Here is a 61,853-nt window from a genome sequence, read left to right on the forward strand (position 1 = left end):
AATGATCAAAATAATTCTTAAATTCTTACATAGTAAACAATTTGACCATAAAATTATTATACATATTAATAACTAATTACAAACTCAATATAGTTAGGCATTTCTAACTTTCTATAATTTATAATTTTAACTAAAGATAATTCTAATAAACACAACCTCAAATCCAAATAAAAAAAAAGAGAAATGTGACCCACTCAAATTATAGAAAAAATCATGACAGGTTCAAAAACAAATGCTACTAATATTTTTCCAATTTATAATTCAAAAGTGGTTAGTTATATAACTATTTAAAATTGCGTTTATTTGAATAGGAGGTTATTTATTTTAATAAATGTTTACAATATGAATGAAAATACATAATGTTAAAAAAAAAAGTACATTGCCATGAGAACAAAAATGAATTGTGTATAGTTTTTGTAGCGAATTTATGAATGCATGGTAAATGACATCATTAGTTAAATATAATTTTTAGTTCATTCTAATGTAAAATTCAATTATTAAATAGCTTCAAATGTATTTTTTTTTCTATTTGAGTTAGTTGGCTTTGTATTTTCAGATCTCCCTAATTTTGAATATCTTAGATTTGAAATATTTAATTTTATATAATTTGGAATAATCATATAATTATATATTTAAATTATTTTCTTTTGTCTACGTTTATTAGATATACCTAACAAACTTAAAATTAAAAATAATATAAAATTTATTTATAAAAATTTCAAGTCAAATTAAACATTTTATTAAATATTTTTAATATTATTTAAATATAATTTATTTGAACTAATATTATATTAAAATATTAAAAAAAACAATATTAAAAGTATTACAAAAATATAAATATTATAAAATTTAATAGTTAATATAATATATATATATATATATATTAGTATTTAAAAAATATCTTTATTTTAAAAATAATATATTATTTTTAGAATTTTTATACCATTCTCAACAATTATATTTTATATCAATCACAATTAAATTAATTATTAAAAATAAATTTAATTTAAATAGATATAATATTATATTTTTAAAATATAATTTTGCCGGTCATTTGACTAAATAGAATTATTCAAATTCTTATACAAATCTATCACTAAAATACTTATAAGCGCATTAAAAAGGTTCATGGGTAATTTGTTAATAAGTGATTATTTAATAGTGAGAAAATGAATATTTTTCTTTCTCTTCAACTGATTAGATTGATTGAACTCATAATTTATAAAAAAAAAATATGTAAACTGTATAGTAAGTAAATTGATCCCTCCCATTTCAATTTTCATCATCGTCATAGGTTGTAAGTTTGAGGAGAATAAGATCGATTTATGAAGGTTCAACCATCTCTAATGTCGTTTCCAAGCTACTATCACTAACTAAGGATCTTTAAATTGCTCAACCACATAGAGATGAAAGATCTTTGTATTTCTTTAGAGGTCAACCAAGATGTCATTTAGAGATTGAGTTGGAGCAATAGGAACAATCAAAACAATTCAATAAAAATTTTAGATATTAAATAATATGACAAACTATTCTAGTTTAATTGGAGCAATATAGGATCCATTTTCAATTTTGCTTCAAGAGGTAATCATATTCCACTCCTCTAATATTTGTAGTTTAAGTTCATAAAGATTGTTGATGGATTAACTGATTTGTGAATAGTCATTATATCTTTGTCAGGTTTTTTCTTTCCGACCATTTAGATCGTTTATTGAATCTCTTTTTCACTCGAAATACTTGTTAAAGAAGACAAAGAATTCAAAGAAAGCGAAGAAGAATCGGTACAAAGAGAAAGATTTTGACTCAATGTCTTCTGATTCTTCTCGTTCTCCCTTAATATCTCGCTCTAATACCATAATAGAGAGAGAAAGATTTTGACTCAATGTCTTCTGATTCTTCTCGTTCTCCCTTAATATCTCACTCTAATAAAAAAGTGATGGCTCCTAGGATGACACCTATCATTTGGTATATTATTAACAAATTATCAAAATAATCTTTAAATTGTTACATAGTAAACAATTTGACCATAAAATTATTAGACATACTAACAACTAATTACAAACTCAAAGTTGGGTATTCCCAACTTTATATAATTTATAATTTTAACTAAAAAATTCAGACAAACATAAATTCAAATCCAAGTTTAAAAAGAGAAATGTGACCCACTCCAATTATAGAATAAAATCATGACATGTTCAAAAACAAATGCTATTATATATTTTTTCAATTTATAATTTAAGAAAGTGGTTAGTTATATAACTATTAAAATTGTGTTTATTTGAATCGGAGCTTACTAATTTTATTAAGTGTTTACAATATCAATACAATGTTGAAAGTTAAAAAAGTACATTGTGATAAGAAAAAAAAGTAATTGTGTTTATAGATTTTTGTAGCGAATTTATGAATACATGGTAAATGATATTATTAGCTATTTAGAACTTAACATGAATCAAGATCAAGAAATGGTGAATATAAGATAATCAAAAACAATTATGGAGAAAATTAAAGAGAAAACAATAAACACAAAAGAAATGGCACTGATAAGATAATTAGAAACAATTATGGAGAAAATTAAAGAGAAAATTAAAGAGAAAATAATAAACACAAGAATAGAGAAAAAAAAGTCCACGGAGGATTTGTGATATTTATTATGTATACATAGCGTCACAATCTATTACAAGTAAAAAAAAAAACTCTCATCTAATAATCTAAATAAGTCTCTCAACAAAATATAGGTACAAATTATACCTCAAGTTTATATTAGTATTAATTAACATAAGAATGGATAACTAATGACTAATGATTATAACAAATTAACAAAACAGTTTAATTATCTAACAATTTTATAGCTAAGCATTAATGAATCATTTTGACCTAACTTCTACAAGTTAAATATAAAAATCTAATTCAAAATTCAATTATTAACTAGCTTCAAATATATTTTTTCTATTTGAAATAGTTAGCTTTGTATTTTCAGATCTCCCTAATTTTGAAATATCTTAAGTTTGAAATATTTAATTTTATATAATCTGGAATAATCATATAATTATATATTAATTTATTTTGTCTACGTTTATTAGATATATCGAACAAACTTAAATTTAAAAATAAAATTAAACTTATTTATAAAAATTTTAAGTATCAAACTAAACATTCGATTAAATATTTTTAATATTATTTAAATATAATTTATTTGAACTAATATTATATTAAAAAATTAAAAAATCAATATTAAAAGTATTACAAAAAATATAAATATTGTAAAATTTAATAGTTAATATAATATATGTATATATATTAATATTGAAAAATATTTTATTTTTAAAATGATAGATTATTTTTAGAATTTTTATACCATCTTCTACAATTATACCAGATGAAAATTTTGTACTTGTAGCTTGTGTTGAAGATTTAAAAATTGATTTGTTTCAAATGATTTAGTAAAGATATCTGCATTATGCATACTAGATGATACATGTATTAGTGAAATAAAACCAGACTTGTATTTGTTTCTTACCACGTGACAATCAATATTAATATGTTTTGTTCATTAATGTAATACCAAATTTTCTTTAATGTGTATAGTCTCCTTGTTGTCACAATAAAGTGTAATTGGCAAATCAACTTTAATTTGAAGATTATTAAGCAAATATGTTAGCCATTGTAGTTCACAAATTGTCGCTGCCAAGCAACAAGAGAATTTTCAAAAAATATACAATACCTTGTTAATGATTTTCTGGAATCTAAACAAGATCCCTAATCACTATCTGAATATGTAGATAATTTAAAACTTGTATTTGATGAGTAAAATAATCCCAAATATGGAGTCCCTTTAAGATATTTAACACCTTGTATGGCAGCCTCAAAATGGGATTTAAATCGTTTATTAATGAATTAACTTAATTGTTGAACACAATAAGCAATGTCAGGGTCTTGTAAAGTTTAAATATAACAGCCGACCAACAAGTCTTTTATATTGATTAACATCACCGTAATGAGATCATTAACAAGTTTCACACCTTTTGTCATAAGAGTTGCAGCTAATTTAGCTAGTTTGGAAGTAATCAAACCTAGATCAGAAATAAGATCCAGAATGTATTTTCTTTGATTCACATATATACAATCCACATTATGTACGATTACTAATCCTAAAAAATACTTAGCATTGCCAAGATCCTTAATAGAATATTTAAAATCAACAATACTTTTAACGTATTCAATATATTGTAAGGAGTTACCTACCAACAAAATATCATCAACATATAGTAATAAACAAGTGACTTGTTCTCCTATTCTTTTAATTAATAGGCAATGATAATTTTGTGATTGTACAAAACCAATATCTAAAAGACTTTTTGAAATTTTAAAGTGCCATTGTCTTGAAGACTGTTTCAATCCATATAAACTCTTATTGAGTTTACATACTTGGTTTGAATATTTACAATTCAAACCTTCATGTATTGACATGTACACATCTTCATCAAGACAACCATGCAAAAAAACATTATTTACATCAATCTGATGTAAATTCCATTTACTTGCAGTTGTCAAGGTTAATAATAATCTAATAGTGGAGCAAAATTTTGGTGAAAATCTACACCATCAATCTGATTGTATCATTTTGCCACTAAACGTGCTTTACACTTATTTATATTACCATCAGAATTAAATTTTGTTTTATAAATCCATCTACATCTTATAGCTTTTTTTACCTTTTAGTAGTTGTGTAAAAGTCCATGTCTTGTTTTTGTTTAAAACATTAAGTTTTGAATTCATTGCTTCAACCCAATCTGAATTCATTGCAGCTTGTTTGTATGAAATTGGATCATATGATTGATCAATATTTCCTAAAAAGAATTATGTATAGTTTAAATTATTACAAACAGTTGTAAAAGGAAAAGTTGAAGGCATAAAATCTTTTTTCCTTCTATGAACTGTGTTTTGCATGGTTTGTAAAATCTTTCATCCATGTTGGTGTATGTGAAATTCTAGAACTTCTCCTTCAAATATTTTCAGTGTCATTTTGTTGTGACATAGGGTTTTAAATATGAGATGCAGGTTCAGGAAAAAAAATCAGGATGGTTGAGATAAATCATTTTGTTTAAACTCTTCCACACTTATATATTCCATTTCATCATTAAATAAAGTTGGAACATCTTTTAATTTCATTTTAAAATAATCTCATAAAACTTCATCTTTCATAAATGGAAATATTTCCTCATGAAATATAACATTGCTAGAAATTGATATATTTCCAGTCTCTAGTTCATACACATTATACCCCTTTTGATTCATGAAATATCCTATAAAACACATTTTTTTCTTCTATGTGTAAACTTTGATTTATGGCAATACATTAGTTGTATAACATAAACATCCAAATACATTAAATAACTATAATAAAAAATTATTTTATTAAGAATATAAATTTGAGTTTTCCAATCAATTTTCTTCATTGGTGTTCGATTAATCAAAAAAGTTGAAGTGAGTAATGAATGTGTCCAAAATTTTAAAAAGAATTGAGAATCATTCATGATAGACCTCGCTACTTGAACAAGATGCTTATGTTTTCTTTCTACAACACCATTTTATTGTGGGGTGTATGAACATGTTGTTTGATGAATTATACCTAGATGTTTAAAATGATTGGAATACCTATCATTAATAAATTATGTTCCATTATCAGTCCTAATTATTTTTACATTTGTTTCATATTGATTTTTACTAAGTATGAAAAATTATTGCAGTTTTTCAAATACAAGTGTCTTACGAGGAATAAGATAAATCCAAGTAAAACCATCAATAATGGTAATCATGTAAGAACAGTTTAAAATTGACTCCTCTCGATAGGGCACCTAAAAATCAACATGAATCAATTCAAAGATTTTATCAGTCTTAGTAACACTATCATTAAAAGGTAATCTAATTGACTTAGATAATGAGCATGAAGAACAATGTTTATTTTTTTCAAGGTATTCAGGTAAATGGATTTAATAACTCGATCGAAAGGATGGACAAATCTTTTATGAAGAACTTCAGAATCTGTTACTGAATTATTAAATGTTTGATTGAAATAAGTACTATCAAATATATTGTCTTTAGAACTAAGAAAACAAATATCAGAAACATTATTTGTAATCGTGTCACTAGAATTGAAATGCAGGTTCCCTATCCTTTCCAATCTCAACATTTGATGCAAGTTTATGATCCTTCAAGATGCACATTGTTTTTGAGAAAATACAAATTTTCTTGTTATCATCAATACACTTAGTTGTTGATATCAGATTATATTTAAAATATGAAACAAATAGAACTTCACTAAGTATTAACTCATTTGAAATAATAATTGTTCATACTTTTGAAATTGATTTAAATGACCCATCAGCTAAATACATAAGTCTAGAACTCTCTAATTTCCTAATGTCTTTCATTAGATTCTTGTTATTGCATACATGACATGATGCACCCGAGTCTATTAATCATTCAATTTTATCTTTAACTAAGTTTTTCTTGCTCATGTTAAACTCAAAAAAATGTATATGAATGAGATATAAGTTTAGAACACTTACCCATAGTTGTGTCACTTGAGAATGCTCTGGATGCTCCTTTAACTTTGACATCTCTCATGTTTTTCAGAAATTTTTTGTACATTATGTATTCTTCAAAACTTGCATCTCCATACTAATCCTTCTCTGAAGCATGATAACCAACCATCTTAAAACAATTTTCCTTCAAATGGCCCCACCTCTGCAATGAAAACATAGAAGATTCTTGAACTTAGACTTGTCCGAATTGCTTCTTCGTTCTCTTGCATATACTAAGTTGTCTTGATTGACATTTCTTATATAACTTTTCTTTTCCACATTCTGCAACATTGTAAAAGCCTTGTAAATAGTAGGCCATGGTTCTTGCATCAGTATTTGATCCTTCACATATTCATACTAATCATTAAGTCCCATCAGAAAATGGAGTAACTTATTCTCTTCGTCATCTTGAATCATTTCAAGTTCCAGAAAACATCCATCCCAATTTATCTTAGTTCTTTTACACCTACATCTTCTAAGTGGTTTCAAACTAAGCATTTCATCCCACACGCGTCTAACCTTATAGTAGTATTCTTCTAGGTCATTTGATCCTTGATGTAGTATGACAATATCCTTTTGGAGATAATACTTTCTTGGACCGTTGTTTCCTTCGTATATTGATTTAATTTCCAGCCAGAGATTGCGACTTGTTTAAGTTGACAAAAACCTTCTTTGAAGCCTCACATCGATCGTATTCATCATCTAGGAACGAACCATAGAGTCGATAATTCCCCACTTCCTTCTATCTTCTAGATCTGTAGGCCTTGGGAACGATCCATATATAAATCCGATTTTTATCTTAGCTGATAAGGCAAGTTGGACGCTAAGACATCGTCCGTAATAGGTCTCTCAAGTGATAACAACAGTAGTTAGAGTTAGCCCTGCATGATCTGTTGGATGAATGACCAAAGGATCATTTTAGTATTTCCTCTTGCTAGATGAATCGGTTGAGGCTGAGAAGTGTTGATCGTTGGATTAGCATTTTGAGTAGGGTTCGGGTTAGACTTGCTTGACAATTCGCCGATATTCAACATCTTGATTTTTTTTTAGCAGTCGTAGTAGATTAATCTGGCTCTAATATCATGTGGAACTTAACAAGAATCAAGGTCAAAAAATGGTGTTAATGAGATAATCAAAAGAGATTATAGAGAAAATTAAAGAGAAAGTTATGAACACAAGAATGAGAAAAAAAAACCATTGGAGATTTATGATATCTTATTATGTATAAATAGTGTCACAAATCCATAACAATTCATTACAAGTAAAAAAATTCACCTAGTCTAAATAAGTCTCTCAATAAAATATATGTACAAATTATACCTTAGCTTTTATATTAGTATTAATTAACATAATTCCTAACTAATTACTAATGGTTATAACAAATTAACAAAACAGTTTTTTCTTGACAAACTCCTTTTAGTAAGTCCTTTTAGTAAGTGCGGGTTTTTATGAATAGCCCGAACTAACTATCTAACAAATTATAAGTAAGAATTAATATTGAATCATTTTACCATAACTTCTACCAGCTAAATATAATTTTTAGTTCATTCTAATGCAAAATTCAATTATTAAATGGCTTTTAATGTACTTTTTTTATTTGAAATAGTTGGCATTTTTTTTATTTGAAATAGTTGGCCTTGTATATTCAGATCTCCCTATTTTTGAATATCTTATATTTGAAATATTTAATTTTATATTATTTGGAATAATCATATAATTATATATTTAATTTGTTTTTGTCTACTATTTATTAGATATACCTAACAAACTTAAATTTAAAAATAATATAAAACTTATTTATAAAAATTTCAAGTATCAAATTAAACATTCGATTGAATATTTTTAATATTATTTAAATATAATTTATTTGAACTAATATTTTATTAAAATATTAAAAAAACAATATTAAAAGTATTACAAAAAATATAAATATTATTAAATTTAATAGTTAATATAATATATGTATATATATTAATATTTAAAAAATATTTTTATTTTGAAAATGATAGATTATTTTAAGAATTTATATACCATCTTCTACAATTATATTTTATATTAATCACAATTAAATTAATTATTAAAAATAAATGGAGTTTAAATAAATATAATATTATATTCTCAAAATATAATTTGGCCTGCCATTTCACCAAATAGAATCGTTAAATTCTTATAGAACTTATCACTAAAATCCTCACAGGAATAATAAAGTTAAGTATATTAAAAAAAGTTCGTGGAATTTGTTAATAAGTGATTATTTGATAGTGAAAAAATTAGTATTTGTCTTTCTCCTCAACAAGATTAGATTGATTGCTATAAAAGAAATATAGTAAGATTTATGAAGGTTCAACAATCCCCCAATATAGTTTACAAGGTACTATCACTAACTAAGAATCTTTAAAATGCTAGATCACATAAAAATGAAAAACCTTTGATTGAAATACAAACTTGAGTTCAACCAAGATAACATTTAGAGAGAGTTGGAGCAATAGGAACAATCAACACAACATCAAAATAACTAAATAAAAATTTAGATATTAAATAATATGACAGTTATAATAATTAAAATTTTAATAAAATTACTATAACAATTTTATAATTTTATCATGTTAGACTTCAAATATCTGCAATAATAAAATGAACAACTATTATATATAAAGAGAACTTTATACTGCAAAATTTGAAAAGGAAAAAAGATAAACATTATCAATAATTTATGTTATAATTTATCCTAGATGAACTTATCAATTAAAACCAAATCTTAACAAATCTGATGACAAGGAGTGATATCATATTCACTTTATTCTTATATTAACAAAATCAATTTATTCTAATATTAATAATTAACAATTTAAATCAAACTGAAATCAGATATTGAATATCTTAAAAGAAAAATGATGATAACACTTGGATGTATTAAATCTGACTAATTAATTTAGGATATGAATGGTGGTTAAAAAGATTGGTATTAGTAATATTTTTCTTTTTAAATTAGAGTGCTTTTACTGTATTTTATTTATTTAGGATATTAAAGTGCTTTTTTAATTTTTAATTTTATTTTTTAATAGAAAAGTGCTTTTACTATAGATCCATAAATATTAAAGATTTAAATACAAAATATTTTATAATTATTTTATTTTGTAACTGAAAATGCAGTAAAAATGTGACTGTTAATAAAACAAAATTAAATATTAATTTTAATATATTTGACTTTATTTCAAATTAAAGTTAAAAAAATAATAAAATACAAAATCACCCTTGAAGTAATAGACCGGTTCTTCTATATTACACAAAGTGACATATTTGTATATTTTTATGATAGGACCATGACTAAAGAAAATAAATAAATTTACAAAAAATAAAATTTATTTTGAAAACTCATAGCATAGTAATGGAAACTAAAGCGTGGATTATTTAAAAATATATATATCAAAATGTTCTTAAATTATATATGAATCATCATAAAAAAAACAATTTAATAAAATAAAATAAAAAATCACACTTTAATATGTCTAAAAACTAATTTTAATAATGTAACCTAACAAATAATTTTATAAAAAAATAAAATAAATCCATTTTTAATTTTAAGTATTTTTCAGTGAAATCTTGATGATATAGATAAAAAAATTAATTTAAAAAAAGTGAGATATACAAAATTAAGAGCAAATTAATAGAGAAAAGGGAAAATATTGATAAGAATTATAAATATTTATAAAATCATCCGCGGACTGAAATGTATTTTGTATATATGGACTAATAAATTGTATAAAACGTGAACTGGGGTTTGTAAGAAATCATAATTTTTCTTGAATCTAGGTTTTCGATTTGGTCGCCGCTTATCAATTCTTTTCAAATCTAGTATTCTTCTTGAATCTCTTGTTGCGAGAAGTATCAGAAGTTCTGGTGATGTGATTATCAAAGTGATCGGAGATGGAGATTCAAAGAAATTTTCAATACGCTGGGAAAATCGAAGTCGTACGATTCAAATGGAATGTAAGTAGAATTGTTACAGTTTATGTCTATGATGGAGTATATAGGATAAAGAGCTTGATGCGTCTTCAAATGAGATTTGGATTTGGTGTGTTGTTGCAGGTAATTATGTTCTCCGTTCTTCTTCTTCCTCTTTTGATAAGTTTTTGATTGAGATTTCTTACAACAAAATCAATTAATTTTTTAGGAAAATTTGGTGACATCTCACTCCATTTCCATCTGATCGTATCTGTGATATACTTGCTCTACTGCAATGTGTAGCTTCGCACATAACAGGAGATGAAAAGGTGATAAACTGGAACTTCTTCTCTTCTTAACATTCTGTTGCCTAATAAACGGCTGCTGACTAATTTTTTTTACTTTTACCGTGACCGTGACCTACAAATAGTGATGGGTCCCTAACCGAACCGCCATCAATAACTTCAGTCCTCCAGCTCCAATAAACAAATCAGTACTTGAAGACTCACTTGCTTGGCCTGAACAACTGTGTCATTGTAAAGGTACAATAACTACAATTTCTTTGCTGTAAATTAATTTTTCCTATAAAAGTCTATTCTAACAATTTTATTCTTTTATTAATCTTTTGTTACGTTAGTCAATCTCATGCCAATGTGTGCCTTGGGAACATCCACCTTAGTAAGATAAGATGAGGTTCCAAAAGGCGAAATTTCGGTAAGCATGATGACGACTTCCGTTTTGTGAGAGTAGACGTGCGGATTTGTGAGAGTAGACGTGCGGATGAAGAATGAATTGAAAGGCGGGCTGGCGCACGAGAGGATTCTCACTTTCGCATATAGAAGAATGGATTGTCAAACCACTCGATCAAAGCCCACTTCATTCATTCGACCTGGATGAAATCGTGTACTAAAATACACTGAATATTAACTCCATCTCGATGCAAGAAAACTACCAACAACCTTTGTAAACAGAAATGTCAATGAACGGAGAAGTGTTAGATAGATAATAATTTGTTGGGACTTATGTGAGAGCTGAGATTGTTGTATGAAATTGTCAATGTGTTTAATTTTTATATTAATTTTTTAATTTAAGTTTGAAATAATAATATTGAGTTAAGATTATTGATATAATATTTGTTGTTAATGATTTGAATTGAATGTTTAATGTAAAGGTTTATCTTTGTTTAGATTTAAACCTAGTTTCAAACTTTTTAAAAATAATTTTAGTTTAATGAAGTTGATTTGATATTTTTTAATTTTAATGAATAATTATCATTCAATTTAGTTATAAACTGTTCAATTTGATTTTAAAAACTATTTTCACAAATTCTTATAAAATTCAAATTTGATGTGGATTTTTTCAAATTTATATTAATTGATTATTACAGTAAATCTGATTGCACCAAAACTAAACAAATGTTGGGATCTAGGATGTGGTTTTGAAACCTATAGAAAAAATGGGTTCAAAAGATTTTTTATACAAAATTCTACCTTCCGATAGGTATTCCAATAAATGTTCCGATCCCAAGTCACGATACCTGAAAGTCTATATGTTGATAGCATTGCGATCGTTTATACATGATCATTCTCAACCTCACTTGTGAGTGATCTTTGCGGAAAGTTTGTTAACTCCAGTGATAAACATTGACAACACATGATAGTAATCCCCCATAGAAAAGTTCTGTAAAAATATGATTCATAAAAATTATCCTGGTTAGGATAACCACCAAAGAAAGATACATACAACAACGCTAGGAAAGACCTCGATGATGTTGATTTTGGCTTCAGTCTTCTTCTTCATCGCGACCACCGTCTAGATAAGCATGAAGAACCGTGTTGATCTTCCCTTTTTTGAACTCAGTCATTAGTCCACCAAATTGACTGATTTAAAACCCAAAATGATCACCCTACATGGTGATCATTCTTCCTACAAGAATAGGCCTCGTCACAACCTGTTCGGCCAGTTGACTGAAGAACAACCAAAACGCCATTAATGGTTTTGGCTGATTCAGCCCACTAGACGCCTCCAACTGACCTTTGGATGTTATAAATAGCTCCCATGGATCATTCCGAAGACAACCAACCAACATACACCCTTCAAATCGAAGAAAATTAAAAAAATTCATTAAAGCTTCAAGCTTTTCGGATTTTTTAAATTTTCTATTTGAAGTCCGAAAGCTCGGATCTATGCATCCAGAAAGATTCTCTAAGGATCAAGGAGTGTTCTCCAATCCTTGGTAAGGTTTCAATCACCATCTAATTCATATTTACATTTTGAATTTAAAATTTGTATATTTTAAATTGCATAAGGTTGTTGGTTATGGTGTCTTATGGTTAAAAATTCATCCTTGGATAATTTAGAAACTATCTCGATAAGATAGAATCGATCAATCATTCTAAATAACAAAAACCCAAATTTGAATTTTTAAAATCAAAAAAATAAGTTTGATGTTCTTGGGTTAATTATGTTGAATCACCGTCCAAAAAGCTTCGCAACATTATTGTAATGATGTTGGACAACAACTTTGATCATGTTTGATCCATCCCGATCATGTTTGATCAATATCAAAATTTTCAAAAATAAATAAAAATTTTGAGTTCTTGATTTAGTCAAAACGAACAGGGAGTGTTCTTGTTTTAGTACCAATCAAGTATATGTAGTATATAGAAGCTATTAGATAACTCATTATACTTCAAAATAGCCTTAAAATTAAAAACTCATTTTTTTATCATAAACTGTTTTAAACAAATTGACCATCATCCAAGTCGATTGATACCTTGAGGTATGATCAACATGTTCATGAGAGCTTTGTGAAGCTATCAAATCTCTTAGATCAAAGAATCAAAGCTAAAATAAATTTAAAAATTGGATCTTTATGTTCTTGAGGACCGAGGCTTGTTAGCCTAGGACCGAGAGATCCGAACCGAGACTAATGACCGATCTTTTTGAGTTAGGACCAAGACTTAAGACCGATGTTCTTGAGTTAGGATCGAGACATATGACCGAGTGTTCTAACAATGGGACCGAGACTTCTAAAACCCAGAACCGAGAGTTTTAACCCTAGGACTGGGCCTCCTAAATCTAGGACCGAGAGTTCTATCATTAGGACTAAGACTCCAAAACCCTAGGACCGGTAGTTCTAACCTTAGGATCAAGCCTCCTAGACCTAAGACCGATAACTCTAACATTGGGACTAAGACTCCCAAACCCTAGGACCAAGAGTTTTAACATTGGGACTGAGACTCCCAAACCCTAGGACCAAAAGTTCTAACCCTAGGACCGAGCCTCCTAGACCTACGACCGAGAGTTCTAACATTGGAACTAAGACTCCCAAAATTCAGGACTGAGCCTCCTAGACTTAGGACCAAGAGCATTAACCATGGGACCGAAACTTCTAAACCCTAGGACCGAGAGTTCTAACCCTAGGACTGAGACTCTTAGACTTAGGATCGAGAGGTTTATACACCTCGACCGAGAAATCTAGCCCAGGGCTAACCCATGACTAATAGGTTTGTACACCTAGACCGTTAAACTCATCCAAGGACCGAATGTCCTTAGCACCCAAACCGAGGGTCTCTAGACCCCGGCCAATAAATATGAACCTCAAGCTTAGGACTTTGATCATAAGGCCTGTTTGGTTCTATTTTCAAAACCCAAAATTATTTTTGTAATTTTATGACCCAAATCTGTTTTCTAAAAATTCCGAGGGATCGGAAAATGATTTCAAAATATTTTTGGGATGTTTCACAAATAAATATTTTGACCAAGGCTTTGTTTAACGTTTATTTCTAAACCCTAACATCCTTAAAAATAACTTATATTTTTCAGGTATTTCCTCCCTAATCAAAGTCATCAGCAACATGTATCAGCATTTAAATATTGATGTTTAACGCTAAACCTAAAAGCCTGATTAGGACCGAAAGAATAATCGGTAAAATAAAACGTTATACAACTGATTTTCAAAAGTCAACTGTATAAGTAGAGAATGTTTTTAAAATGAGTACGGAAGATATAGCACAAAAATCCTTTCTCGAGTATCACCAAACTACGAACTAAAAGAAAACTCTAGTCATTATGTTTGTACACGTATGTCAACTTTTATTGATTTTCAAAAATCAATTGGCGACTCTGTTTCAAACTAAATAATCTTTTAAATTAATTATTTTTAATTAATTTAAACCAACGGATTTCTAAAAATAAAATTGTGATTGATTACCGTAAATCCTTGAATTATATAAAATTGAACCCCGAAATTAATTATTTTAATTGATTTCAAAATTTATCAGGAATTAGTGACATCTTTTAAAAATAATGTTTTATTTTAAAATAAAATTCCTGACACGTAAACCGATGTTGAAATTCTTGGACCTCAAGCTTTTCCACGGAACCGAAACTTAAGGGTTTTTCCAGAGGTTACAGCTTTTTGGAGACTCTGTTGGGAATTAAATGTTTAACTCGAAAACATAAACTTGCTTTTGAAATATTTGTATCACGCTTTCAACTTAATAGGCTTGTCTTGAAAGGTACGACGCATAAAAGACACATATGTTGTATCCTATTTAAAGCCTTTATGTGAAAAGGGTATATTACCCTCTTCTTATTTGTAAAGAAGTACACGACCAGGATCGGTACTTCTACACCTACGTGAAAAGATTGTCAATGAGGAATGACAACTTGTTATAAACCAAGTGATGTTGCGAAAGAAAAAACTAGAATGCCCAGAATTGACCCACCCTTTGACGATGAGTCATTCGATATAACGCATACATTGTGGAGGTTAGGGTAAATTCCCAATTGAGTAAATATTCCCTAATTTATGGCAGCAATTTTACCCCACTATCAGAGAATGAAACTCTCTTAGGATCCCCTATTATATCAAAAAACATGGATACTCAAACAAAGTCGGTTGTTTGTCGTTCTCAACCAAAAGACCTCGTCACTACAACCCTTATGTGACTACTATATATATATTATGTGTATGCATGTATAGTCTAAGTGAGCATTTCAAATATGTTCCTTCATTTCAAAACAATTCATCTTTGTGAAATTATTTTGAAAACCCTAATCTTAGACGATGTCCACACTAAGTGACATCGCCATAATCCCTTGGATCAACAACTTCCACTAAAACGAGTGGAATCATGGGATTTATGGACTAATCCCATCATGAGAAAGTTTCTAGCATGGGAACAAGCTATAGTTGAACCTAGAGCCTTAATCCCGAACTTTTTCCCTTTTAGACTCTCTTTGTAAAATATCAACAAGAGAGTCATGTCTATAACAAACTTTGCGAGTATATTGTTTATATACAACTTTGTGTTTATTAATTGAATCACAAAAATAGATGCTTACTCTCTAGGATTCGCCTTATATGCATATGCATTGCATTGTACTATGTTACAGTCTACAAACCTTCACCTCTTTTTTTCGCAACAGTCCATGACTACGACAAGCCGACACGGCCCTTAGAAAGAGAGATCCAAAAACCGAACATTTTATACACCACCAAATGTCCAAAGAACCCTCAATACCTAAAACATTCTCCGCAACCGAATTTAGAGAAATGAAGGAGGCTTTGCAACATGTAACGGAGCAACTCGCGTTGATCACAACTTCTTTAACTAATCATCAAATTATGTCTGCATCCCAAAACATGTCTTCTTCTCCTTGATTTCTTAACTAAGCTATCTCAGTTATGTTTACTCCCATTAATCCATATCCCACTGGTCATAAAGTTCAATAAGAAGTCTCTCTTTACAAAGACTCCGAACAGGATATCAATCTACCTACACGAATACAACATGAGGAAGTAATTAACCCCCTAGGATCATAGGAAAAAACAAATCCAGCGGCTAATCAACCATCGCTAACAGAATATGAATGCCAAATGGCTAAGGTTAAAGTCATGTAGACAAAAATTCAAGTTCGGCTAAACAAGTTAGCTAAGGGAAAAAGCATCGAAGAACACCATGACCTGAAATACGCTATGAAATTTGTAGAACATGCAGTTATGCTAGTATGCGTCAAGGTTCCAGCTTTATCTAAGTACATAGGAAAAAGAGAATCATCGGTCTTTTTTCAAAATGTACACTTCCGCAATTACCCCATTGTGACTTAGATAACTAATTGTTCTCCACTTATTTCCCTAGTACCTCGATGACGCTTCTTTGCATTGGTATCACCAGCAAAAGATTGTCTATCTACATATCACAAAGGAACTGTCTACAACGTTCATAGAACGCTTCTCAATTCATCTCAACCTCGAATGAATAGAAAAGAGGTTGAAGAACATCAAATAGGGAGAAAACGAGAAATTTTCTATGTTTATCGAAAGATGGAGAGTTGTTGTCGAGGAAAACGATTCCCTCCCGAGCGAACAACACCAAATTAATATGATTTTAGAAAATATTAACGGACGATATTCTGTTGGATTCACCATCAAAACCTTCCAGACTATGAAGAAATTGCTAAAAAGTGGCAATAACCTCGATGACGCCATCGAGAAAGAGGGAAAAGCAGTCAAAGTTACCTCATCCCCAAGTCGTTTTCTGAGAAAGGAAAAGACAGAAGTACAATAGGTAACTACTACCTAGAAGGAGAAATCGTCTTAAAAGGCAAGCCCAAGTAAGTCTCCTTTACCCAAAGTAGATACAACCACTCCTACTAAAACTACACATCCAAAGGCACCTAGACCCCTAAAGTATTTGATGACCTATGAATGCCTTTAAGTCAGGTGATGAAGATTCTTTAGGAAAAAAATATCATCAAACCATTTCCCCCAATAACAGACAAACCTTTCTTGGGAAAGTATGAAAATGCTTGGTGTGACTATCACCAAGAAAAGGACCACAGTGCCGACAATTAGTGCCCTCAAACACTTGTTCCAAGACTTGATCGATCTGAACGTGATCGTCAAGCCGGAAATAGAAAAGAATCTGCTTTCGGATCACAAAGTTAATATGCTCACCACGGACAAAGTATCCCTAGACTCTAATGCATTACTGGACCTATCCATGGCACCAAACCAGAGATCAACATGATTGATTCCTAACCCAAAAAGAAGTTCAAAACCTAATGATTGGATTTTGAATTAATCCATCCAATGCTCACCCCTAGAAGCAAGCATCAAATGTTGTTTCAAGTAAGGCTGACTAGTTAGTCATTCTCTCGAAGATTGTAACTAGTGATGCACGAATCGTTTGTGGAAAGATTGAGCTCGTGATAAGTTGCATGGCCCCACCATGAGCCCTAAATTTTTTAATATATAATATTATTATTAATTATATATTATATTATTAATATTTTTTTCTATTTTCATATTAAATATACACTATACAATATATATATATAAATAACTTTTTTTATCTCATTTTAACTATTTATATATAATTTTATATTATATATAAATATTAATTATATTTCACAATGTTTTCTTTTCTTGCTCATTTTCTACCTAATATTGTAGTCTTAATTTTCTAACCCTATTGCGGGTGTCATTTTCTATTTCCATTCTAAGTTTCTAACCTAATAATTTTCTAACCCTAAATTATATTTATTTATTTTGTATCTTATAGCTTCTCTCTTCTATCAATCTTAAAGTTTACAAAGATCATAAAATCATATATATATATATATATATATATATATATATATATATATATATATATATATATATATATATATATATATATATATATATATAATGATGCTTACTTTTTAAAGTGTCCGGATTACCGGGTCGAGAGTTGTGGTTAATTTGGATATATATGTGAGAGTAAATGGATACTTGGGTCGGATTGTGGGTTGACCCGTCCATAAACTTAAAACGGTTAAAAATAAAATTAAAAATGTTATTTGTATGTTTCGAATTTGCAACCTAACAAAACAAGTACAACCTTTTAACCAACTAAGCTAACAACACTTTATATTTAAGATTCAACACCAAATTTGATGAACGCGAAACATTTTAACAATAAAAGTTCAAATTTTTAACTAACTAATCTAAATATATATATAATGATGCTTAATTTTTAAAGTGTTCGAATTGTCGGGTCGAGAGCAGTGGTTAATTTGGATATATATGTGAGAGTAAATGGATACTTGAGTTGGATTGTGGATTGACCCGCCCATAAATTTAAAATGATTAAAAATAAAATTAAAAATGCTATTTGTATGTTTCAAACTTGCAACCTGACAAAACAAATACAACACTTTAACCAACTAGGCTAACAACACTTTATATTTAAGATTCAACACCAAATTTGATGAACGCAAGACATTTTAACAATAAAAGTTCAATTTTTTAACTAACTAATCTATATATATAATGATGCTTAATTTTTAAAGTGTCTGGATTGTCGGGTCCAGAGTTGTGGTTAATATGGATATTTATGTGAGAGTAAATGGATACTTGGGTCGTATTGTGGATTCACCCGTCCATAAACTTAAAACGGTTAAAAATAAAATAAAAAATGTTATTTGTATGTTTCGAACTTGCAACATAAAAAAATAAGTACAACCTTTTACTAAGTGTGATTGAGATGTGGTTTGCCGAGGGATAATAGACCGGTATCATTTGAAAATGGTTAAACAAATATGAATCAAATTTTTGATTGACCAAAGTATGAGGTCACGATGTTAATTATTAAAAATGTGAATCAAATATTTGATTGACAAAGTGAAAGTGTAAAGTCACGAGATGAGAGATTCATTCGGAAAAAAAAAATATGTGAAGAAACATGTGAGAAAATAAGTTGTTTTACCGAAATGAATAAAATGTGGAATAAAAGCGTTATATTTTTATTTTAATATATTATTCGTGATTTATTAAGAATTTTAAACATTGAATAGATATTATTATAATTTTTATTTATTTTGTTTTTATTTTTATTCGTGTGCATCGCACGAAAATTTTTCTAGTTTGAGGTAATGATGTTATTGACGCACTTATTTATTTATCTTTTTTTCTTATTCTAATGTTTATCTTCCTATTCTTTTACCACTTTAAAATATCTATAATTATATATTTTTTCTTATTGTAGAGACATCAGATCATATATCACCAATATTATCAAATTATGCTTCAAAATTACGAAAAACATATCACCCGACACTATCACCATGTATTTCTTTCTTTTTTTTAAGTTTAGATCTAGTTAAATAATCTTTTAGTGCATTAATTTATTATTAACTTTAGAATTTATAGATTAGTTTAAATATTTTAAGTTTAAATGAAGGAGAAGAGTATACATGATAAAGATCAAATAAGATTTCGAAAATATGAGTTGGGTTCTTATAAAAGAAATATCAAGAAAATGACACGAGGCAGTGACAAAATCATTAGTGGATTCAATTTATAAAATTTTCAATGCAAAAAATCAAAGTTATCTACTTTTAAGTCAAGATGAAAATGAAGAAAATGATAGTGTAAGAATATGAGATGAAGTATTAGAACAACTTATTAGTAATCTTGAGGATGAAGTGGATAATGAAGAAAATGATAGGATTGGGGATGAGATACTTGAACAGCTCATGATTATGAATATTAATATCGGGGATAAATGTGTTAATAAAAAATTTACACCTATATTTGAATTTGAAAAGGATGTTGATGTTACTATGATCTAGGATTGTGAGAAAGTATCAACAACGAGGTCCTATTAAGATTTTAAAAGATAAGTTTCTTAAGCATAATATAAGTGGGAGACGTATTTCCTCTAATTTTTACGCATCTATTTTTCTCAACGGTTAGAAACAAAAAAAAAATAAATGACTTGTTTATTCAAATGAGTTGAATAAGGTCTTTTGCTTTTAAAGGAAACTATTTAAGCATAATATTATGATAAGTAGTTTGGTCGAAGATGGAAATAATTATTGAAACAACTTTTATCCAAAGATTAAATACCATGAAAGTAATTCAGAACATATTCTCAATGTTCTAAGATGTAATGAATTGGAAGAAAAAAAGGCTACAACAAAATACAACAATTGACAAGAATGGGAATAATTAATCAACAAAGAGAGAAATCGTTGGAAATTGATACTAACTCGAATAATTAGGAGTGTGAAGTATCTTTCACGAAATAATTTGCTTTTTTGTGGTATAGTGAGAAGATTTATGAGAATAATAATTGACTTTTTTATCTAACTTATTGAATTTTTTGTGGAATTTGATTCTATTATGAAAGAACACCTTCAACTAATGGAAGATAAAAAAATCACTATCATTATCTTAGGCACAAAATTCAAAATTAATTGATAAGTTTGTTGGCGGAAAAGATAAAAGAAAAAATTCTCGAGAAGATTTCAAAAGCTAAATATTTTTCCATTATCGACTGTACCCTGAATATAAATCATCAAGAACAAATGACTATTGTTATAAGATGTGTGGATATTAATGATATTATTGTTAAGGTGCATAAGTTCTTTCTTGGGTTTATAAATATTGAAGACACGTCGGGGCTTGGATTTTTCAAACGACTAGAAGATGTTTTGATTGAACTTCACCTCAACATTGATGATATAAGAGGACATGGTTATGACAATGACTCAAATATGAAAGGTAAACATCAAGGTGTACAAAAAAAGATTACTTGATCTAAATCTTAAAGCATTTTATATTACGTGTGGATGTCATAGTTTAAACTTTATTATATGTGATATTGCAAAATTTTGTGATCAAACAAAATATTTTTTTTTATATTTACAAAAGATTTATGCATTGTTTTGGGGTTCAACACAACGGTGGGATCTTCTTAAAAAATTGTGAAGAATTTGACACCAAAGCTCTTGTCGACGACTCGTTGGGAAAATCATATTGAAAGCGTTAAAGCAATAAAAAAAAATCAAGTAGTAGAGTTTAGAGATGTTTTGGTTAAATTATCTATTACAAAAAAAACATGATATTGGGAGGGTAGAAGTTAAAGGCTTGTGAATGTCTGTTTTTAAAGAATTTGAGTTCTTGGTTAGTTTGTATAATATTTTATTTTTTAAAAAAATCATATAATATGATATAAATTATGTTTGTTTAAACATAATAATAAAAATAATTTAAAAAATAGAGTATTCACTTTGTCACTAAACACACTCAAAATACAACGAGATTGATTAATATTTAATAACAATGGAAACATAAAAAAAATGTTCATCAATAAATAAACATAACATAAAATATATTAACAAGCTCGAAGATTCTAAAGAAAATAAATTAATTCACCGACCTTTTCCACCAATTTTTAAAAAAAGTGTCATATAGTTAAAATAATTGCGTTATTGAGTAAATGCATCGGTATATCATTATCAATGATGAATGTCATTTCATAATATTATATTTTTATATATTTATTATTTTAATTTATAATATTTTATATAATAAAAATTTTAAACTAATTAATATATTTAATTTTTTTTACATGTTCTCTCTATTATAAAAAAAATGAAAGCAGTTTAATTAAAAAGAAACTAAATTACTAAATAAAAAATTAAAACTATTAATTATTTCTATAAATCTATAAAATATAATAAATATCAGTAATATATATTCAAATATCAATTAAAATAATTAATTACATTATATTTTAATATGTTTTAAATAATTAATAATATTTATTATTTTAATTTATAATGTTATTGTAGTTATACATTTAAAAATATATTATGTTATTATTGTTAAATAAAAATATATATTATTAAACAAAATAAAGTTGAATAAAAATAAATTAAAATTTTATATTTTAAAAGTTAAAAAACAATAAATATATATATATATATATATATATATATATATATATATATATATATATATATATATATATATATATATATATATATATATATATATATGAGAAATGATTAAGTGAGGGAATTTGGTGAGGGGATGACTTGGCATAATTCGCTCAAAAAATTAAATAATTTCTCTCTTTCCTCCCACTTTTATATTTTCCAAAATCTGAGGGTGCCTCACCAAATTCCCTCTCTCTATCACTCCTTATATATATATATATATATATATATATATATATATATATATATATATATATATATATATATATATATATATATATATATATATATATATATATATATATATATATATATATATATTAATAAACAATGTGAGAGAAATATTGTATATTTATTTAATGAGAAGAATACAATATAAATATAAATATATATATATATTAATAAACAATGTGAGAGAAATATTATATATTTATTTAATGAGAAGAATACAATATAATATTTATTATAATTAGGTTCAGCGAACCAATTTCCCAAACAACATACTTTCATTCTTATTCTCAAACTAACCTACTTTACTATTCAAACTTAGTTTCCTTATTTATTTTTATTTTTTTAATTTATTTATATTTAAATTTATTATTAAATATATATATATATATAAATTATTATTTTTATTAAAATATTTAAATTATCATTTTTATAAATTTGATTATTTATATTTTTGATATATATTTAAATTATTATTTTTATAAATTTGATTATTTATATTTTAATATATATTTACTTTTAATTATTATTTTATATAACATTTTATTTTTATTTTAAAAAGTTTAATATAATATTATACAAATGAGAATTGTTTAAATATAATGACAAAACAATTATAAAAAAAAATACAATCGTTCAAATTGTCACCAAATAAAGTGGAAAATAAGAGAGAAAAAATAATAAAAACATAAGTCAAATATGTTTATCAACTAACAAACCTAAGATAAAATATAGTGTTAACGATTTCAAATATGTTCAAGAAAATCAATATTGAACGTTATAATAACACATGATTGAAAAAAATATGATAATTTTATTCCCAATAAAATTTTGAGAAAGAAGAAAAACTAACGAAGTTAAAGTCGGTGTATTCAAATTGAGATGAATAACTCACAAAAGACAATAATTTGTGAAAGCCTGAGAGTGTGACTAAGAAAGTTATACAAAACTTAGTTAAAGATGTATTTGAGTAAAATTCTAAATAATTTAAAAAAGAATGATTGTAATTATTTTTATAAATTATTATATATAGTTATAGTTAAAATATTTTAAATATATTAGTATTTATTAATTATTTATGAGGATGGTAAAGTGAATATTTATTATATTATATAAATAATAATTGAAATGTAAATATATATATTAAAATTATAATTATAAAAATTATAAAAATAATAATTTAAAATATATATATCAAAATATAAATAATAATGTAAATATATACATTAAAATATAAATAATCTAATTTATAAAAATAATAATATAAATATATATTTAATAATAAGTTTAAATATTATATAAAAATAAATAAATTAAAATATAAAAACTGAGTTTGAATAGTAAACTAGGTTAGTTTGAGAATGAATGAACAAGTAGGTTAATTGAAAAAGTTTGGAAATTAAGGTTCAGCGTCCATATACTTATTTTAAGTTGCACGCTTAAGTCTTTCTTATCCATAAAACGCAAGTCTTTGTTGTTTACATTGCAATGCAAAATCAATGAAATACTACAAAATACATTAGTTTTTCAATAAACATTCTTTGTATACTTGTATAGATTTAAAATATGGGTAATTTGATGATTTATTAAAAAAATAAATTGAAAAAGCAGTAGTAAATATCATTATATATAGAAGAACAAAATATAAGTCTGACTAATAATTTGGTAACCATATGATAATAGCTCATCTCATGACTTTTGACATTGTGATTGTGTTGAAGTATTTTGAGATTTTCAATTAAAGAGGATGTTCAGTTCTCGTGTTAACAATTATGATAACCTAATTTGGTGATATGAATGTTAAAATAACGATTATGATAACCTAATATGGCGACTCAAGTAATCAAGGCTCGTATATTGATATATCAAATTTACCATTTCTTTTACCATGGTGTTGCGACTACCAGCTTACGAGCACATTGAGACCTTGTGAGATGCACCACTCCACCGCAGTCTTCTCTTCTTCGCTTCACTAACAAGAACACTTGATTAAACAGAACTTGAATATATGTAAAATTGAAAAGGAAACAAATGTTAATAGCAGCAGCAGCAGCAGCCAAAAAAAACTGCTACAATTTAAGAGCCGAAATGGCCTCAGGTTTGAAGTCGATCCTCAAACCCAATACTCTTCTAACATCAGCCGGAGTGAGGCGCCATGTCATGGGTCCAGAACTCTCACCCCAAAAATCAAGAATCTCAGCAACTTTTTCCAAGTTCAAAATAGTAGCCATCTGTGTCAAACGAGCAAACTTATCCCTAACAGTCCTCTGTGTCATAGTAGAGAAATGACTAACGAGGGCTCGAGTATCCCTATCTAGCTGAAGTCCTCCAAGCTGACTAAACCTCTTTTGCATCATAATCACTTCAAGTCTCTTAACAATGAAATCAATTACCATATGAACCAAACTGTCGTAATTGTTTACTGTCATTAACGGCTGCAGCCATCCAACATTCCCCTCCTCTACTGTATGGAGAAGTCTCTGGACCCAGGGGTCGTTTACTTCGTTATCTGCGTATTCGGATTCTGAAAGCTCGTAGCTTATCGTTGCTATCTTATCGAGCAGAGGTCGGATTCGTGGTGTTACAGTTGCTACCAGCTGCTCCATTCCCCAATCTAGGGATTTTTTGAAACTGTTGCTCATATCTCCCAATTCTGATAAACAAGATTTCACCCTTTCTCTATCTGTAGGTGCTGGAAATACCTGAAAGGTGGGAATATATGTCTGTCAGTTTTCATCTACGTAGATAAGCTGGCCATGGTTAAAGAGTTCTCTTCCATCAATCTGAACCAAAATCATTAACAGCTCTAGAACAGCAACATTGCAAATTAAATCCCCGTCCCCCAAATATAGAAGAACAATAAACACAAATCACCCACAACATACTGATACAAACCCTAATTTGGGTTTGTGGATTCTTTTAGAAAAAGTGTTAAGGAATTATTAAAGAATTTTGAGGTCAGATTTACCATCTACTATGATTACATATCAAGGGGAATGGAGGAAAGATGGATGGAAAATCTAGTGTTGTAAGAAAACAGTAAACTGCATTACCACATGATGATCATGAATACAACAAATATTAGGGCAGACTAGAGGTCTACTCAAACCCATCATTCAGTAGAACTGTAGGACAATGAAACAACACAAAATTCTATACACAAATTTTTTGGGCAAACCAAATAAGTTGATAAGTTTAAAAAATATAAGCCAAACTCAAAGTAGTCTCGAATCATCGGTCAACAAATTAAAGACGAATAGAAGAGTTGGGTGTGGTAAATATAGCTTAGGTTAATGTTAAGTGACGATGGAGATTATCTAATCATCACTTGACCGTCCATAAGCACAATTCTATACACAAATCAAAAAAACCTTGCAAATGTCAAAGAGTTGCAGCACAAATAAAGTAACCATCCACCCAATAAAGAGAAAGGTAATTGTAATACAGCTATTGGGAAGAACTCAGCATGCCAATCTACAAATGCATAAAATAGAACTGGTGAGCAAGTTAAATTGGAAGAGCAAGCGTTTCCAAATTTGGTCATTTGGAAGTTATTTAGAATATAAGTATTGTGTTTTTGAAAAAGATAGTTACAAGTAAAGGCATGCAAAATTGAGGGACTTATAGCCAATTGACAGAAACAAGAAAGGTAATAACTTTTAACATTTCACATTTCACATTTACCTCTGCACATTGCTCCTCAATCTCCTGCTTTAGTTTCAAGGCATACTCACAGCTCACATCCATATTGTTTAAAGCCGTAGCAATCTCAGTCCCTGTCTCCTGCACACCAACACCACCCAAAAACAGCTTTGCTCCAAGGTTTGGTTCCCTTACCTTTTGCTGCAACGCTTCACTGTACTCATTTCCTAACAGGCTTACTGCATTACTCAGGACTGCAATCACCGAGTTCATGTTTGACGTGGATATTGACCTTCTACAGCAACTTTGCAACAAATAAAACACATCATCTACCATAGAAGTGGTGAGGCTATCAGATACATACTCATCAATGTTGATGGCTTTCCTTACATTTTCCACCATGAAAAATCCCTCCAAAATTACATAATATCCAGTAATATCTTGGGAAACTTTACTGAAGTTTCCACTCCTAAAAGCTTTAGTGGCCCTTGTACCCAATTCTGGATCAACAGAAGTCATCCCCCTGATCTTAGAGATCATGTATTCAGTATAATCTTCCCCTAGTCGTGTAAGGGAAAGTATTTCCTTCAAATATAGCTCAATGTCCCTGGGATCTGGTCCTTCTTCTCCAATAGAGAATGAATTGTTCTTGTAAGAATTTATCTCAGAGGTTATCTTAGCCAATTTCCTACATTCCATATACTTCTTCAGGATTAAAGAGCCACGAGAATCGCACTCTTCCTGAAGATCGCATATAGCATACACAATACCAGCTTCTCCGCACAAACTTCTCAGAACTTCATCATTTTCTTCAATAGCCAACACAATATCCTTGAACAAATTGGTTAAGCAACCATCGATATCAACCTGATTCTGATTGGAAAACGAACCTTGTTCCATTAATTCGACGACTTGCTCAAACTCGAACCTCGACCTCATTGCAATAACTTTCTTCAAGTAGCTTACGTACACCTGTAAACCTTCTTCTTCCAGATTGAGAGGGGAGTAAAGTCTGATAAACCGAAGAACATTTGGATGATCCCGCTGATCAACAGCCAACGACAACCTCTTACGAACAATTCCTTCTAGTTGCTTTTTGGACGCCAACAGCTGTTCTCTCTGATCGGAAGCGGAATCATTGTACCTAGCATCAATTTGTAGAAGCGTCTGGACATATTTAGAAGCCGCCTCAAAGTCTTCAGAATCAAGAGCTCTTTTCACACCATCAATACAACTACCTCTCTCAACAGTCGCATCAATTCGAAGCAGTGTTTCATGAACTCGAGATTGAGCGAGATCAAGCTCGCGAACTTTTCCACTAACCTGATCAGCGAGATCGCAGGTGGAGGCGACATTGGAGAGCATGTGGTCGGCGTCGGCCTTGACGATGTCGAGAACCTCGGAGGATTTCTGTAAGTTGTCGAGTTGTTTGTCGAGATCTGTTTGATGGGAGAGAATGCTTTGGAGTTGAAGATCTAGAGCGCGTTGATATGCTATGCACTCGTGGAGAAGACGCGTCATGGCTCCGACGTCCGTGAGCTTCCGGACGTGTTCTAGCGCCTCCGGTGAACCGAATTTCACCGACGATGAAAGATGTGAATTTACGGTATCTTGATCATCATCTGGTGAAGGAGTAGACAACATTTCTGCGAGACTCAATGGACAATCAAATGGAGTCTCTTCTTCACATCGAGATAACATAGCAGATACAAAGAGAGATGTCGAGAAATATGAGTTCAAAAAACTAAATATATTATAAATTTGAATTGATTCTTTAAATTGGGAATCTTTATTAGGTTAAATAGAATTTTAGAGTTCTTTTTTTATCTTATTATCGAATATACAATATATTGAAAATATTGGTATTTTTGGTATATATAAAAAAAATGTAAAGTAATGTATAATACTATATCGAAATTGGAATTATATATATGGTAAAGACTAAAGATAAGTAATTTTCAAAATTTTGATATATTAAAATATACTGAAAATATATCGAAATAATATTTATAAATTAACAAATATATACTGTATAATACTTTTAAGAAATTTGATATTAATTATTTAATTATATAATAAAAAATTTAAAAATCAAATTAAAATATAATTATATTGTAATATAATTTAATATATGCCAATTTGTACCGATACGTAGACATTCTATTTTATAAAATATAAAATTAACTTTATTTCACTATAAAGTGTTTTCAAAATAGACTTAATGAATTTTAATATGTTGTCAAGTTAATCTCAAATATAAAATACGATTAAAAAAAGAGTAAGAACAAATTCAAAATTAAAACTCCTATAAATCATAAATAGAAGAATAAGAGTATATTTATAGAACACTATGAAAAGAAGACAAAAAGAGTTGATTGATGAAAGAATACAACCAACCAGGGTATGCAAGTACTATCAAGTTTAGATTCCAGTTTAGATTCCAGTCGTTTCTGGAAGTACCGGTGGGATGAAAAACTAATTATTAAAAATGTGTAAGTTGAGTTCACTCTATGAAACAAGTAAGTCTGTAGAGGTGATAAAAGTCAAACTATATTGACGAACGAGATGATGGGGCAAGAAAATCCTTTGGTTCCATATATATACTTTTAACTAGAAAATGTGTGAAATAAAAATGACTGAGTATGTGATCCTCGATGAAGTATCATTTAAAGTTATCGAAAGAGAGGAGTTTGTGAGCTTATTACATGAAGCACAATTGAGGTTTAAGGTTCTTGATCGAAAAAAAGTTGTAGGTATGGTTTTTGATTTATTTTTAGTTGAATTAGTTTTTTTGTTTAAGTTAATATATTTTTTAGGTATCAAAGGTTTAATACGATACCGTACCGAAAGTAAGGTATACCGAAATCAATGTAAGAGAAATCTATGCATTTTTTCAATACCGAAACTTTAGGTAAAGTATAAGGTATGAATAAAAAATTAAGGTATATCGTACCGACTCACCCTTAGACTATCCACAGCAAGGTATCAATTTTTTTCATTTAATATCATGCCACATCAGCTTAACACTTATTTTAACACTCACTTTTTAGCATGTCCTACAGTAGAGTGTTATTCAAGGTAACAAAATTACTTTTTCGCTTTCTCTTACTTCCACATCATTTAAGTATATACACACATAATTTCATTTTTTTAAACCACAAACAATATTATTATCACTTGGTAAATCAAACATACAAATATTATTTAAAACGAAGAAGAAAACAAACACTCTAAACATTAATAATTTGTTAAGTAGTGTTTTTAAAACACTCTAAACATTGGTAATTTGAGCTTGATTTGGGAAGTAATTTGAAAAAAAATTATAGTTTTATGAAGAATCCATGAAAGAGTTTGAAGATTTCAAAAGAAAAGTGATACAAACAATGATGATAATATGGAGGAAAATTTTAGAAATTTTTTGGTTTCCAAATGATACAAACCAAGTCTCTATTTATAGATCTCGAAAAATATGAAATAATGATATATATATTTTTTATTTTGATCAATTATTATGCAAAAGTAGTATTTAAAAAAAAAAAATAACCCACCAACGCTGCCACTTGGCGCGCTGTCATTGGGCCACATCAGCTGGAAATAAAATTTGCACCGGTATCAAAATTTGATACCAATTTTTTAATCCTCAAAATTTGATACTCATTTGTAACACCTGTAGTGGGTGGTCTTAATATTAACGATTGGTTAAACTTAATTGATATTTATAAATAAATAATTAATGTCAGTAATTTAATTACTGAATTTGTTCGAATAGAATAGAAAGTTTTCACTAGCAAATTAAAAAAAAAAAACAGTAATTAAAATTCATCATTTACTGAAATTCAATAATTAAATTATTGAGATGAATTGTTTATTTTTATAAATGTTACATAAGTTAATTATTTTTAAAACGGTTAACATAATAATTTGTTTTTGTATAATTTTAATATTAATGTGTCTTAAATAGTGAGATTTAAATGGTGAGATGTAAAAGAAAATGTCTAAAATCTCAATGGAGAATCATAATAAAAATAAATATAATAACTCAGAATTGAGACCAATTAAAAATTCAATTTCTTTTTTCAAATTTAATAACTCGGCATAGTTAGGATTTTAGAAATTTTGTTGTTAAAGAAATAGATGGCTATTAAACCTTTTTCAGATATAGAATTTAATTTTAATTAAAAATCATTTTAAGTTGTTATTATTATTATTATTTATTTTATTTTTGTTGACAGCTTTAGGGTTGTTTGATGTTGGGTTATTTGATTTTTTAAAATGATGATTTATTTTAGTTTTAAATTTGTTTATTTTTTATAATATTTTTTATATTTAAAATTTGAATTTTATATAAATAAAATAAAATAATTTTAATTAATAAATTAAATTAATGAATGAAAATAATAATAATATGTGATAAATAATTTTTTATTAAAAAAATATCTAAAAAAAATTCTTCATTTTATTTCACTTTGGCTGACAATGTTTTATTAATTTGACAAGGCATAAAAATAAATGACCTGATCACATTGATTAATTATAAATAAAAGTTATAACTGTTTTAATTAATTTTTTTATTACAAACAAATTAGTACTTTTCTATTAATTTGATTTCAGTTTAAATAGATCAAATTTAAAATTTTAAGAATTATGTACAAATTTATATATATAGCTAATAACGCTTAATTTGAAATGTTGAGGGGGTACATCACGCTCTCTCCAAAATAATTCTCATATCACAAGGTATTTTTTCATATTTTTCTCTCTTCATTTATGAATTATTTTTCATTTCCTCATATATATTTTCATGAATTCTATTAATTAAGTTTCATCATTAATTATTTTAGGTCGGTTACTCCTTTATTATATATATACTTATATATATATATATATATATATATTAATATTTTTTTATTAATTATTTTAAAAATAAATTTAATAATTCTCCTCTAAAATATTATATATATTAATTGAATTTTTATAAAAAAACGGTAAGAAGAATAAGAGTTTTAGTTAATATATTATATTAATTATAAAAAAAATATTTATATTAATTCAATTTAACATTAAATATTAAATATAAAAATATACAAGAATAAAAAAACTTTCAGTTATCATATTATAATTATCTATTAATTTAATTTAACATTAAATAATAATCATATCAACGTATAACTACAATTAAATCAATATGTTAAATCAACCCGACTTTTCATCTTCTTCTCCACCCAAATATTTTCTCCTATAAATAATCTTAGATCAACAAGGTTCAATTGAAGAGAGAATAATCATATCGACTCATAATATTTTCAATTTCTCTATCAATATCATGCTTTCAATAATTGAATTTGCATTATGTTATATTTCAACAATTCGTTGTTCACTGTTTTGCATTTTTTTCCAGGAATTTGATCATTTCAGGCAGCTACATCATCGGTCTCCAAGCGTGTTATCTCTGTATCGACTCGTAATCTTCTCAATTTCTCTATAATATAATATTTTCAATAATTGAATTTGTATTAGTTTATGTTTCAACAATCTGTTGTTCACTATTTTGAATTTTTTATTAGGAATTTGATCGTTTCAGGCACCTGCAACAACGTCATACACATTTCATCGATCTTATTTTGAATTCGATCGTTTCAGGCAGCTGCAATAATATCCTACGCATTTATCGATCTTCTTTTGAATCCGATATGGTCAAAGTATGAGTAATGATTAAATTTTATGACTAATTAATAAAATAAAATAAAAAATTAAATGCATATAATCTCTATATTCTTAGCCTAATATTTTTTACTATTTTCCAATTTTTTTTGAAATATTATTATTATTTATTATAACATTTAATTAATTTATTTATTATTCACATTATTTTATAATATTTGTTTAATTAATTTATTTATTATTCTCATTATTGTATAATATTTGTCTTGATTATCCTATTTAATATATTCATATTATATTAATAATAATGTGATTTAGTCTGAATTTAATCATAGCAGGTTGTTAATTCTATCATCATTTATTATTTGGTCATGCGGTGTTATCCTATTTGTTTTCTCGCTAGATACCTATTGTTTTAAGATGATAACGTGATGACTATGTATAAGAAGATCTGTAAAGGGGATTTCAAATGCCCACAAGAAAAATGGGAAGCAAAAAAAGACAATGATTTGAAATCAAGAGAAAACCAAAAAAAATTGCCTCCGTGAATTTAGAAAAAAAAAATTCAATTATTATTTTTTATTTAATTATTTATTTATATTATTTCATAACACAGTCTAATAAAATATTTTATAATAAATTATATTTTAATTATATGTATATAAATATTAGAGATGTACATCAAGTTCTCTCTAAAATGATTTTTATCATCATATGAATTTTCTCTCTTTTATATATATATATATATATATATATATATATATATATATATATATATATATATATATATATATATATATATATATATTCATTAATTCTTAACAAAATTCTTAACAAAATTTCATCATTAATTATTCTACGTCGGTTACTTTTTTATATATATATATATATATATTAATATTTTTTATTAATTATTTTAATAATAAACCTAATAATTCTCGTCTAAAATATTGTATATATTAATTAAAAAAACTGCAAGAATAATAAGAGTTTCAGTTATCATATATTAATTATATGACGTGATGGCTATGTATAGGAAAATCTGTAAAGAGGATTTTAAATGCCCGCAAAAAAAATAGAAGACAAGAATTTGAAATCAAGAGAAAGCCGAAGATTATTTGTCTTTGTGAATTTAGAAAAAAAATTAAAAATTATTATTTTTTATTTAATTATTTATTTTTATTATTTCATAACACAGTCTAATAAGATATTTTATAATAAAATTATAAATAAAATTATATTTTAATTATATGTACATCAAGCTCTCTCCAAAATGATCTTCATTATATATATATATATATATATATATATATAAATATAAAGGGGATTTCAAATGCCAGCAAAAAACTAAGAAGCGAAAGAAGACAAGGATTTGAAATCAAGTGAAAGCCAAAAAAATTTTGCCTCCGTAATTTAGAAAAAAAAATTAAAAATTATTATTTTTTATTTAATTATTTATTTATATTATTTCATAACACAGTCTAATAATATAAGTAAAATTATATTTTAATAAATAATATTAATATTTTAATTATATGTATATAAATGTTGGAGATGTACATCAAACTCTCTTCAAAATGATCTTCATCATCATATGTATCTCTTTCTTATAATGAATATATATATATATATATATATATATATATATATATATATATATATATATATATATATATATATATATATATATATTAAGAATAATAAGAATTTCAGTTATCATATATATTAATTATATAACGTGATGGCTACGTATAGGAAAATCTGTAAAGAAGATTTCAAATGCCCGCAAGAAAAATGAAAGACAATGATTTGAAATCAAGAGAAAGCCTAAGATTCTTTGTCTATGTAAATTTAGAAAAAAAAATTAAAAATTATTATTGTTTATTTAATTATTTATTTTTATTATTTCATAACACAGTCTAATAAGATATTTTATAATGAAATTATAAATAAAATTATATTTTAATAAATAATATTTTAATTATATGTACATCAAGCTCTCTCCAAAATGATCTTCATATATTCATCATTTCTTAACAATGTTACATCATTAATTATTCTATGTCGGTTACTTTTTTATATATATACTTTTATATATATATAAATATTTTTTATTAATTATTTTAAAAGTAAAACCTAATAATTCTCATCTAAAATGTTATATATATTAATTATAAAAAACTGCAAGAATAATAAGAGTTTCAGTTATCATATATATTAATTATAAAAAATTATTAGTTAGTGAAATTTTGATCATTTTATCATAAAACTCGTTTATAAAAAGATATTTTGATTTTTTTATTGCATTATTTTCTAATTTTGTTTGGTTTGTTTTAGGTACTTTAAATCATTGTAGGTCATTATACTTTTGGATGCAAGCTATTGTACTTCTAAATGTTTGTTCACTTAAAATACTTTAATTTTAAGATAATTGTGTTTAGCTCTAGATTTATATATTCATATGTATACACTAACTTGGAATAATTAAAATCAAGTATTTTGTTTAATACTCTTATTTTTATTGAAATAATAATGTGTTTTATAAATTTAATTTTATTGTGCAACTTTTATTTTTATGGTAATACTTTTGTTTTTTATACTCCTATTTTTAAAGAAAAAATGTTACTAAAAATAAACTCAATAAATATAACATACCATCCATATATATTAATATTTTTTATTAAATATTTCATCTAAATAATTTGATTATTTATAAATAAATTCAACTAAAATAAACCCTTCTCATCTAAAAAGTCATCTATAATTATTGAGATTTGTATTAAATATTAATATTAATTATGAAAATTATTTAAGAAATTTAAATTATAAAAAAATATACTTTACGGATAATAAATATTATTATAACCTCACATCCATAAAATAAATTATTTAGTTTCATTCTAATTTATAACTAATTAATGAAAATAATACCTTTGGACGGTTGGAGATGGAATTACTTCGATCATTTGTACAAGTATTTTTTTTTCTCTAATTACTATTATTCTAGATACGTCATGGTATAGCATTATTTGGACTACAAGATCAAACCAGACTCTAGAGAAATATTTGATAAGTAATAGTCAACAAATTGGTATTCATTTATCAACGGATTTTTTTCTTCTATTTGAACTTATTTCAATAATTCTTTTAGTAGCCTTAATAGGTGCAATCACAAACATAGTTAGAGCCCTCATGTGTCTTGAACTTATATTAAATGCAGTTAATATAAATTTTGTAACATTTTCTGATTTTTTTTTATAGTCGTCAATTAAAAAAAATATATTTTACGGATAATAAATATTATTATAACCTCACATCCATAAAATAAATTATTTAGTTTCATTCTAATTTATAACTAATTAATGAAAACAATACATTTGGACGGTTGGAGATGGAATTACTTCGATAATTTGTACAAGTATTTTTTTTCTCTAATTACTATTATTCTAGATACGTTCTAAATACGTCATGGTATAGCATTATTTGGACTACAAGATAAAACCAGACTCTAGAACAATATTTGATAAGTAATAGTCAACAAATTGGTATTCATTTATCAAAATATAAATTTTGTAACATTTTCTGGTTTTTTTTATAGTCGTCAATTAAAAAAATATACTTTATGGATAATAAATATTATTATAACCTCACATCCATAAAATAAATTATTTAGTTTCATTCTAATTTATAACTAATTAATGAAAATAATACCTTTGGACGGTTGGAGATGGAATATTAATAATTTTATATTATATATAATATAAGTAGTTTAGTCAGTTAAATATTATAATAGTTTTGAAAAGATTCTTATGTTCAAACTTTGATAAGGTACTTATTTTTTAAAATATTTTTTTAGGGCCCTAAGAGGGAGGTGACTAGACGGCTCATAAATTTTTTTTTTGAGAAAAAAAATTGGACAACGGATTAAGTATGTACGTAGCCCGCAAACACACTTAATTATTTAACTAGGTGCAGAACTTGTCGCCCGCCTGACGAGCTCGAACCCAAGACCTTATAGTGAGAATATCCACTTCTTGTTCTTGTTGTCGTATGGTTGCATAGATTTTCCTTACCCAGGGGATAGTTGTGACGAAAAAAAATTCTTACTTACATATGTGTCAATAGGATTAGCTAAAGAGAAAAACTGTGAGTGGATTTAATTTATATGTAAATCTACTAGCAGTTATAATGAGACAAATTTATCATATTTTAGATTAATTATTTGATGAGAAATGAAAAAATAACAAAACTATATGAATTTGGAAATGTAAAATTGGGAGAATGAATTCCCTTAATAAGTTAATTCAATTCAAAAGAGTAACTATAAGGACAATGTCAGTTATTAGATAATTTGGCTAAAATTTGAAATGAGCTCTCAAATTTTGGTTGTCCAATTTGAGATTTCCTACCTCCAAATGAGATGGTTGCAAAATCTAATAACCATTTTCGTTATAACTTTCCGAGTCCGAGAGCCCAAACGACATGGCCCAATATATCATACGGGCTTTCTTTGGACTTTATTTTTTCTTTTTATCTTTTATGATGAAAATAAATGAAACCCTAAATATAATACAAATCCTATAAATAGAGTCTACTAATACCTAGCCGCCGTATCCAAAACTTTCCAGTGAAAGAATGGGATAAGCGAGACTCAGACACATCAAGTTTGGCGACAACCATAAGGAGGACATGACATTGGTTGTTGATGAAATCATTCGGGTGGACGACAATAGTCTTAGTTGGTGTTTTGTGAACACATTGAAATTTTATGCGAAAAGAAATAAGGTAACGTGAAAACACAATTCTAATTCTTCATGACATTGATTTGAAATAAAAAATATTAATATCGAAGATCTATATACTAAATTTTACGAGTATTCTTATGTGTATTTGACCTTAATTGTTTTCATGATAACAGGTGATTGAAATCATCCTTTCAAGAATAAACCAACCAACACCTAAACGGTTTCTTGTGACCATTACGATAGAAAATGAGTGTGTGGAGGAAAATTCCTACATAAATTTAAAGAAGAAGAGTTTTTCAAAATATGAGAAAGTAAGTGTTATTTGCTTTTAAATATGTTAATATCTATGATAAATTGATATAATAACATTACTTTTCAATTTTATCTTGCAGAAAGTTATTTATTCATTAAAGATTTATTATCCTAAGTTTCAACATTAAATTCTCAAGTTCGATTCTCATTGAAAAGACGATGCAAATTGATTTACCATAGAGAGTGCACAAACATGTGCAATATTTTAGAGGATCTAGAACGAATGACGAAACAGATGATAAATTTGCTCAAGTTGATTCTTTCAATTAAAATTAATTCATCATTTATAGCGTCTAAAGTTTTTTTTTTACTGTTTGGGATTTTGTAACATTAATGTTTGGTTGAAATTAGTTGAGAGTATAAGAAAATATAAATTGTATTGATTTTATAATTTTGTGTTGAATTGGTCGTATAAAAAATGAATAATTTTGTTAATTAAATTGTTTATTCTAACTTAATTTATTGTTATGAAATTTTATTATCATTATTTAATATTTTAATCATGATATTTTACACAATTATTTAATATATACATTATAAATTCATTTTTGTTATTAATTTTATTTATGTTATTTAAAATTTTACTATTAAAATTTTAATTTAATTTTTAACTATTATGTTTAATTTCATTATTATAATTACTAATCTTTTTTGTTTCAAAGATGAGACTTTTTCTTAATTAAATATTCTTCTTATTAGTTACTCCATTTTATACCATAGATTCTAATATAATATAATTTTTTTTATTAAAATATAATTATATATACTGTTGAGATATAAATTTAGCCTATCAGTTTAATTAATGATAATTAAATATTTTATATGTTTTATAATTTTTATTTGATAAAAATATAAGAATTTAAAATAAATAATGTTTAAAAAGACTATTTTCAATATATTAAAATATAAATTAATTATCTAAAATTATGTTATTAATTAGTTATGTAATTAATTAATAATTAAGTTAATAAATATTTAAGATAAAATTAAGAGAAACCATCACAACTCTGAATTTTTAAACCCAATAAAATTTAACACTCCAATTATTATTTTTATTTTCTTTACAAATTATAAACAATAAAATATTATATATATGTACTTAGAAGTCATCATCACCTTTATTTAAGGCACATTGGGATATTAATAAATACAAAGATATAAACACTATTGTCAACCAAACAAGACTTCTATAAGAGATAAAAAATATTAAATAAAAATATTTTTTACAGATTTACTTAATCTGTCCAAGATTAAGTAAATATTGAACTATATATAATTAATTTGTTTTTAATTAATGATAATATCAGTAATCTTTATAGACATGCCTTATCACCAAATAAACTTTTTGGAAAATAATCTCAATGCAAATATTTTTTTTAAAATAAAACTGAACATATAAATTAAAATATAAATGATAATAAATCTACACTATTTAATTTTTTTAGATAGTCTTACTTTTGTTTAAACTATGTTTCAATCTAATTTTTTTCCGCTAAAGTCATATATATATATATATATATAAATTCAAAGTTCAAAAATTTATGAAGCAAAATTATATTTTATACTAAATTTAGTGGACAAAATAATTTATGGCAATATGAACTAATTGTTAATAGTGATTCCTTAAATTGATATTAACATACACTGATTATATTGACCAAATTTAAACTGATAAAATCTTAAATATTATATTTACAACTCTCTTCGTCAAATTTAATACTGTCTTTATAAAAAAATTTAAATATTTATTACTTATGAATTAACACTCTAAGAAAGTTAAGCTTTTACTTTTTCTTCCATTTTTTTAATATTATTTTCATTTTTTATTTATTTCAAATATATTAAATTTGACTTCAGATCAACATAAAATAAATATTTTTTTTTTTTTGTCAAAAACCTAAAATGTTTTTTTCCTCATAATATTACTTTAAATTAATATTGGTCCTCAATTAATTTTTTCAATCAATTTTAACCCAAACTTTGATATTAAAGTCAATAAATAACTAATATTTTTATTGTTTAAATTTGGTTCTAAAATTTGATCTTAACGAATGTGGTTGAAAATACATATATTATTGTTTAAATATATTTATATTACAATTTAACCTAAAACAATATTAAAACCAATCAAGTATTTTTCTTTAATTATTTACTATTAAACATTCAATATTTAAATTATTTAGTCCCAACTATAAGGTTAAAATGGTAGGTCTTCCTTCGTATATCTTCACTTCATTTAGGTTTATGGTGGTCTAGGGTTCATACTACTCTTCTTTTCAGGCTGGTGGTTCAGGTACATCGCCATGCAAGATTCCAAGATCTCCAAGAACTCCAAAGTAAATAAGACATCTATCTTTTAGAAACGTAGATGATAGAAAACTTTGTGAAGTTCTTCAAAATTATCGACTTCAACATCGCAACCAAAATGGCTAAATTCCCGTTCAAAGTTTTGAAATTAGCTTGACAAGATAGTTCAAATACAACAGATTGCGCAATATACTGTATGAGACGTATTCAAACTTATTTGGGCGATACAAAGTGGGACTGTGGTCTAGCCATAACAAATGTAAGTTACATATTTCACATTTTTATTGTTTTATAATTTTTTATTAAAATGTTGAATTATCATGTTCAAATTTAAACAAAAATTTAAACCATATTTTTTGGAAATATTTAGAAATTATAAAAGAAAATCTCCGAAAAGGTATAAGTTGTATTTAAATAAGTAGTACAATGTTGTATTTTCTAAATTTCAATCATATTTGTTTTTCTAGTCTTCAATTCTTTTCGATTTTATAACAAAATGTTAAAAAACCACCTTTCGGGTCCAAAACCATTATTTCGGAACAAGAAACCATTATTTCTGGATAAGAAACCAACCTTTCGCAAACCAACGTTATTATGTATACTCTCATCTCTTCAGCAGCTCACGGCTTGGAAATTCGAGCGGTCAATCTCGGTGGTTGGCTCGTCACCGAAGGATGGATCAAACCATCTGTTCGATTCAATACCCAACAAAGATTTCCTTGTAATCTCTCTTTCTCTCTCTATATCGCCGATTTTCAGAGATGGGAGGGAGTACGCCGGTAAACTCCCGAACAGTAGTAGAAGACGTTTTCGTAGACTACAAAGGACGAAGAGCCGGTCTGATTAAAGCTCTCACCGCCGGTAATTGTGTCTCCTCTCTTTCTTATCTTCTCTATCGTTTAAAACTGTTATTAATTGATTCAAGATGTCGATCGACTATCCACCACTGGTTGTTTCTTGGTTTAATTTTACATTTTCTCCGTTTGATGCAGATGTTGAAGAATTTGTCCGTATGTCTGTCTGTCTGTGTAACCCTGGTTTGTTCCTTTCAACAACATTTGTTTAATTCGCTTTTTTGGTAGATTTATGTTTAACCTAACCGTCAATCGAATTGAAATTCAGCTATCTGAATATCTCAGAACTTCAAATTTATGCATATATTCTTTTCAATTTTGTTGTTATATATATATATATATTTATTCTATTGAAAGTTATATGCATCTGTGAAAGACATGTCACTGTGAAGTGGATGATAGTGGGGACAACTTTTAATAGAATATATGATGATGATAAGATAATCATCAGTTTATTTGACTTATTTGGTTTAATATGTGCAAATTGAGGGTACAGATGGAGGAGACTATTTGATCTTATGATTGATATGGTTCAAATTATTCCTCTCTTGTTCATTGTTCTTGAAACAGTTCAAATCTATTTTATCAATAGATTTGAATATTACTAGAAAGTAGAAACACGATCTTGCTTTTTAGAATGTAGCCAAATGTCTAGCAAACAGACTGGGAGGGGTTTTACCATCTATTGATTGTGATTTACATGTTTACTGTTAAGTATTTGAAATTATGTTGATGTCACATGAGATGAACTTGAAATTATGATGGATTGCAGAGAAGGAAAATCTTTGTCTTTATGGACTTCCTAATGAGCAGTGTGAAGTGAATTGAGAGGGGTTTTACGACCTATTGATTGTGATCACATGTTTAGTGTTAAGTATTTGAAATTATGTTGATGTTAACATGAGATGAACTTGAAATTATGATGGATGGAAGATAAGGAAAATCTTTGTCTTTATGGACTTCCTAATGAGCAATGGGAAGTGAATTTACCAGCTGAAGAGGTGCCACCAGAGCTTCCCGAACCTGTGTTGGGTATTAACTTTGTTAGAGATGGAATGCAAGAGAATGATTGGCTATCTTTAGTATCGGCTCATAGTGATGCATGGTTGTTGTCGATTGCATACTATTTTGGTGCTAGATTTGGATTTGACAAATCTGATAGGTATGTTTCTCGATTTTGATTGACCCCATTTTCACTTATGTAAATACTAGATTGAGTTCATCATCTTTCTTTTGATAATTCAAATTCATAGTTATTTGCTTCTCGAGCTTTTACTTATCATTTGTTAGTTTCGTGTGAAGGATAACATAAGAATGATAAAAGAGTTCCAAAAACAACCTACTATACTTAAATGCAAAACACTACATAAAGATAACAATCTACTATGCTTCTTGAGCTTTTACTTTAACATAAGAATGATAAAGAGTTCCAAAAACAACCTACTATACTTAAATGCAAAACATTACATAAAGATAACATTGAACTAAAAAAACCATCATCATGTTATCTATTACTTACTTAGTGTTGGATCTCAATTCTTCCAGCACCCAGAGTTGTCATCTCAAGCATATACTCCACATGTTGCAAGTAAGTCTCTGCCTCCATCACTTGTACCTCTCTTAATGCATTGTCTATCTCCTCTTTCATTTTTCCTGTTACTAATTGAGAGGCGTATTCTACAAAAAAAAAAAAAAAAAATTCCAAATTTTCCAAGCTCGATGTAGTAACAGAAACATCAACAGCAGCATGGTCAACCTCCATATCAATTGGCTGTTCAGGTTCCTGCGTCTCCACTTGATCATTCTTCTTCTTTGAGTTGGATCTCGATTTTTTCAGCAGCAAATGTGTCATCTCACGCATATATTTCAAGTGTTGTACGTAATTCTCTTTCTTCTTCACTTGTAACACTTGTAAGTGCGTGACGATATTTTCTAATTACTATTATTCTAGATACGTCATGGTATAGCATTATTTGGACTACAAGATCAAACTAGACTCTAGAGCAATATTTGATAAGTAATAGTCAACAAATTGGTATTCATTTATCAACGGATTTTTTTCTTCTATTTGAACTTATTTCAATAATTCTTTTAGTAGCCTTAATAGGTGCAATCACAAACATAGTTAGAGCCCTCACGTGTCTTGAACTTATATTAAATGCAGTTAATATAAATTTTGTAACATTTTCTGATTTTTTTTTTATAGTCGTCAATTAAAAAATATATTTTACGGATAATAAATATTATTATAACCTCACATCCATAAAATAAATTATTTAGTTTCATTCTAATTTATAACTAATTAATGAAAACAATACCTTTGGACGGTTGGAAATGGAATTACTTCGATAATTTATACTAAGTATTTTTTTTTCTCTAATTACTATTATTCTAGATATAAGTAATAGTCAACAAATTGGTATTCATTTATCAACAGATTTTTTTCTTCCATTTGAATTTATTTCAATAATTCTTTTAGTAGCCTTAATAGGTGCAATCACAAACATAGTTATGTGTCTTGAACTTATATTAAATGCAGTTAATATAAATTTTGTAACATTTTCTGATTTTTTTTTATCAATTAAAATGATCCATTTTCTCCATTTTTATTATAGTTATTGCAGCCGCCGAAGCAGCCATTGAACTTGCTATTGTTTCATCCATTTATCGTAACAAAAAATCACTTGTATTAACCAATCTAAATTATTAAAATAATTAGTATTCAGTATATAAATAAAAAGATTTTCAAAATGAAAATATTGCTCAAAAATTTGAATAAGAATATATGTTATGTAAGATATAATTCGGAAAACATAAAAAAAGAAATTAGTTATGAGTAATTATTTCTTCGTATAAGTAAATACCTAATATTATAGGTATATATATGAAAAAAAATTATAGAACAAACTTTTATGAATCAAATATTTTTATATACATATAAACATAAATTTGCAATATTTATTTATTTATTTTTTTGATTTTATTTTTTTAATATTAAATAATGATTTTTTTAATATAAATTTAGTGGCGTTTTTTTTAATTAATAGTCATATAAATTATATATTCATATATATATATAATATAAATAGTGGGGAATATTTATATAAAATTAATTATGAAAAACAACTAATTCTATTATTAATTTAAACTATTGAAAACAAAATAAAAAAAATTAAGTTAAAATAGATTATTTAATATGAATCATTTTATAATTTTAAATGACCATATATAAAAATTGAAAGACAATAGTTTAAGATATCATATATTATCGAAAAAAGAAGACAGGTTGAATTATATATTAATAAAAAACAACTTTCACTAAACGAAATTAGAGAATGTAAAATAAAAAATAGAAATTAAATCTTTTGTCCTTTTCGTCCTAATAAATTGTCATTCGAGGATCTCCAAATTTGTTTGTATTTTTAACAATCTAATTAAGACAATAAAATATTAAACAATAATAATAAATAATTTATTTATTAATAATATTGAAAAAAATACATGTTCAACAACTTTTAAAGTTGATATTTTTCCTTAATAAAATTTATTTAATATATAAACACGTTTTAAAAACCTAAAAAAGACATTAAAATAGATAAAAAAAAAAACAATTTATTTGAACTCAAAAAATTGAAAAAGTACAACCTAATTCATATATATATATATATATATATATATATATATATATATATATATATATTTCCATTAAACAAAGAGCCAAAATAAAAAACAGAAAAGAAGTTTCTTATACAAAATTTATTTAGGATAACACAAAATCCATAAACTACAATAATAAGTTGGAGGATTAAATTATTAAATATTACCAATATCCTCAAGCCGAAAGATTGACTTCAATCTTATATTTATTAAAAGCAATCCTGCCTTGGTCATCTCTAGCATCACAGAGGAGAGAAAACTTCAACAGTGTCAATGGAAACCATCTCCACCTTCACCGGCCGGCTCCATCCAAAATCCGTCTCATACAACTCAAAACGCGGCAACCCACCAATGCCATACAATTTTGGACCAACAAAGGTTGAATCCGCATCAGATAACCATGCATCAAATAACCAGTTCTCTATCCCCTTCACAACTCCTTTAGCCAAACAATTGCCTTTAGAATCGCAGCTGACGTCATCGTCATCGCTAGACCATTATTATAACATTCCATTCATATATATTAATAATTTATCCAAATAATTAACATCAAACAAAACCAACCCCTTCAGTTTATTTCAGCCATAATTCATAACTAATTAATGTAAATATTGTCGAAATTGAATTATAAGAATTTCAACACCAACAAAAAAAATGAGTTTCATTTTACAAAATTTTAGACAAATTATTTAGGTGGTACAAATAAATTCATAAACAATTGATACTTTATATTATTATTATTATTAACTTTATTATTATTATTTTTTTTTGTCATGTTTTAACTTTAATGTTATATTGCTGGATGTTCAATATCTACTTTATTTTAGTATTTATATTTGTATTTTCTTTTCATTTGGTAATAAATTTATTTATTTTCTTGTTACTATTCTATATTTTGGTGATTTAAAATTGAAATAATAAGATGTTTATTGAGAAGGTTACTAAACTCTTAGCCTTTTGATATTATATTTTTCATTTCTTACTACTTTTTCATCTATTTCATTTAAAATGAAATTATCTACAAGAACATAAAAAGAGAAATTTTGAACATCAATTTTATTGTTTGAATGTGTAAAACCACTAAATTCTTATCAGATGGATGATGATTTCAATCGTATTTATTGATCTATGTAATTTAATTTGGATAAATTTTGATTGAATCGACACTATGAATAAGAGTTTTGTTTGATATTTATAGTCTCAAATTGTAGGACTTTTAATTGATATTTATAGTCATAAATTTTGAGAAATTAAAACTTCTTATTTCTCGTGTTGTGTCTAATTACAATCCTTACAACCTTAAAAAAATGTAGTAATAATTGTCCAATTATCGATATTCATTCCACTTATTATTTCATCTTATATTATTTTTATGTTTATAACTTAGAGTAACTATTATAATATCTAATGATATTAGAATCTCAAAAAATAACACAAAGGAATCCATTTGAATGGTAGATTTAATTAGCGTGGACAACTACAAGCATTTAGTGGTCGTACGACGAACACGATAATTTATTAAGACGGAAAAAAACAAAAAATGTAATTTTTTTTTTTCATTTTTTTACATATTTTTTTAATTAATATATGTGTTAAACGAACTTTTTGCTAGTGAATAATAGTTTCACTACATTGAATTGTATTTTTAAAATTTTCATATTTTTCTTCTTCACACCTTTTATTCGTCATACCCTATAAGGTCAATATCTTCCGCTCATCTCTGTTTTTTGATTGTTTAATCCGATCAACTTTGAAAATGGTGTAACAGTTACCTCCACCCAACTTTTCGACGACCGGTGCTACATGGTAGTATGATGATGTGCCAATATGACGCGACAATTTTAAGTCAATCGTAATTAAAAAAAATGTTATTATAATTTTTTATATAAAAAATTAATTCAACTAATTTTAATTTAATACGTTTTTAAAATAGATGCAAATTCTTCTTAGTTAACCTATATTTATGTATTAGACTTAATTATGCAATTATATATATTATTTAATACAATATTCTCTATAATCTAAGTATCATTTTTTGTTTCAAGCAAACCAACTCTATAGTCTTCTTTGGCTCAATCAATAAGTACTCTAGTCATAAATGAAGGATCTGATAAATGTATTATTATATTTTTCTGATAATATTATATCATTATTTCTGTGTTAACGTTTTTTTTTTTCTCAACTATCATAGTCTTGAATTTATTTATTTTTGGGTATTGTTTATTCCAGCAGTTTATGCTCATGTGATTTTACTTTGTTATCTAGTTTATTTAATCAGCAAAGTCATCATGACGTTAATACATTTGAACACTTACAAGTAACATCAAGCACCTTTCTATTTGTTATTTCATTCTAGCATTCAATGTCGGTGTGATTCGATCTTCTTCGCTTGTTTATTAATCACACTTCTATTATGTCGTTGATGAATTTCAACACTCACGAATTTATAAGTCTTGAAAAACAAAACATAAATCTCGTCTTCAACACCATCAAGTTGTCCAAATCTTTTACTTCTTGAATTTGAGAAAAAAAAATGTTATCATATGAATAATATATTTGTAAGATATTAGCACAACAAATATCATACAAAAATATTATATTATATGATAGCATACCTTCTCGAAGATGAAAAATATTTAGACAACTTAAAGTTAAAGACGAAATTGTAAAATATTAATGTTATATTCTAATTAATAAAATAAATATTTGTTACGAGAAATATATTATTAAATATATTTGTAAAATATTATCACAATATTATATTATGATATTATCTTACAAATATATTATTCTAGATGATAACAAGTCAGATGATTATGTTATCATTGATTATTCGGATAAAATTTCGACACTCAATTCTCTTGAGCTCACTCGTTTACATCTTTCTACAATCTAAGCAACATATCGTGGAGGAAATGACCCAAATGGTAGATAAATACACTTCTACACTCAATCCTCAATCCTCTTGAGCTCACTCGTTTACATCTTTCTACAATCTAAGCAACATATTGTGGAGGAAATGGCCCAAATAGAAGATAAATACGAGGAAGAAGTGTGAGACTCTATAGAGTTCATTTCAACAATGTGATTTGCAAAAAAAAGCTTGAAATTGTGTAGAGAAAATGATACATTCTGGGATAAATGACAAATTTAAGTTGGATTAGTGCAAGATTTACTCAATTAAACATGTACTAAGATTGACAAGGAATAAAGAAATCATACTCAAGCACATTAATGAGATCAATGGTCTGCAAATTAATGTGATGTTGTAATGTTTAAACAGAATGTCTATGAAATGTATATCATTGCATCACGAAGTGCAACTTGTCCATCGTGTGATAAAAAAATAATTGCATGCCGCATTGTGAAACAAAACTATGGTGCAGAGAGAAACAACAATACACCTTATTTAAGTTTTGTGGAGTAATGGGGGAGAAGTCATTCCTTACTAATAAAATGACAGAAATCTTTATGGGCTAAAGAAATGAGATTACTATCAAATCAAAAGAAAGAAAGAAAAAAAAAGAAGCTATATGAACTTCTTTTGAAGATGATGGCTTCAATGAAAGAAGAAAAAATAAAGAACGAGGTTCGTCGAGACAAAGAAAATGTTAAAATTGACCTATTAAAAAAATTTAAGACTAAAGAGGTTGAAGGCTGATTGTTGATGAAGAAAATACTGTCTATATTGAGTAGTTTGAAAAAAATAGAGATTGCTATATTTGGCTTGCTAAAAATGAATTGACTATAGGGGCATGAGAATCGAGTAGTTTGATGTTTCATTTTGTTTTTGCCAAGACTGAGTTTATTCTAGTTTACTAAGTTTTTTTTTTTTAAGGAGATGGTAGAAAATAATAATAAATTAGTTTTATTAATCGTAGTTAGTAGTGAAATTCCTATATAAATAAGGCCGACCATGTCGTAAGCCTAGCAAGCCTCCCAGGCAGCCTTTTTAATAAAATAAAAAAGATATAAATGATTTAACCAAATGGTTTACGATGAAAATATAAGATTATTATTTGGTCATGAGTTCTCATGTCACCAAAACTTATCTTTTTAATCGTCTTTTTAGTTGTCAAAATTCACGTTCCAAAACTTGGGACCGACTTTGTATATAAATGAGAGATTTAATTGTTTAATAAAAAACTTCAATAATAATACTGTAAGGGTCCTAATTGTTAAGTCTAAAGTTGTGGTTAATTTGGATATATCTGTGAGAGTAAATGAATAGTTGAGTTGGATCGTGGGTTGACCCGTTTATAAATTGAAACGGGTAAAAATAAAATTAAAAATGTTATATGTGTTTCGAACATGTAACTTAATAAGACTTAATATTTTAAATTCAACACCAAATTTAATGAGCGTGAAACATTTTAACAATATAAGTTCAACTTTTTAACTAACTAATATATAATGATGCTTAATTTCAAAGTGTCTGAATTGTCGAGTCGAGAGCTGTGGTTAATTTGGATATATATATATATGTGAGAGTAAATGAATACTTGGGTCGGATTGTGGGTTGACTCACTCATAAACTTATAGCGGTTAAAAATAAAATAAAAAATGTTGTATGTATGTTTCAAACTTACAACCTAACAAAACAAGTACAACATTTAACCAAGTGTGATTGAGATATGGTTTCTCAAAAGATAATAGGCCGTTGTCAATTGGAAGTGGTTAAAAAATATAAATCAAATATTTAATTGACCAAAGTGTGAGGTCAAAGTGTTAAATGTTAAAAAAAATTATGAATAAAATATTTGATTGACCAAAGTGAAAGTGTAAGGTCATGAGATGAGAGATTCATTCGGAAAAAATATATAATAAGATATGTGAGAAAATAAGTTGTACCGAAGTGAATAAAATATAGAATGAAAATGTTCTATTTTATTTTAATATATTATTCGTGATTTATTAAGAATTTTAAACATTAAATACATATTATTAATTTTTATTAAATTTATTTTATTTATATTTTTATCCGTGTGCATCGCACGTAAATGAGATTGTTGATTTGTCAAAAGTGAAATTAAAATATATTGATATTGTTGAGATAATTTGGTGCAAAAATGAGGTTACGAGATTAGTAATATAAAATGTCTATGTATAAATATACTTTTGGTTGACCGAAAAATGAGGATAAAATCAGTGAACTAATGAGAAAAAAGTTAAATGAATATCTTCTTATTAAATTTGTTATCATGTTTCTCTTTTTTGATGAGTAACAAAAACAACATTGAATCAGAAGAGTAAGACTATCACTAGATTGTCCCAACCATTGAAGCTCTCATTTCAGACCATAGATATTGTCAATCATGAAAACGATGAAAACGAAAATGATGATGATAACGACGACAAAAATGTGAGTATTGTCTATTTCAAATTTGTAAATGTGAATTTGATTTATCGCTATTTTTTTATTAGTAAAACAAAATTTTTAATTTATTTTTAAAAAAAAAATTATAAATAGGAGGGAAGTCTTTACAAACTTGTATAGTGATTTTATCCATTGACATTCACTCTCTTCTCCCACTAGAGAGAGTGGTGACGCTGCTGAGAATGCAATCTCTTCAAAATCCTACTCCTTTCTTCACCTTCCCTAAACCCCTACTAGTAAAACCCTCCAAACCCCACATTTCCTTCCCAAAAATCCTTCCTTTCCGTCTCTCCACCCGGAAATTTATCGTTAACTCCTATAGCTCCGATGAGCTCCCTATTGACGAGTCCTTCATCGAGCATTTCGGCCCAAAGGAGAAAGAGTCCGAGGAAGAAGCCCGTCGCCGGAACTGGATAGAACGGGGTTGGGCACCATGGGAGGAAGTCCTCACCCCCGAGGCCGATTTCGCCAGGAAATCTCTCAACGAAGGCGAAGAAGTTGCACTTCAAGATCCAGAGTCAATTGAGTCCTTCAGGCATATAATATATAACCCATCTTGTATTTTTATGAATCCACTAAGAATCGTAATTATCAAAGTCTAAATATTGCATGTATATGTCGTAATAACATCATAGTATGTTCATTCATTGCTTCCAGGATGCTGAAGCCAAGCTACCGAAAGAAGAAGATGGAGGAAATGGGGTTGACGGAAGATGAATACTATGCAAAACAGTTCGAGATTAAGGGAGAGATTCCAGAGCCTTTGGAGACTGTTTATGGTGGGCCAATGGTGGTTCGTCATGTGCCACCAAGGGACTGGCCTCCTCGGGGATGGGAAGTGGATAGGGAGGAGCTAGAGTTTATACGAGGGGCACACAAGCTGTTACCAGCTAGGATTCATCTGGAGACAGTTGAGAAAGAGTCCAACACAAATACTGATGATTTGTCTCTGGAGAGGTATAAGGTTTTCCTGAAACAGTATAATGAATGGGTTGCAGCAAACAAGGACAGATTGGAGGAGGAATCCTACGAGGTATTTTTCCATAGAGACACAATTTCAGATTTATAATACTTTTAAGCTCTACTTCATTCGATTTCAAACCGTGTCATTCTTATATGTTGCGGAGCCTTTACAGTTTACACTATTCAATTAGCTTGATACCTTTTGCTTGGTATTTTTTTCATAACATAATAATGTTCTTTCAAAAATCTCTCTTACCCAACTAATGTTAATGTAAACCATGGCATTTTTATAGCTAGCACAAAATTTAGCTTGAATACTTTTGAATCATTGTGAGGAGCACAAATATAAATAGATATTTCGAATGATAACTTTAAGTAGGATTCCAGAGACAATGTTTGGGTTATTTACAGTCAATTAAGCAATTTGTTCTTGTGTGTTGAGCTAACAAATGTTTGCTATTGGAATTTCTCTTTAGCATGATCAAGATTATTACCCAGGCAGGAGAAAAAGGGGCAAGGACTACAAAGAGGGGATGGTACAATATCATTTCTTCTCTAATGCACTGAGGTGAAAGTTTTATTAAGGATCCTATAAAACTGATTTTGTGCATTGTCATTTTTTTTCTTGCAGTATGAGCTCCCCTTTTATTATCCAGGACAGGTAGATTATTGCCATTTCTATTTCCCTTCTACAGTTTGCTTCCATTATTTTGCTCTTCTAGTTCATAGGTATACATTAAAACTAGTTCTAAACAGGATTTTATTCTAAGGATGTTCTTCCCTCTATATCACCAAACTCCTAAAAGGTAGGATTCGTGTCTACCAGATTAGTTTGGCCAGCATATCATGGCTTGTCTGGTTACCAAATTTTTGTGACATTACTCACTGATTTTGTTAAATTGTTTAGGAAGCCAATAAATTTTGTTTTTCCAGATTATTAAGCTTTGGAAGATTGTAGAATCAATTGAACATGACCATCTTTAGTTGAATATTTACATTACTTCTTTCTTGGACCTTGTTTAAGATGGTTATTTTTAAATAACCCCGTTTGATGTAGGTTATGGAAAAACATGTTATTTTGGGTTATTGGAGTAAAAAGACATTCTGGGTATAAATATTTAATGAATATTTTTATTTTAAAATATAGGGTATTTTGGTTCATGATTTGAATAATGTGGGTGATGAGTAGATTGTTGATTTGAAAATAATCCCAAATAACCTACATCAATCAAGGCCTTGGTTTTCTTTGCACTCTGTGTTGTTTAATATCAATTTTGTACACAGTTTATGACTTTGTAAGAGTAAGATCTATTATTACTGGAAGAAATTTGTGGGGATACTGCAAGTTAATTGATAGAATGTAATTGATATTTAAAATGAAGAATGGTCATGCATATGAAAAATGAATCAGAGAAGGAGTCAAAAAAGAAGAAGAATATGCCTTCAATTCTGTATTTGTCAGGAAACCAACAGTATTTTATTCCAAAGGTATATGTGCCATAAATCTGTCATTCCCTCTTTTTTATTTTTCCTAACTTCACTGATGTGATCATGTGAATGATTGCTGCAGTTTTGTAAAGATAATTGTGCAGACATCAATCCATAATTGAAGGATTAATTATGTATTTTATATTCTTATTTTAGAGAGGTCTGTTCAGAATAAATAATAAAAGTGGGGGTACCGATTATTTTTCTACATTCATGGGCATTTGCTCTTTCCAGAAAGATCATAATTTCACTTTGATGCTTCATCTATGACTCAGTCTTAAGATATTCTACATAGACTATATTCCTAATCTACTGCTTGAGAACACTTGGAGTCTTGGAGACTTCGAAAATGGGGTTGCATCAATTTGTTGAACTTGTCCACCTTTTGTGTTATTGGGCAAGATTAAATGATTTCTCTGGACTTAGTCCCGAGAATAGAAAGAAAAATTATATATTGCTTGACCGATAAAACTTCTACTCTGATTGCAATGTTTGATTCCTCCAAAATCTTGCTGATCAGTTGGATTTGACAACAATGAATATGAGTTTGACACCGATAATTACTGGTACAGATTTGTGCTGGTAAAGTGACTACTTTACATCTCCATCAAGGTGCATTTTTGGACATTGGAGGTGTTCATGAAGGGTAAGTGCTTCACAATCTTGTAACTATTAAACCTACAAAAATTACAAGAGTGCATGAATTGTATACTCTCTATGATTGGCAGAAACATATTTCTTTGTCACATTTTATGCAGGAGTTTGTGTTATATGCTCAATGGTAGTAACCAGTACAACTACACGGCCCTTGCTTCATCTTAACTTCTGAGTACTCACATCTTAATGCATTTCAGGTGGGTCCCTATAAAAGGAAATGACTGGTATTGGATCCGCCATCACATAAAAGTTGGCATGCATGTCCTAGTTGAAATTGTGGTGAGTATGCTGCACAGTTATTTTTTTTAATGTTTTCTTATTATGCTATTTTTTATGCTATTATCCTATATGTGTATTATAATCCTAGACAACTGGCCACTATAAGCTAAACACTGGCCATCTGTACTTTAGTATTGTTGTGTTATCCAGTTCTATTTACATGTTTTTATCATATGTCAAGACAATCATTCATATCTAGGAAGTCTCATTCCGAACAATTAACTATTCTATTGTTTAATTTATTTTTTTCAAGTTGAACGCTGATGGTATTAATTAGATCCAAATATAGAAATGCACAACTTGTTCAGAATTAAACAAGTCGATACACTTTAAATGGTTGATTTTGAGGCCGGAGGAACTTCATTAATTACTTTTAGTGTGATATGGGTTGGGTTGGGGGTAAGGCTACTTTTAAGAGTAAAAGATGTTTGGTAATAGTTTCTAGATGTGTTAGTATTCTTCCAAAATAGAAGAGTAGACTGATGTGTTGTAATTTATTTATTGAGAAAATTGTCTTGTAATTTAATGATAACCAGAAGTAGATTGCTTGAGATTTTATGTTTTTTTTACCTTTTTTCTCTAGTGTAAACAATTTAAGCGTTTTCTTCTTTTGCAGGCAAAAAGAGATCCTTACCGGTACCGATTTCCCATTGAGATGCGCTTTATTGATCCTAATATAGATCACCTTCTGTATGGACTTACCAAAACCTGATTTATTTTCTCTTTTTCTTTTCGAATATAGGATTTAGGAGTTGCTTCGGCTCTTTTTGCTCGAGACTACTTATTTGTGCTTTTTAAACTTGACTTTGTTTCTGTTCTCATGCATGCCTGCAGATTTAATAGATTTGATTACTCACCAATCTTTCATCGTGATGAAGATACTAATCCTGATGAGTTGAGAGTAAGTTTCCTTGTCAATTTAGTGGAAATTTTATATACACCTCTTGTTCACTTGATGAAATTTCATTTAACTATATGAAACTTAAATATGATAGAAGAGTATAACATTGAAAGCAACGTTTACTTCTAATAGAAGTTTATCAGTTGCATGTACTTGCATCCGATTGAAATCTTGCAATTTTCACCCACTTATTTGACAGATATAGCAATGTCAAATAACTTTTATCTCTATATATTCTCAGAATTGGGAGCTTCAATGTGTATCTAGTTTAGATATGGCATAGCATGATATTGCTAGTGATTCTACCTAGGAGATAATTATAAATTTTTCTTGTGATCTGACACATGAATCCTTTTTGTAGCGTGATTGTGGAAGACCCCCTATACCTATAAAAGATCCAGAAATCAAAGTAGAAGAAGAATCATTACTGTCAAATCACCCCTATGTGGATAAGGTAACCCTCCTGAAGCTTTTGAATTGCATTCCTCATGCCCCAGTTTTCTGTAATAACTATTTTGTGATCTGAGTCTATGTTTCCTATTCTACTTTGTGTAACCATTGATTTCCTATGTAAATGGATGAATAGACATGTTCTTGCATACATGGTTTATAATACATTTTGTACATTTTTGCAAGAAATCCAACATACTTGGATAATATCCCAAGTCATTTTCCATTGTGCTTGATACAGATTACTGCTAAAAATGACTAATCTGTGCTGGCTTGCATTACTGTTAGAACTACCAGAGTACCTATTTGTTGGTTCCTCTTAAGTGTATAAGTTAGTTTGTAAGTTCTCTCTATGTATTTATAGATATTCTAAAAATAGTTTTGCTCCATAACTACTTAAGTATATGATTGATAGATATAGATGGTTTACAAATAGTTTTGCATTGAACTACTAAATGTCTGATTGATTGTAATAGATGCTTCAGTGTAATATGATGGGTGAATCTTTCTTATGAAAATTCTAGAATCAAAAGGGAAGGTGAGAGCATGCATATTTTCCTCTTTTTCCTCAGTAGCTGTAATTGAAGCTATTTTTTTTCTTTTACTCTTTACTTATAACTCACTTTTACGTATCATCATGTAGTTATGGATGATCCATAATGCTGAACAAATGGTTATGGATGACATGGAGACTAGACCTGATGTGTATAAAGACAAAAAGTTGTCTGAGTATACTGATGACGAAGATTTTGATGAAGAAAACAGTGTTGAATATTCTACAGATTACTACAAAAAAGCTTTACTACCAAAGATGAGCGTGGTAAGCATCATGCTTATCGAAACACTTATTTTGATTGCTGATATGTTGTTGATAGATGAATTCTGCTTCATGTCAGAGAATAAGTGCTAAAGAACTTGACTTGGAGTCTGCATTCGCTGAGCGTCAGGTTAGTAATTCAAATGACAGCTTGTGAGTTGTGACCATGTTGGTTAATGTAGGAAAAGTGGCCTTTTCTTTTCGGTTAGTTATTCTTGCACATCAGTAATACTGGCCTGTCCCCACCGAAATGATGGTGCTCCTTGCTTTTGTCTCTGTTGCATAAAATATGTTATCTGTAGCTAATAGACGAATGTACTGTTTTGAGTCCATTTATTGAGAGAACTGATCTTGGATGGGGTCTGGTAATGCAAGTTATCAACTGACTTTTAATTAATTAAGAGTATACTACTAAACACAAGAAACTCTATATTCTGATTTTCTCTTCTGTTCCTCGTCTCTTTGCGTTAGCTTCAATTTATTCTTGGTTCATTTGTAATGCATTGTCATGCCCTCTTCCTGAAATTGGACTGTTGGACAGTTTCTCTTCGTATTCAGTCCACGCTGAGCCTATTGAAACCTGTATTTTCTGAGAATCTTTGTCAATATCCCATTGAAAATTGCCAAAACGTAAAACTGAAAGTGATTTTTTTTGGCTGGTAATTTTTTTGGGATCATTATCCAGATTATTTTTTAGATCATGTTCCAAAATTATTAGTGTAATTTTTGTTGCTTCATTTGGTATACAAATTATTTTCTAGATGATTGTGATTTTTGAATAACATAACAAATGCAGATTTTTTCGGATGATGATCAACATGAAAAATGGTATACCTAAACAGCCCGATAATTTTTCAGCTGAGCTTCATAAGAAAAAAGAGAATTTGAGCATTGACCCTTGTACCATTCATTGCACATCTATGACTCAGGCTCATCATCTACATTTGATGTTTGGATCTTATTGTTCCCATAGTCATCATGATCACATTGCTCTTTCTTTTCCACTGAAGGATAGATCTCCATGTGTTTCATTAGGCTGTATCCTTTTTTTGCTTTTAGTTTTATTTTCTGATTTGTGGTACTGAAGAAATTATACAAAATGTTATAATACAGGTACACAACAAACTAAGGAAAGAAGCAGAAGCTAGAGGTGAGAAATATAAAGTAACAAGTATGAACCGTTGCAACGAAATGGACGAATATGACTTGCTCCATTGGCATCGGTCATTAGAGGAAAGAGAGGCTCTACTCAGAGATATTAGCTGGTATACTTTTTTCCAGCTATTATTTACTGAATATTGTTTCTAGTATCATTATCTGATTGCAATAATGGATTATGGAGTCCTCTGTCAAACTGTCAAGACTTAAACTAGGCTTGCCCAATGGAATTATAATTGAAGCAGCTTCCAAGTCTTTGTTCATAGGCTTACATGGCCTTTACTGGACCTTAGCGTTTTTGTAAAAACAGTCGACCCTGGCAAGAGACGACAGATTTTAAAACAACTTATTCTTGTTAGGTCAGATCGATGCCCACTTGGCCAATGTTTTTTTGTCATCTCTACACATGAGCCTATTTGGAAATTAGAAATTTTGTCACAATCTTATTGAAAAATTGCCTCTTTTTTTCTGAATGATGATCAGATTATTTTTTTGATAATTATCCAGATTTATTGTAATTTTTGTTGCTTCATTTGTTTGTATACAAATTATTTTCTAGATCACTATCCAGATTATAATATAATTATTTGTGTTTCATTTCGTATAGATATTTCATTTTCTGGTTTGTGATTATCTCTTGGATCATAATAATTTTTTTACCCATTAACAGCCGTCAGGCGCTTGGTCTTCCATTGGTCGAGCCAGGGAAGTTTTTAGGTGCTAGTTACTTTGGAGATGAGTATGATCCTTCAAACCCCTTGTACCGTTATGACTACTGGGGGGAACCCAAGAACTCAGAAAAGAGCAAGCAAGAGCGAATGACGGATGCCCACAACAAATCAATTGTAGGGAAGGGCACTGTTTGGTACGAGATGTCATACGAAGAAGCCATCAAGCAGCAAATGGAAAGGCAAGCCAAGAATAAAGGAAAAGAACCCGAAATCGTAGATTATGAAAAAGAAGAAAGTGGCGAGGATGATGATGATGACGATGAGGAGGATTTCGATTTCAGCATTTTGGACGATCCTGAAGTAAATAGCATGTATGCTGAACCATTAGTTAACGGTACAGAGTCTTCAGCAATGTCAGATGAGGGTATGTTTGAGGACTAATCACTTGAGCTCAGGTATTATTTATTTTTGTTCTTGTATTGTACTACTAGTTCTTCGAATGTAGCTAGATGGATGAAAAAAAAAACTTTCCAACATCTCTGAGAAGATAAAACAACTTTCTTTTAGTTGGAAGCAATGTATGATTTTAATATTTAGGGCTTCAACAGACAATTTTGTAAAGAGTAACATATAATTAGAAAGGGTAGAGAGTTCTTAAATTTCATTTCCTTCAATTTTAGATTATTAGTTGATTCCCCTCACTATTCGCTGATATGTTCCCTGGTTGAATTGTGTGTTTTCCTTAGTGTGATCAATTTTGTTATATGGGTTCAATTGGGGTTTCTTTAGGCAAACTTTCCAAATCGGACCAAGTTGGAGAATTTTCATGTACGTTATTTTTTTGAAGATCACTCTCGACACTTGTTTCCCCTCCCCGAGGACAATATTTTAATAAGGCGGTTGCATCGTAATATTTATAAACAAATCAAGAAGGATGTTCAAAATATACCAAGTTTCTCAAATTTTTGTAACTACATAGAATAAATGTGAAGCCCAACCTGTGCTTTGTGTGACTAATGGCTGTAGTATTGTAGTTACTTCAATAGCTTTGTATTAGGTTACTTTAAATTATTATTTAACTCAGTTAAGACTATTCAAGGGATAAGAGTATTCAACTATGAAGTTGATATAAAATGTTTAGTGTTTAATAAATAAATCATTTTAAATACTGAATTGATATGTCCAAGTATTGCTTTTCCTATTAACATTCAAGCATAATACCTCATAAATAGATCTATACCCTTTCTATTGTAATAATTTTTTGTGTTATACATTATATTTAAGACCCTAGTTTGCAAACAAGTTTTGAAGCCGCAGGCCCATAACACTGATCAAGTTCGCCTGTTCTCGTATTCAATGATTAAATACACAAACTGATTGTCGATGATCTTTAAGAAAACTAGATATCACGTATAGGTAGATTGAAGTATCATCATAGTTCAATAGGGATTTAGACTAGGGTTTCAATCAATAAAAAAAAGTTTGTGTGGTGTATATTTAAACTTGTTGTATTATATATTGTAAAAGATATTTCTAGATCATTAGGTAAATCTTTTAATTTTGTCATCTAAATTATTTATCTTTGAAATTGTAAGGGATATAATTTGTATAGGGTATTAAGATTATAAACAGTGCCGGCTCCAAGTTTTGGGATTCCCTAGTCCCAATAACCGATAAAAAATAGTTCATTTTTGTTATTGTTGCCCTAGATTTAGTAATAAAAATTGATTAAAAAAATATTGTTTTTTTAAGCAAAAAGATATTGTTTTTTTTGGGATTTGAACTCCTAACTTAAACAAAATTTTAAGTTTGTATCTTGGACCACTATGCTAAAATATAATAGGTTTAAAAATCATATATTTATCTATATATCTTATATATTTATCTATATATAAATTATATATTATATTAAATGGGCTGCCCTGGGGAGTGAGCTGTCCTAGCCCGAGAACTTGCCGGACTTACCACAGGCCGTCCCCCTGATTATAAATTATATAGATTATTAATGTTAGGTTGAAGAATAAAAGAGTATAAATTATATAGGTTTTATAATTTTGTGTTTGGTTGTTGGTACATTTAAATAATAAAAAGATTAAAAGACTATTTTATCCTTGTATTTATATAAATTATTTTAATATTTATTTTATTTTATTTTTTTATTATTAATTATATTAAAATTAATAAAAAAAAAATTAATCATCATATATATATATATTTTTAAATATATATATATATATTTTTAAATATATAATAATACTATATAATTATATAAATTATTTATATATATATATATGATTTTTTTAAAATATTATTTATCAATTATTAAATTATCAAGTTTAAACTTAAACTGAAAAGAGGTCACAAGAAAACAAATCATTGGTCTCTTTTCTTTAACTTGATTAAAGACTCCCTAAATAAATCAATCACATTAAATAATATTGGTAAAAGAGGGAAAACTTCATAGATTTTGTTTACCTCTTAAATTGAGTTAAAGATGACCAAGAGGGTAACTCCCTCCACCGCACCCACCACAGTTTAGATGAAGAAAACGAGAAAAATAACTTGTCTTAAGAAATTAGGTTAAAAATTAGAAGGATGGTCCAAATATTTGAAGAAAGAAAAAAAATTGAAAGATTGATAATGAAAAAAAATCTACAAAATTTTAACATTTAAAAAAGGAAATAAAAAATTACAAAAGTTTGTACTTGGTCATACTTGTTACAAAATTATACCTAGTTTGAGGTATAAATTGTACCCCTTACCCTAACTGTTTATACAAAAAAAAATTGACCAAACATCAACTAAAGTTTATTGATAACACTAATATCCTATATTTATTTAGGATAGTGTAACTCTAACTAAACGGAGGTTTCTATATTAAATAAACAAATATTATGAAGACATGATATATAAACTTAATATTAGCTATATTTTTCAAATAAAATTAAAAACTAAAATCATACAACATATTTTAAAAAAAAACTAAATGCTAACCTAATGCAACAGAATGATAATGTTTTTCCTATCTTGTTCTCTCTATTGTCATATATAAAGAGATCTGAATTGGTGAAATGTTTAATCATTAGAGTCAAGATTTTATTGTATTCTATAAAATAAATGAAGAGGCATTTATGGAAAAAAAATAAAATTGTATGTTTAATATATTTTTAATTTTTAGATGAAGAAAAATAAATTTCATGTATATTACTCACGATTAAATTTGTATGGGATAGACTTAATTCAAACTCAAATTGTCGAAAATGTAATTTGCCAAAAAAAATTATTGTCTTATATACAACTAGCATGTATCCCGTGCATTTGCACGAATAATAATATAAAAAACCGTGAAAAAATATTACGGTAAAAATTTTATGGGCGGGTCAACCCACAATCCGACTCAAGTATCCATTTATTTTCACATATATCCAAATTAACCACAGCTCTCGACCCGGCAATCCGAAAACTTTAAAAATTAAGCATCATTATATATATATATATAGATTAGTTAATTAAAAAGTTGAACTTATATTGTTAAAATGACACGAGTTTATCAAAATTTGGGTTGAATTTAAAATATAAAGTGTTATTAGCCTAGTTGGTTAAAATGTTGTATTTGATTTGTTAGGTTGCAAGTTTGAACCATACCTATACTATTTTTAATTTAATTTTTAACCGTTTTAAGTTTATGGGCGGGTCAACCCACAATCCGACCCAAATATCCATTCACTCTCACATATATCCAAATTAACCACAACTCTCGACCTAACAATCCGGACACTTTAAAAATTAAGCATCATTATATATATATAGATTAGTTAGTTAAAAAGTTGAACTTATATTGTTAAAATGTCACGCGTTTATCAAATTTTGGGTTGAATTTAAAATATAAAGTGTTATTATCCTAGTTGGTTAAAAGTTTGTACTTGTTTTGTTAGGTTGCAAATTCGAACCATACCTATAACATTTTTATTTTTATTTTTAACCGTTTTAAGTTTATGGGCGGGTCAACCCACAATCCGACCCAAGTATCAATTTACTCTCACATATATCCAAATTAACCACAGCTCTCGATCCGGCAATCCGGACACTTTAAAAATTAAGCATCATTATATATATAGATTAGTTAGTTAAAAAGTTGAACTTATATTGTTAAAATGTCACGCGTTTATCAAATTTTGGGTTGAATTTAAAATATAAAGTGTTATTAGCCTAGTTGGTTAAAATGTTATACTTGATTTGTTAGGTTGCAAATTTGAACCATACCTATAACATTTTTAATTTTATTTTTAACCGTTTTAAGTTTATGGGCGGGTCAATCCACAATCCGACCCAAATATTCATTTACTCTCACATATATCCAAATTAATCACAGCTCTCGACCCAGCAATCCGGACACTTTAAAAATTAAGCATCATTATATATATAGATTAGTTAGTTAAAAAGTTGAACTTATATTGTTAAAATGTCACGCGTTTATCAAATTTTGGGTTGAATTTAAAATATAAAGTGTTATTATCCTAGTTGGTTAAAAGGTTGTACTTGTTTTGTTATGTTGCAAGTTCGAACCATACCTATAGCATTTTTAATTTTATTTTTAACCGTTTTAAGTTTATGGGCGGGTCAATCCACAATCCGACCCAAGTATCCATTTACTCTCACATATATCCAAATTAACCACAGCTCTCGACCCGACAATCCGGACACTTTAAAATTTAAGCATCATTATATATATATATATATAAATATATTAGTTAAAAAGTTGAATTTATATTGTTAAAATGTCACGCGTTTATCAAATTTTGGGTTAAATTTAAAATATAAAGTGTTATTAGCCTAGTTGGTTAAAATGTTGTACTTATTTTGTTAGGTTGTAAGTTCGAACCATATCTATAGCCTTTTTAATTTTATTTTTAACCGTTTTAAGTTTATGAAAGGGTCAATCCACAATCCGACTCAAGTATCCATTACTCTCACATATATCCAAATTAACCACAGCTTTTGATCCGGTCAGGACACTTTAAAAATTAAGCATTATATATATATATAGATTACTATGTTTAATGAATTAAACATGTTTATAGGTGGTTAAATCAATAAGTTCAGAGATATTTATAGGGTCGTTGAGGACGTGCTCGTTAGGAAAAGTCAGAAAAAAAAAATTGAAAAAAAATCTTTAAATTGGAGTTTTACTTTTTACAATATTTGTTAATATTAGAGATTTTGCTTACTCATAAAATTATGTTAACTTATGTTCATGATATCTATGGTTACACTATTTTATATAAATATTGAATGTGCAATTTTAATTTATTTATTTGGAATAATTTTATTAAATTTGTTTTTAATATACTCACGTTATTATATTGCGCAAGTTCATGA

At 27.8% G+C, this 61,853-nt stretch overlaps 3 protein-coding genes across 4 annotated transcripts; 2 read left to right on the plus strand and 1 right to left on the minus strand.

Moving 5' to 3' along the window:
- Nucleotides 1-24,176: 24,176 nt before the first annotated feature.
- Nucleotides 24,177-27,877, minus strand: LOC124912808 (conserved oligomeric Golgi complex subunit 4-like). Its single transcript, XM_047453456.1, has 2 exons — nt 26,220-27,877; nt 24,177-25,237 (listed from the first exon to the last, which is right to left on the minus strand). The coding sequence occupies exons 1-2, from the start codon at nt 27,819-27,821 to the stop codon at nt 24,605-24,607; spliced, it is 2,235 nt and encodes a 744-aa protein (XP_047309412.1). The 5' UTR covers nt 27,822-27,877; the 3' UTR covers nt 24,177-24,604.
- An 11,832-nt stretch (nt 27,878-39,709) lies between these two features.
- LOC124921904 (PHD finger protein ALFIN-LIKE 9-like) lies at nt 39,710-42,010 on the plus strand. 2 transcript variants are annotated; one of them, XM_047462604.1, is made up of 5 exons: nt 39,710-40,063; nt 40,195-40,239; nt 40,990-41,218; nt 41,602-41,644; nt 41,772-42,010. In XM_047462604.1, the coding sequence occupies exons 1-5, from the start codon at nt 39,964-39,966 to the stop codon at nt 41,853-41,855; spliced, it is 501 nt and encodes a 166-aa protein (XP_047318560.1). In that variant the 5' UTR covers nt 39,710-39,963; the 3' UTR covers nt 41,856-42,010. The 2 variants fall into 2 exon arrangements, with proteins under 2 accessions (XP_047318560.1, XP_047318561.1); XM_047462605.1 differs by having other exon boundaries at nt 41,050-41,218.
- A 7,208-nt stretch (nt 42,011-49,218) lies between these two features.
- LOC124913032 (protein PLASTID TRANSCRIPTIONALLY ACTIVE 10) lies at nt 49,219-57,136 on the plus strand. The gene is made up of 13 exons (XM_047453661.1): nt 49,219-49,625; nt 49,748-50,123; nt 50,530-50,589; nt 50,685-50,714; nt 52,114-52,187; nt 52,396-52,477; nt 53,094-53,167; nt 53,312-53,378; nt 53,740-53,832; nt 54,472-54,648; nt 54,725-54,775; nt 55,759-55,910; nt 56,474-57,136. The coding sequence occupies exons 1-13, from the start codon at nt 49,273-49,275 to the stop codon at nt 56,913-56,915; spliced, it is 2,031 nt and encodes a 676-aa protein (XP_047309617.1). The 5' UTR covers nt 49,219-49,272; the 3' UTR covers nt 56,916-57,136.
- The last annotated feature ends 4,717 nt before the right edge of the window (nt 57,137-61,853 follow it).

Source organism: Impatiens glandulifera, chromosome 1, assembly GCF_907164915.1.
Source record: "Impatiens glandulifera chromosome 1, dImpGla2.1, whole genome shotgun sequence".
Taxonomy (NCBI): domain Eukaryota; kingdom Viridiplantae; phylum Streptophyta; class Magnoliopsida; order Ericales; family Balsaminaceae; genus Impatiens; species Impatiens glandulifera.

What these genes read in the sequence shown, in the direction of transcription:
- LOC124912808 (XM_047453456.1), bottom strand. Translation starts at nt 27,821, where the DNA reads ATGTTGTCTACTCCTTCACCAGATGATGATCAAGATACCGTAAATTCA. An exon ending in TTGAGGAGCAATGTGCAGAG is followed by an intron (nt 25,238 to 26,219) that starts GTAAATGTGAAA and finishes CCCACCTTTCAG; the next exon opens with GTATTTCCAGCACCTACAGA.
- LOC124921904 (XM_047462604.1), top strand. Translation starts at nt 39,964, where the DNA reads ATGGGAGGGAGTACGCCGGTAAACTCCCGAACAGTAGTAGAAGACGTT. An exon ending in GATTAAAGCTCTCACCGCCG is followed by an intron (nt 40,064 to 40,194) that starts GTAATTGTGTCT and finishes CGTTTGATGCAG; the next exon opens with ATGTTGAAGAATTTGTCCGT. An exon ending in ATATACTCCACATGTTGCAA is followed by an intron (nt 41,645 to 41,771) that starts GTAAGTCTCTGC and finishes AAATTTTCCAAG; the next exon opens with CTCGATGTAGTAACAGAAAC.
- LOC124913032 (XM_047453661.1), top strand. Translation starts at nt 49,273, where the DNA reads ATGCAATCTCTTCAAAATCCTACTCCTTTCTTCACCTTCCCTAAACCC. An exon ending in GAGTCAATTGAGTCCTTCAG is followed by an intron (nt 49,626 to 49,747) that starts GCATATAATATA and finishes CATTGCTTCCAG; the next exon opens with GATGCTGAAGCCAAGCTACC. An exon ending in CTACTCAGAGATATTAGCTG is followed by an intron (nt 55,911 to 56,473) that starts GTATACTTTTTT and finishes ACCCATTAACAG; the next exon opens with CCGTCAGGCGCTTGGTCTTC.